Source organism: Mixophyes fleayi, chromosome 2, assembly GCF_038048845.1.
Source record: "Mixophyes fleayi isolate aMixFle1 chromosome 2, aMixFle1.hap1, whole genome shotgun sequence".
NCBI lineage: Eukaryota > Metazoa > Chordata > Amphibia > Anura > Limnodynastidae > Mixophyes > Mixophyes fleayi.
The window spans coordinates 227,052,364-227,124,452 of NC_134403.1; the positions used below are offsets into that span (position 1 = coordinate 227,052,364).

At 41.3% G+C, this 72,089-nt stretch overlaps 1 long non-coding RNA gene across 1 annotated transcript; it reads left to right on the forward strand.

The window, feature by feature from the left end:
* The first annotated feature begins 24,373 nt into the window (after nt 1-24,373).
* LOC142140308 (uncharacterized) lies at nt 24,374-46,527 on the forward strand. The gene is made up of 4 exons (XR_012688391.1): nt 24,374-24,534; nt 44,489-44,714; nt 45,021-45,170; nt 45,787-46,527. It is a non-coding gene; the product is annotated as an uncharacterized LOC142140308 (long non-coding RNA).
* The last annotated feature ends 25,562 nt before the right edge of the window (nt 46,528-72,089 follow it).

The window sequence follows — 72,089 nt, forward strand, 5'->3', positions numbered from 1 at the left end:
CATAGTTCAGTTTCTGCCTTAGCTCTGACTTTAGGGCTTTTTGTTTGACTTTCTTGCCTGAGGTGGCTACTGCTAAGGCGATCCCTGCATTAGTGCCAATCACATTGGGACTGTTCCTGACCTAAATATGGTGCTCTAAAGCGTGTGGTGGATGTGTGTTAGACTTTCCAGAGGTCTGGCCCTTGAGGCCTGAGAGCTGTTGTTTAATGACATTTGAAATTTTTAGGAGCACTGGCGTTCCCATTAGCCACCAGTTTGATAGCTCTTCACTTCTTGCATCTAAAGTGCCTTCAATTGTATCTTAATACTCTCATCTCATAGATCTGATATAAAATCATCTACCAAAAGCTTATATACTTCTTCATCTTGCATAGGTTCTACTTGTCAAACTATCATTAGTGCATCTTGACATGCTACCAAAAAATATCTGAGCTCCATTGGTCTCTTTTGGTGCGACTAAAATAGCATCTAGGCAGGCATGGAACACTGCCCCATAGTAAAGTTTGAATAGTTGCCCAGCAAGGTCACTGTATCCTTCTGGGCCCTGTACTCTGCTCTGCAAAAGGCAGAGCAGTAGACTTGGGGGTAATGTGGTGGCCTCAGGAATTACTAGAATTATCAACCCCACCCCTCACTTCTTGGCCCTGTAGCGGCCACACACCCTTCACCCAAAGTAGTTCTGCTACTGCATCTTCTCATCAGAAATAGGCTCAAATGTCTCTCTAAGTTCCTCAAATATGTGTTTGGCAACGAGTCCCTCCAATGAGTCACTTACCTAAAAGTGGAGCTTTCTAGTTGGTCTATTATCATTTTGACTCACTGGTGCTCTGGCGAATTGTACATACAAAAATATGCTTTCATCTTGGACACAAATTTACTCAGGCAGTAGGTACCACCTCCTACAGCATCTCCTGGAAAGCCATAAGGCTCCAAAATAATAGACATAGTGATAGGTGTGGTGCTGGCTTTGAATTCTCTGGTGCTGGTGCATCCTGTATTGATCTCATATTCTGTGGTTATCTGAGTTTGCTAAAGGGTTCACTTTGGACTCTCTATACTTGATTTATCCTAAACAAAACAAAATGATTGCAGGCAGGCGCCAATCAGGAGATACAATGAACAATCAAAAAAATTGCTAGTCAGGAAGTTCAGAAAGCCCTATATTCAAGAAAGGAACGAATGCAATCATTTTGTTTTGTTTTGTATATATTGTATAGGTTTTGGTGTTACCTATTGTTTTTGCTGCAAGCTGCCTCTCAGATTGTTATATATTTTGCGCCAGGGACTTAGTCATCCTCTGTTTTACTTGATTTATCCTGTTTGTGATGCCGATTTTCTTGTGGTGGACAGACCTGGCTTGAGCAAGGTGTCATATGGGTACAAAGGGGTGCATTCAACTATGAGGCAGAGAGAGGCAAGGCCCCAGCAGGGCAGATACCCCAAGGAAGTGAGACGTATTGCTGCATGGTCAGTATATGCTTTTATTAGGGAAGTATTTGGTGGTAGATCCAGCCCAAGTGTGATGCATTAAGGTCCACATCCTGTATGATCCAATAAGTGAATGCCCACATACAGTCTGGTCAAAGGTGCACCTTTAGATATCAAGTCATTTCCAATCTGGAGATGTTAAATATTTCAAAGTCCCCGCACAATAACTATTGGCACTGGGACTTTAAATGCTGGAAACCTGAAGGAGCATTGTGACACTGCAGGACCGACACTGGGCTTAGTTGTCGCCTACTATTGAGCCCTATCTTAACAAGGTCTGTTAACAATACAGGTAAGGGGTGTTAAAAGTAGTGGAGAAATACTTTGTTTTAAAATTTGTTAAAATGGGGGAATTATATTACTTATGAAGAAGTATTAAGTTACATAAATTATCATACAAATACAAAATAGATTCTTTCTTTGTAACAATATGTATAAAAATCACAGTGTAATAAATTAAGAATTCTTGTAATGTATGGTCAATCAAAATGGCTACAGCTTTTCGTACATTGATTTTAGAAGTTTGAACAAACTAACAGGTAACAGGTAAAATAAATTTTGGTTAATGTACTTTATTTTGACATAATGTTGTTTCTCATTAAATTTGAGATATCATAGAGCATTGCAAAGAGAGATTACTAAATGTGAAAGGTCGTTTTCTTATATGTCACAAAATAGTAAAGCAAACTAAACATTGTCTGCAAGCAGAAGGTTAAACATAAATAAAAAAAGGTTTATTATTTTAAGACACAGAGAAAAAAGAAAAGTGCGCTAGCAATAAGGAATGTCTATTCAACACCTTACAAATGTGGGTTTAGAAAGACTTAAAAAACCAAACCCTTTTTGTATTTTTAGTTGCCAATTTGAAACATAGCTTTCTTTTGGCCCTTTATACATTTTCAACCATTTCCTATGCACGGAAACATATAGATTATGGGGATCATGCAAAGTTGAATGCAAAGTTCGTTTTTAGAAAATGTGCATAAAATAAGCATATATTTGAGGCCCATGTAGAGTTGCATGCAAAAAAGGAAACGTTTAACTCGGCATATGCCAAAAAATACGCATATGCGTATAGTGTGGTTGGATGCATAGTGGAAACAATACGCTCTGCATAGCCCTTTTATGCATCATGCATATGCACAGTGTAAACACTGTCCAACCTCCTCTCAATAACTAATTACAGAACGGTAGGTGTTGGTCGTGCACAACGTTCTTATGCCCTACTTGTAAAAAAAAGTTACAGTCCATAATTTGTAGAGATGAGCGGGCTCGGATATCTGAAATCCGAGCCCACCCGAACGTTGCCGATCCGAGCCGGATCCGAGACAGATCCGGGTATTCCCGCCAATTGCAAAACTGAAACCGAGGCTCTGAGTCATAATCCCGCTGTCGGATCTCGCGATACTCGGATCCTATAATTTCCCCGCTAGCCGCCGCCATCTTCACTCAGGCATTGATCAGGGTAGAGGGAGGGTGTGTTAGGTGGTCCTCTGTCCTGCTATATCTTGTGCTGTGCTGTGCTGTGCTGGGGAAATAACAATGCCCTTAGAAGGACAGACCACTGGACACAGCACCACTGGACTGAGCACAGCACAGCATAGCACCGCTCGAAAATATTTTAAAAAAAGTTATAAAAAAAAAAAAATAATTATAAAAAAAAGAAATAAAAAAAAATATCCAAAAACAATCCTGCAGTATAAGTCCTGTTATGTGCGTATTGTCGCTAAACAATAACGATTGTCGAACCTCGATTTGTGTTTCCAACGCACAAAGATTTATTCGCAAATAGTAGAATAATATGCTCAAGCGAAGTGATAATAAATACAGCCGTTACTTAACGCAGGCGCACTGGATCCAGTGTGCAGTCATTCAATCCTGAAGTCTGGGGAGAAGATGTCTGAACACTAGATGTGAAGCTGCTGCTTATATACACACAAAAATACAGTAACACAATGAAGATGGTATAGCTTGCATCTATTGGTCCAGGTCTCAGGAAGGTCCAAGGGGTTGTCAATCATTGGCTAGTTCATCCTAAGGAATCCAAAGGAGGGGGTCACCTCTCCAGGGGGTATGCTCGGCTCTTCCCGCCAAGATTCCTTAGTCTTAAGTAGTTCATAATTGCCTATCATTCATAACTTGTGTATGCACTCTGCGATTCCCTCCCAGAGTGAACCAAACAGTAGGATATGTAAAGAGGTTTATTATGATACCACTCATGATATGATTCCTTCAACCTGTTCCGTGTATTTCACTAATATGCATGTAACTCTAATATAACATATAAATACTACTATATTTCGACATAACTGACTATGTGTTGCAACTACCATTAATGTGTACTATTTTATAAGTATGCGTGTTTGTGCGAATGTATGGTAAAAGACCAATTACTGTTGCTGCCACGTGTAGTAGATGCGTACACCCTTTTACGCCGTAGCGTGCCCTTTTACGCTCTAGCGTACCGTACGCATCTTTTCAGACAAAGACAACCAAGTTTGCTCTACTTTAATTGAAATGACTTTATCCAATTTGCTGACTTCGACAGCTTCACCCTTTGATAGTGTAATAAACTATCACCCAATCACCTTTTCAAGTTCAGGATTACACAATACTTCTTCACAGACCATGATCTCGGTATCTGGTACCACCCTTTCAGTCTCTTTCTCAGTGTTACTCCTATGAGACCATTTTCCACACTTCAACACAGTAGGAACACATTTGACAACTAAACCAATTGCTAAGATGACACCAAGTATAAGGAGAAGGAGCTTACCTACACTAGCAACCATTTCCTGTACCCACTCCCCCAGACCGGAGAACCATTTCACAGGGTTCAACCACGAGAACCAACCCGCCACCTTTTCCCCGACCTCATATAACAAAGAATTATGGCTCTTTCGAAATTCCCATTTCAGCTGCAAAATTTCATCCATCTTCCGGTCTATAACCTCTTTAGGGTCATCCGTATTATTAGTAATGTACGTGCAACATTTGACACCGAACTGGATGGCCAGTGTCACACAGTACCCACCAGTAATAGAGGTGAGATAATTTAGTATCAGTCTATGTTGCACCAACTCCTTCTTGTACGCTTGTAGCTCCCTTCCAGTATACCTGAAAGTGTCATCATACATCTCGGTGATATTATCTATTAATTTAGCTAGGTTTTGGATATATTTAAAGTTTAATGTTCCCCGAGCGGTCCTGGTGAGATCTAGAGCAACCATAACTTGGAAACCAGCAGTTTCACTAATTTTGTAGCTATGGGTTCCTCACCAGGAATCATATTTCTCTTGCCACGGTGTTCATACTGCGTGTGTATGTATGGTGGTGATGTAGTCTTGTGAATACCAACCATTTCTTCATGAGTAATAGTCATGATTTCAGGAACCAGTTTAGCTAAGAAACACAAGCCCTTGGAACTCGGAGTCACCCAGAAATAAGCTTTCCTTCCACAAACAAAATACACATCATCAGGGAGAACATAAGGAACAGTATGCCCATGAATTATATCACACAGAGTTTTGATAAAACTACCCATGCCTAGTGTCTCCATTTGCTCTAGACACGTGTCGGCATTAATGACATTTTTACATTTATCTGTAGAGACTTTTCCAATGGATACCTTCTTATGTTTGGTTATACGCCCTAATTTGTGACTTCCATCAAAATTCCTGCCTATTAGTGACCTTGTGAGTCTCCCTCTAAAATGAGTATGGCGAGCCATTGTCTGATCTGATGGGTCAGCCTCTCAATTCTCCAGGCGCTTTGCATGAGATATGTTTAGGCACAGCAAAGATCTGCCTATGGAGTATTGTCGAAGCGTCAGACTAGGGGACCTAGTGTTATTGTACCTCCCTTCTATGGGCCTCCCACCCCTCAATTCGAGTACTTCGGATATGTTTAGAGGGAATGGCACTAGTTCTATATTATGCTGCCCTTGCGGCATGTGAGAGCTCACCCAACACTCAGTCTGGTTTAGCACCTTACCCACCAGGTAGTGATAATCCTCCAAAGGATGCCCGCCTATATTCAGAGTACTGGGGGACTGGCATCGTTGGATGCATCTCTCTTCAACTAGGGAGTCGCAGAACTTGCAGATACAATACTCATCAGACAATAGCCCCTCACACTGCCTCCGAGTTCCTGAGCTAGCAGACCTTTTCATAACCCCCGGTCCAAGTTTGATAATGGGCTGCTCTGAGTATCCTAATAACTTTTCTTCTGCCTCCATTTCATCCGTATCACTCCCAGAACTCTCCTCCGTCCTCCATCCTCCTTCACAAAAATAGAATGTCCTAAAAAAAATAAAAACAAGGAAAATACTGGAACAAAAGAAAAACAAAAACCGCCACTCCATCGCTGGAAAGATAGTTCTGGGGCAACGTCTCTGGTTCAGGTGTCTCGACTGCAGGCTTTAGGTCTCCCATAACAGACTCACGAGTGACAGATCTATGTCGTTGGTCTTAGCTTTATCTTGTACTTTCTCCGGATTATGGACTCTCCTGCAGTGGGTGGAATGGACCCAAGTGTCTCTCTCTGCAACCTTCAGTGATGTAGTAGTGGTCAGCAGCACTTGGTACGGGCCTTCCCAACGGTCTGTTTAACAACCTGAACGTAAGAAATTGCGGATCATAACATAGTCTCCAGGTTCAACATCATGACAGTTTGTTTCTGGCATACCAGGTGACAGCATTTTTAGTTTTTGTTGTTGTTGTTTTAGCTGTCTACTCATTCTTATAAGATATTGTACAGACACTTCATTATTACACTTCAAGTCGTCTTGTGGACTCACGATCAAATGAGGTTGTCGTCCGAACAGTATCTCAAAGGGGGACAGATTAAGAGGAGGTCTAGGAGTGGTCCGAATGCTATGGAGGACCAAAGGCAAAGCCTCAGGCCATGCCAACCCAGTTCCAGCCATTATCTTACCAAGCTTGTTCTTTATAGTACCGTTTACTCTCTCCACCTTACCACTGGCTTGTGGTCGGTAAGGGGTGTGAAGTCTGCTACCGATTCCCATGTGTTTACACATGTTTTGGAAGATATCACCAGTAAAATGGGTACCCCTATCACTTTCAATGATTCTAGGGATACAGAACCTACACACAAAGTCTTGTACAATTTTCTTTGCAGTGAACACAGCAGTATTAGTGGCTGCCGGATATGCTTCTACCCAACCGGAAAACACATCAATACACACTAACACATACTTTAGATTCCTGCACGGTGGAAATTGGATATAGTCAATTTGTATTACCTGAAAAGGTCCGTCTGTAGGAGGGATGTGGGATGGCTCAGTTGGAATAGTTTGCCCAACATTTTTCCTCAAACAAGTAAGACATGACATTGCTTTCTTACCAGCCTGAGAGGAAAATCCGGGAGCACACCAGTATGCTCTCACCAGTTTGCACATACCTTCTTAACCCAGGTGAGTCAGACCGTGTGCTGCTTCAGCCAGGCTTGGATAGTATGTTCTGGGAGCTACAGGCTTACCTTGTCCATCCCTCCAGAGTCCTGAGGACTCTTGACCACATCCCTTCGCCTTCCAGACCGCCTTTTCCTGCAGGGAACACAAATCTTGCATTTCAATTAATTTCTGCATGTCTAATGTCTGAAAAACCATCATAGTCTCGGTCGATACAGTCATAGGTCGCCCTGCTGCCCATTTAGCAGCTTCGTCTGCCCTGTTGTTGCCCAATGACACTGGGTCTTCTTCAAAGGTATGGGCTTTGCACTTTATGACGGCTACTGTTCTGGGTAACTGTATCGCTGTCAGAAGTCCTTTTATGTGTTGTGAGTGTGCCACTGGTGTACCTGCTGCTGTCGTGAAGTTTCTAAGACGCCAAAGGGCCCCAAAATCGTGCACTACCCCAAAGGCGTACCTAGAGTCAGTATATATATTGGCTGAATTGCCCTTTGCCAATTCACACGCTCTCCTTAGTGGTACTAGTTCCGCCACCTGGGCTGAGTGAGGTGGGCCAAGGGGTTCAGCTTCTACCACATCCTGATCGTCTACAACAGCGTAACCAGTACATAGCTCTCCCGTCTCTGTCTGTCTATGACAACTTCCGTCTGTATAAAACGTAAAATCTACATTTTCTAAGGGGGTGTCACGTATGTCGGGCCTTGCAGTAAAGGTCTGATTCAGGTGTTCCATACAGTCATGCGTGTCAGTATTCTTGCCTAACTCATCATCAACCAGGGTCTCCTCACCTCCCACCCTTTGTGTCTCTAGAGACACATACGGAAGGTATGTAGCTGGATTTAAGGTGCTACATCGTTTGATGGGGATGTTTGAGGGTGCCATCAGGGCTAGTTCCCACTTTGTGAATCTAGCTGAAGAAACATATCTGGTTTGGGCTGAATTTAACAGAGCTGATACAGCATGGGGTGCATAGATAGTTGAATTATGTCCTAATACTACGTCCTCGCTCTTACTTACCAGAAGAGCCGTAGCTGCTACACTTCTGAGACATGTTGGGAGTGATCTTGCCACATTGTCTAATTGTGCACTGTAGTATGCTACCGGTCTGCTAGCGTCACCATGTTTCTGTGCGAGGACACCTGCTGCACAACCATCAGCTTCTGTACAGAATAGCTCAAAAGGCTTTTCATAATCAGGTATTCCCAATGCAGGTGCTCTAGTCAGACTGTCTTTAAGATTAAAGAACGCTTGCTCTGACTCTTCTGTGTGTACAACACGTTCTGGTTTTGAGGAAGAGACTAGCTCCTGCAATGGTAATGCCAGAATAGAAAAACCTGGGATCCAGGATCTGCAGTATCCACACATCCCCAAGAAAGTATGAATCTGCTTCTGGCTCTGCGGCAGAGTCATGTGTTGTATGGCCTCAATTCTGTCGGTTGTCAGGTGTCTTAGCCCCTTAGTGAGGCAGTGTCCTAAGTATTTGACCTTAGTCTGACATGGCTGTAATTTATCCTTTGCCACCTTGTGCCCTGTTTGTGAAAGATGAAGCAACAACAATTTAGTATCATGTAAACATGACATAAAAGAATCAGAGCACAACAACAAATCGTCCACATATTGAATTAGAACAGACCCATTGTGGGGTTGAAAGGATTGCAAACAGTCATGTAAGGCTTGGGAGAAAATACTGGGACTGTCAATGAACCCCTGGGGTAGTCTGGTCCATGTGTATTGCACTCCCCTGTAGGAGAATGCAAAAAGGTATTGGCAGTCAGGGTGAAGAGGGACTGAGAAGAAAGCAGAACATAGATCAATGACAGTAAAATGACTGGCAGACGGTGGAATCTGCATGAGGATGCTGGATTCGGCACTACGGGGAATTGGCTCTCAACAACTTTATTAATTCCCCTTAAGTCCTGGACTCATCTATAGCCCCTCCCCCAATTCTTCTTCACAGGGAAAATGGGACTATTTGCTGTACTGGCTGTACGAATTAAAATCCCTTGTTGTAACAGCCTCTCAATAACAGGATATACCCCTAGTTCCACCTCCGGTTTTAATGGATACTGTGGGATTTTTGGAGCTATCCTACCACTTTTTAGATTGACCATGACAGGGGCTACGTTTGCCATCAGTCCAGTGTCCTGTCCATCTCTGGTCCATAGGGAACCTGGTATTTCCAGCAACATCCCCTTTACTTGAGATGGACTTTGTTCTATAACAGGAGAGTGTAACATTAACCTTTGAGGGGTGTCCAATATATCCTGCACCTCATGTGCGACCTTCTCCGGTATATCTAAGAACACACCATCAGAAGTACAGTATATGACACATCCCATTTTACATAACAAGTCTCTCCCTAGCAAGTTAGTAGGACCCGCCGCAGCCAAGAGAAACGAATGCTTGGTATGCAGGGGCCCGATAGTAACCTTTTTGCCGTTACCCCGATGGCTGGAATTGTTTTACTGGTCACCTGTAGATTGAAAGGAGAGGTTATCACAGACCGGGCCGCCCCTGTATCTACAAGAAAAGTTTCTTTCCTCCCAGCTATGTCAACTATCATTGTTGGTTCTTCACTCTGACTCTCAGTTAACCTCACTGGTTGTAGACTACAGGTATGACCTGACCCCTAGCGCTGACTATCATTTTCCCGCGCAATATTTGTGGTTATAATATGTGCGGGTAGATGTGAGTCTTCGATTCTATGTGAATTTTTCCTTGGAGGATATCTATGTGTCCCACCTCTAGGGCTGTATCTGTCTTTTTTACAATCCCTCCTCATGTGTCCTTCTTCATTACAATTGAAACATCTGATCACTCTATGTTTCTTATTATGTGGGTTGTATGCTGGTGGTCGTGTATGCATCCCCTCTAGAGCCTGTATACTCACCGTCATTAACCTATCACCTTTCTCCTTCTTTTGTCTAAAAAGGTTTTTGTCCTGCTCCACAGCAGACTCCCTAAGAGAATCTACTGTGATGCCTCTCCAATTAGGTAATGTGGTTTGTACTCTGGATTTTAAATTTTCTCTAAGGCCATCCATTAATACTCCTACAGCTACTTCCCTATTATGTGGGTCCTCCCCTATGTTGGATATCCCAGTAAACCGTGTTATCGCTGCTATAGCTCTAATGAAGTAATCTGCTGCTGTTTCACTATCCTTTTGTTTAATGGTGAAAATCTTACTCCAATTTACTACTACTGGAAAATAGATGGCTAAGTGTTTGACAATTTGTTCTATATTCTTTTGGTTAATCTCATCAGTCAAGGTGTCATCTTCCTCCAACAAACAATTTTCAATAAATTTTTGTATGTTAGTATTGGGAGGAAGACATGCCCTCAACACTACTCGCCAATCCTTATTGGTTGGTTCGTGGGCATTTCCTAAGTCTTTAACAAATTTCTGACACTTTGCCAACTCCTTTCTAGGATCTGGGAATTCAGTCATAATGGAACGTAATTCTGATCTAGTCCAGGGACAATGCATTGTAACATTTCTTGAAGGAACTACACCATCCTTATCCGGTTTCCTATTGGGGACTGATATTGTGCGGACTGGGTACACACCCTCTGGTTCACTGCCTTCAGGGGACACTACAGGATTTGCTGGTTCAAGATTTAGAACGCTTTCACTCCTAGTGATCACGCTACTCTCACCTATCTCAGCCATTTTCTCATACTTGCGCTGAGCCTCTAGTACACTAACAGCATGGGCAATGGCCGAAATCACAGTGGGTTCATCTTCATCTTCTGATACACTTGTTTTAAACTGGCTTAAAACAGGATACAATTTAGCAATTTTCCTTTTTTCAGTTTTAATACCGGCTGTACTTACCGCTCCCGCCACATAAGGTGGCGGGGGCACGCTTGCGCTGAGTTCGCCACGCTTCTCACCGGCTACTTCCGCCGTGCGTGCGCTTTTCGCCACGCCTACTTCCGCTTTGCATTCGCTGCTCTGCCACGTGTTACCTTCCATTTGCCACAATTTTAAACAATCATTATGTTTATTCCTCACTTTCGTTGAGTTAATCAACCATACTTTATCTTTTACAGTATTTAGTACCTCTGCATTAAAACTTCCTATTGTTGGGAAAGGCCTATCACAATCTTTGGTCATCTTGACCCACGTGTCACAATACACAGTTGCGTATGCACCATATTTCTTACACATGAGAAACCTTGCTGAACCAATAGGACCTTCCTTAGGCAGTACACTTACCATCTCTAGCGTATGCTTAGCACCCATGTTGAACAACACCAATCTATGCAGAACGCTTTCAACAATTTGCTACAAACACTCTACCGCTAGAGATCTCTTACTGGCCGTGGACGTATTTGCTCAAGCCGCATCCACTCACTTCCTCTTGTATTAAACAAGGACCCCTAACACAGACAATATCACTGTGGGACCCAAGGGCTATCAGCTCCTCGATACCCTGGCTAAACCACAAAATCTGTTGAGTTTATTATAACTGGGAGAACAAAGTCGATACAATCAACCAGCCTTTCCAATATAATTCCTCCTAGCTGCTTCACCAATTCGCACTAACGGAGCGGTTAGATCGCACTGCCTACCAATACTAATTATTAGCAAACCTTGCGATCTTTTGGTAGCGCTTTGCGAAAACCCTGTTTTTGCATTCGGTATACCTGCCCTGTATACCGTCCTTCAGTTGGGCAATCCGCCTCGTCAGACAGCAACTGAGCACAATGAATAATAAACAGTGTATCTATGTTACAAAATCACACACTATACACCTTTTCTGCGCAGAAAATCAAAAGTTCCCAACAACAGTAATAATATCTCAAAGGCTTTCACAAGTAATTATATTATGCACATATAATAACTATCAAGACGATTGTTTAACCACATGGCAAATCTACCGGAAGTTCGCGTACGCACAGCAGGAAATACACATACGCTAAGCAATGCAATACAGTTAAAACGCACAATGACAGTAAAAAGAAACAGTTTTCTCTTTTGTCCCTAGGTTCTAGTTAGCGTGCCCTAGATAATGCAAAACGGACATTCGGTTTCACAACACAGAGTAAAATTCAGGTTTTGAACACATTGCGTTCTTACCCGTATATGACGCGTCTCCACCCTTTGTTGCGGAACTGAAATCTGTTGGTCTTGCGTATCGTCGGCAACGAAACCTCCAAAGCTAACGAGCCCCCAAATTGTTATGTGCGTATTGTCGCTAACCAATAACGATTGTCGAACCTCGATTTGTGTTTCCAACGCACAAAGATTTATTCGCAAATAGCAGAATAATATGCTCAAGCGAAGTGATAATAAATACTGCCGTTACTTATCGCAGGCGATCTGGATCCAGTGTGCAGTCATTCAATCCTGAAGTCTGGGGACAAGATGTCTGAACACTAGATGTGAAGCTGCTGCTTATATGCACACAAAAATACAGTAACACAATGAAGATGGTATAGCTTGCATCTATTGGTCCAGGTCTCAGGAAGGTCCAAGGGGTTGTCAGACATTGGCTAGTTCATCCTAAGGAATCCAAAGGAGGGGGTCACCTCTCCAGGGGGTATGCTCGGCTCTTCCCGCCAAGATTCCTTAGTCTTAAGTAGTTCATAATGTCCTATCATTCATAACTTGTGTATGCACTCTGTGATTCCCTCGCAGAGTGAACCAAACAGTAGGATATGTAAAGAGGTTTATTATGATACCACTCATGATATGATTCCTTCAACCTGTTCCGTGTATTTCACTAATATGCATGTAACTCTAATATAACAAATAAATACTACTATATTTCGGCATAACTGACTATGTGTTGCAGCTACCATTAATGTGTACTATTTTATAAGTATGCGTGTTTGTGCGAATGTATGGTAAAAGACCAATTACTGTTGCTGCCACGTGTAGTAGATGCGTACGCCCTTTTACGCCGTAGCGTGCCCTTTTACGCTGTAGCGTACCGTATGCATCTTTTCAGACAAAGACAACCAAGTTTGCTCGACTTTAATTGAAATAACTTTATCCAATTTGCTGACTTCGACAGTCCATTGGTACTGCAATATTACAAAGTTCACTGATTCTGCAGAATAGACTGGGAATTAGTGGAAATGATTGTTATTGAATGTTATTGAGGTTAATAATAGCGTAGGAGTGAAAATAAACCAAAAAACTTGATTTTAACACTTTTTATGTTTTTTTCAAAATAAATTTGAATCCAAAACCTTAAATCCGAACCAAAACCTTTCGTCAGGTGTTTTGTGAAACAAATCCGAACCCAAAACCTCAAGCAAATCCGAATCCAAAACACAAAACACGAGACACCAAAAGTGGCCGGTGCACATCCCTAATAATTTGTTGCTTATTTGGCCAATTAAGGCTGTCACAAATGTCCAGCCTGTCCCAGAAACAACAATCTGAACAGCTGGCCGTGACTGGCATCATGGATTTACAGCAGTACACAGAAGAGCAGGAGCACCAAGCAGCTGCTGCCACAAGTCATGATAATAGTAATGATGATAGTAATCCCTCTATGTCATCTGGTAAAGCCTATGCAAAAGTGCATAGTGTTTTTAAGTCAGGGAAACAAAAATGTAAAAAAAACACCTTTTACCTTGGTCAAGAAAAAAAGACTTGTAATCCAGGCAAAGTTATCTGCAGAAAAAAATAAAATTGCCAACATGCCATTCTACACACGAAGTGGCAAATAAAGAATGAGTCCTTCGCCTTTCTCTATGAGTGCGAGTTCTGCAAATGTCACTGAGGCATCTTTTTATAAGGTGAGTCGTGACCAAGCAAGACCTTGTCGGATTCCAAAAGTTGTGCCCAAATAATTTTATGTGTAAAAGCAGAGCTGGAAGAAAACAGTGAGGCATTAGAGGAAAATGTATGTTCAGATTCATAAATGACACAATTCCCTGAGGAGAGTCTATCCACGATTGCTATGTGTAATCCTGACCATTTTGATAGTGTACCCAAAAAGAAGGCTCCTTTCAGCATTTCTGCAGATGTGTGCCGGAACAGCCCAAGTGTAGCCGGTGGTACACCAATTGAGGATGCCACTTTGGAATTGCAACAGGATGAGGGGGATATTTGTGTAGCCGACGAGGGCGCTAATGAGGATGTTGATGAGGATGATGTTGTGTGTGTAAGTCCTGCACTGGTGGATGCAGTTCTGGCACGTGATAAGAAGAAGGCCATTGTCATGCCTGGACGTAAGACCAAAAAATCCACTTCTTATGTGTGGAATTATTTTTACCCAAATCCTGACAGTTGTCTAGCCATTTGTAGCGTATATAAAGCCACAGTCAGTTGAGGTAGGGACCTTAATCATCTAGGATCCTCATCCATGTTATGCCATATGTAGCAAGTTCATGGCAAGCTGTTGGGAAAAATCAGAAACTTATGCTAAAAAAATAACAACAAGCAGTTCATCATCAGCTAGGACCCTTCTCTCACCTACATCCCGACGGCTGCAATCTACACCCACAACACCATCTTCACCAATATCCTCAGTAGCAAGCGGAGTTAGTCCTGCATCCAAGTTGCTAAGGCAAGATGACTCCTCCACTATCCTGGATTCCTCAGAAGAATTCTTGAGCGTTAGTCCCACTGCTGCTGCTGCTGCTGGGGGTGAATCTTCATCCCAAAAGCAGACCAAGAAGAAGACTACTAGTAGTTTACAACAATTGACTGTTAAACAAGCCTTTGCAAGAGGAAGCAAGTATGAAAGCTGTCACCTAGTCTCAAAGTGGATTACAGAAGCCATGGCGACTATGCTAGTATTAGATCTGCGTCCAATATCTGTAACAATATGTAGCAATGTAAGTAATCAATATGGAGTACTTGCCTTACTCTAGATTAGCGCTGGCCGGCCGGTGGTGTGGAGTCTAACGAACCCCCTGGTGTTCACCAAGAATGGGGATGGGCTTTGCTGCGGAGGATAGCAGGTCGCGGTCCACTGGTCTGCCTCTAGAGGTAAGGATTAGGAGGTAGCTCACGATAACACTGGAACTGGAAGGTAGGATCAGGATAGCCGAGGTCTGGTACACTTGGAATGGAGAGGAATACGTTGTCAGCAAGCCTGGGGGCCAGATTTACTAAGCTGCGGGCTTGAAAAAGTGGGGATGTTGCCTATAGCAACCAATCAGATTCTAGCTTTCATTTATTTAGTACCTTCTACAAAATGACAGCTAGAATCTGATTGGTTGCTATAGGCAACATCCCCACTTTTTCAAACCCGCCGTTTAGTAAATCTAGCCCTGGGTCTGGTACACTTGGCGTGGAGATAATTCGTAGTCAGCAGGCCGAGGTCTGGTACACTTGGAGTGAAGATAATACATAGTCAGCAAGCCGGGGTCTGGTACACTTGGAGTGGAGATAATACGTAGTCAGCAAGCCTGGGTCTGGTACACTTGGAGTGAAGATAATACGTAGTCAGCACTCCGGGGTCTGGTACACTTGGAGTGGAGATAATACGTAGTCAGCAAGCCTGGGACTGGTACATGAGGAGTTAATGTCTGAAAAGCCTGTAAGGAGCTGGTACACGGGAGACACACGAGAAGCACCTAGTCAGGGTACATAGGAAGTTGCTCTGACGCTGTCCAGGCATCAGAGCAGGACTTTAGTAGTTTACAGATTTGAATTCCCCGCCCCGACTGTCATGTGACAGCGCCGCCGCGACCCGGAAAGAAGAGAGGATCACGGCGCTGGAGCAAGGACAGGTGAGTTGTAACAATATCTACTATTAATGCAGCTGGTTTTAGACAGTTACTTGAGGTCTTGTGTGCATGTTACCAAATTCAATCACAACACCATTTCAGTAGAAAAGCTATTCCTCACCTCTATCAGAAGGTTTGTAAAAATGTAATTATTGGGCTGCAAAATGCCATTCTACCCACTGTATACTTAACCACAGATATGTGGACAAGCGGAACTGGGCAAACTAAAGATTATATGACTGTGACAGCCCACTGGGTTGGTGATTCGCCTTCACCAGCAGGAACAGCAGCAGAATGTACCCAAGTATGTCACATTTGTCAGAGGCAGGCTACTTTGTGTATCATCGGTTTCACTAAGAGGCATACAGCTGACAATCTGTTACAAAAACTAAGGGATGTCATTGCAACATGGCTTATCCTGCTTGGACTCTCCTCAGGATATGTCATTTCTGATAAAGCCACCAATATTGTGAGAGCATTACAGCTGGGTGAATTCCATCACATTCCCTGTTTTGCTCACACAATAAACTTGGTGGTGCAGAGCTTTTAAAAAAAATGACAGGGACGTGCAGGAGATGCTGTCTGTGGCCCGTAAAATATCTGGACATTTCCGGCATTCGACAACAGTGTGTAGGAGATTGCAGCAGCTGCAAGAGCAATTTAATTTGCCCTGCCACCAGCTGAAGCAAGAGGTGGTGACAAGGTGGAATTCCACCCTGTATATGCTTCTGCGAAAGGAGGAACAGCGAAAAGCCATCCACGATTACTCCACAAGCCATGACATTGGCAAAGGAGGGGGGGATGTATTTTAGTCAAGCGCAGTGGAGAAAACTTTTCGTGTTGTGCAAGGTGTTGAAACCATTCGAAGTAGTCACCTGTGAAGTGAGTTTAGACACTGCTAGCTTGAGACATGTTATTCCCTTAATTAGACTTTTGGAAAAGCAGCTTGAGAAACTGAAGGAGGAGATGAAACAAAGCAATTACGCAAAGTATGTCAGACTTGTAGATCAAATACTAATCATTACAATGGCCTACAATCATGTCTAATCATAATATAATTAAGGCCCCATAGGCAAGTCTCTACTTGGTATGGTACAGATTAGATAAAGCAAACATTTTGAGATGTGTACCTTATATCTTCTACGTGTACCTTCCCCCTTCTCTTATCTATTTACTGTGTCTACTAACCTGATGTGCTCCTTTATTCATCCCATGTAACCTCTCTCTCTTTCCCCACCTGCTCTGCTCTATGCCTCACCCCTTGCTTCTGCTTATCCCTGCCCCTGTTCTTATTCTTCCCTCTCACCAGTAATGTGAGGTAAGGAAATGTCTGTATAGATATCATCCGCAATAGACAGCAATATATTTATTTATGTTTTAGGCAAGTACTTCCAGGAGCTTGAGGAAAAGGGTGTGCAGGAGATATTTATGTCAAACACAAAAACAAGGGACTGCTATAAGTTAATATAAAAAACTGATCACTATTCAGATAAAATGCTGCTCACAAATATGTATAAATGGAAAAGCACACTAAGAAAAATACTTTAAAGGAAGGAACTCCGCTAACATTTGACAAACATCTAATAATCACATATACTTGTGTTAGACTGTAAAAGACCCATTCAACAAGGATCAATACTGCCCTCGGAAATTGCAATTGATAGAAGAAACTAATTATACATTTTAATACACAGAGTAATTAGGTAATGCTGCTATCTCTAAAAATAAAATAACATAAAATAGTTTATATTCTAAATAAAAGTATAGCTGTAAAATATTACACATACCATGTACATATTCTACTGGCAAGTAAATGGTGAAAGCATAGAACAAATTCTATTATTATTATTAAATTTTATTATTATTATTATCCTTTATTTATTAGGTGCTACAAGATTTTCTTAGCGCCATACACAATACAAACAGTAGACTACACAGGGTGAAACAGTACAGAACAATAAACAAATAATACCAAGACTTTGGAAACTCCAGACATTTCTATTGTAGTGAAACTGGATCAGAAGAATAGGTATAGAGACAATAGGGAAGATGGCCCTGCTCAAAAGGACTTACATCTTAAAGGAGGGTAAACACACATCAGGCACAGAAGGGAGTCAGTTAAGGGGATATAGCATGGGAGGAGTTAAAAAAGGGGTCGGAAGGAGAGAGGAGATGGGAACGAGCAGAGGAAATCGAGAAAGGGTTAGGTCGATGGCTGTTAGGCTTTGAGGAACAGGTGAGTATTAAGTGCCTGTTTGAAGGAGCATAAGTTAGGGGACAGACAGATGGAGCGAATGAGGTCACTAGATTTAGCTGATAGAAGATCATTAGTAACTTTGGCCAGGGTGGTTTCAGTGGAGTGGAGGGGGTGGAAACTGGATTGGAGAGGGTCGAGGAGTATCTATAGTATCAAATAACTCTCTCATAGACTGTATCTATAGTAACTATTTGTCTCATAGTGTATCTAATTTTAGACCACATAGCTATCTAGGATGAATCCATGTAGTATAAATCCAGTTTAGAGGTTGTGTCTAGTTTTAAAGTATGTCATACTAGCAAAGAACATCAAAATGTTGTGTTATTTTTAATGTGCAGTTTCTTGTTCAAATGCTAAGTTATTTTCATTTCATTCATTACAACTACATGTCTATAATTGTTCAAAAGAAATGAACAGACCAGCACCAGCAAAATTATAAAGAAACAAAAATTTAATAGAAAAATACAAAAAAAAGAAGAAAAAATGTAATACATTACAAAACATTTCCTACTTAACGATTGTTTCAGTTCCACTTAATTTCACTGCTGGCGCTGGACTGATCATTTTGTTTGAACAATTATAGATATGCTAATTGTTATATGGACTATGTACAGCTTCTTGATGTTTTTGCTTGCGGTTAATAACTGTACATCCACTTCTATCTATTTTTGCAACTACATGTGAAATTCTGTAAGCAGTATGTGAACAAGATGGCATATTTTTAGCACAGAAAGATACATTTATACATACATAGAAATGGGTCCCTAGGCCCTGATGCTAAATCTAATCCAACCCCACCACCACCTGATCACACCAGAGCCGGATTTAGACCTCATGGTGCTCTAGGCAAGATATTGGTTTGGGTTCCCCCCCCCCCCCAGCCCCCACATGCCCCCCCCAGCCCCCCCATGACCCCCCCAGCCCCCCCCCCCCCACCTCCCTGAAACAATCCATAATATTATATTTTTTTTAGCATAGCATATACTCCTATAGTTAAGTAGAAGGGTAAACTATGTGCCGCCGCACATCACGCTGCTCCTCCTGCATCACCATGCGGCCCCTCATTATTGTCCCTCTCATCACACTGTGCCCTCCTTTATCATTACACTGCATCACACTGTGGTCCCAGCAGTTAAAGAATAATGTCCATGGACCCCATATTTTGTCAAAGGATCTACCAGAATTTTGAATTATGCTGGTCATATACTCCATACAATGAATATTAAGCTCAGTGGTTGAAGTGGAAGTTTAGAAGTGGCGGTAGGAAAAATGTAATGAGAATGTAAACAAGTGAATGGAATTTTTATATTTTACAATGAAGGCAGTATGAGAAGTAGCGGTATGGCATACTACCATATACACCCCACTTCCACCACTGCTTACCTTTCAATTCACACAAATTTTACTTTATCTTTAACTAAACTTAGATATTAATCATAATTAACATGTCAAGAAACTGCAGTTCATGGTTAGCAAGCCCAGTAATAAAAAAACAGCAGTCTCCTATCACTACCACGTCACAGACCGTCCGCCACTACAGTTACTGACTGCAGCCCTCTACCTACAGAAACACGAAAAAGCGCTGGAATGCAATAATTATGTTAATATGTCAGTCTTCTGCATGAATCCCATAGTGCAACATTTAAACAAGTCAGACCTCCTCATAATATATATCCCACCAGATTCAGGATAGTTGGCAGACTGCCCTGCTCTCTCCTACCTGTTCTCGTCACTTTCACGGCTTGTGGCTGCTGGTGTCTTTAGATCAGCTGCTGCTTGTCTGGATCCTGGAATGTTGGAGGCCATACTTGGAAAAAAAGTGGGTACACGAAATTTAGTAAACTACAACCAGCCCCAGTGTTAAATCAATGTAGCACCCACATTTTATAAGTAGACCTCCCTCCAACCAAAACATTAAATTAATAGCATACACTTTTAATAAATAGACCTATTTCCCTCCAACCAGCTCCAACATTAAATTAATAGTGTTACCATTAAAAAAATAAACCTATTTTCCTCCCACAAACAGCCCCTCATACACACACATAATATACATACACTGGCCCCTCACACACACATAATATATTAATGTAAAGGGTGCCTCTTTTCATTTTGAGGTAAGAGGTGTCAGGATTGAGGCAGCGGGTCATGTGAGGGAATAGATAATGAGCACGTGTCATGGGGAATATCAAAGAAAAGATAGTGAGTGTTGTAAGGGTATTGTTGGCTGAGGAGGGGCTGTGTCGGGAACAGACTTCAAACTCACATGCCCCCCCTCTGCCCAGCACCTTCACACATGCCCCCTTTGTCCAGAAACCTTTAGACACACATGCCTCCCCTATGCCCTGCAGCTTCCATCACACATGCCCCCCCTGCAGCTTCCAGCACACATTCCCCCCTGTGCCAGCGCAGCTTCCATCACACATGTCCCCTGTGCCAGCGCAGCTTCCATCACACATGTCCCCTGTGCCAGAGCAACTTCCATCACACATGCCCCCTGTGCCAGAGCAGCTTCCATCACACATGGCCCCTGTGCCAGCGCAGCTTCCATCACACATGCCCCCCGTGCCCTGCAGCTTCCAGCACACATACCCCCCCTGTACCTTCCATTACACATGCCAACCTTTGCCCTGCAGCTTCCAGCACACATGCCCCCCCTGTGCCCTGCAGCTTCCAGCACACATGCCCCCCCGTGCCCTGCAGCTTCCAGCACACATGCCAACCTTTGTCCTGCAGCTTCCAGCACACATGCCCTCCCTGTGCCCTGCAGCTTCCAGCACACAGCCCCCCCCCCCCCCGTGCCCTGCAGCTTCCAGCACACATGCCCCCCTGTGCCCTGCAGCTTCCAGCACACATGCCCCCCCTGTGCCCTGCAGCTTCCAGCACACATGCCCCCCCATGCCCTGCAGCTTCCATCACATATGCCCCCTGCAGCTTCCATCACATATGCCCCCCTGCAGCTTCCATCACATATGCCCCCCCCTGCAGCTTCCATCACATATGCCCCCCCTGCAGCTTTCATCACATATGCCCCCCTGCAGGTTCCATCACATATGCCCCCCCTGCAGCTTTCATCACATATGCCCCCCTGCAGTTTCTATCACATACAACCCCCCTGCATCACATATGCCCCCCCTGCAGGTTTCATCACATATGCCCCCCATGCAGGTTTCATCACATATGCCCCCCCTGCAGCTTCTATCACACATGCCCACCCCCTGCAGCTTCCAAGTACCCTTCTTCTTACCTTTTTCCACATGAATGATGACAGGAACAGAAGAAATGAGGGAGCTCCTGCACTGACCACTTTAGAATTCCAGCAGCCCGCCTTCACTGTGTACCATGCGATCACATGCCCCTGATGCCATACACTACAGGTATATTGCCACTACTGCCTCTACCCCTAGTTCTAACACCAGCCCAACAAAAAAAACAATTCCGGCCCCTCCCCCGACTCACGACACCCTCCCCCGATTCACGGGGGGTGTTGCCGTAAACCGGGGGAGGGGGTCATGAGTCGGGGGAGGGGCCGAAATTGTTTTGTTTGTTTTTTTTTTCTTCTCCCTTGTCCCCCCCATCTGGGCCCCCTGAGAGCCGCTAGGCCCTAGGCAGGTGCCTAGGTAGCCTAGCGGTAAATCCGGCCCTGGATTACACCCACATAGATCCAGTTTATACAAGTAAAAATTAATGTTATCTATAAAAGCATCTAAACGGTCTATCAACAGACAACAGTAGAGCGATAAGCACATAAATGTAATATAAAAATGTTACAGTGGTTCCCAAACTTTCTCAGTTCCAGGAACCCTTAATTTTTTCAATTCACCCATAATCCAAAATAATTATCAAGCAGTCCCATTTTATAAGTAGTTGCATCAAAAAAACTTAATAAGTATTTAGGGCAGGACAGAAATACTTATAAAGTTGTTTGCAAAAAGAGCACACATAAATCCAAGGAAAAAGTATATTTTTATTAAAAAAAAATAATTATATTTCTGTCAAAGAACAATTTACAGTACTCATTAACAGGAATAACATCAAATAAAATAAAACAACAACTGTGCCATGGTGCCACCTTTATCACACTGTTCCCCTTTCAGCATCACACTGTTTCCCTTCACCATAACACTGTGCCCCTTCACAATCACATGTGCCCCTTCACAATCACATGTGCCCCTTCATAATAACAATGTGCCCCTTCATAATAACACTGTGCCCCTTCACAATCACATGTGCCCCTTCACAATCACATGTGTCCCTTCATAATAACACTGCGTCCCTTCATAATAACACACTGCTCCTTTATAGTCACATATGCCCCTTTATAATAACACTGTGTCCCTTCATCAATTTCCCTTTGTTTACACTGCCCCTTTCATCTATTAAAGTAATTTTATCGTTTTCAAATAGGCATTGTCTAAGCGATTGTGTTGTGTTTCCAAAGCACAAAGTAATTTATTTTAGCAGATGCAAAATTTAGCAGTTCATTACATAATTACAATACAATACAGCCAATACCAAAAGATATATACATATTCGCCCACATGCGCTCGCTAAGCTGCGCTCCACTGGTACCAGCATACAGTACTACAGAATACTGTGGTCAGAGAATGACTGACTTGGTACCAGTTAGAGCTGTATTATATACACTCAGAGTTACAGAGAAAACAATGCAGATGATGTGGCTTGCTTCTATTGGTCCAGGTTTCAGGAAGGTCCAGTGTACTGCAGGTCATAGGCCAGTTCAAACCAAAATATCCAAAGGTGGGGGTCATCTCTCCAGGGGTTGTGCTCTGACTTTCCCGCCAAGACTCCAGTTTCAACTATTCTATTAGCATTTATTCCCTAACATCAATAACTAGAGTATGCAATGTGCGATCTCTTCGGCGAATGAACCGGACAACTGCTGATGAATAGGGGATTAAAATGATACTAAACATGACACAGTTCCTGCAACCTGAACCTCAAATAACACTAAAGTGTAAATATAATCATAATATATAAACTAATAACAAACTAAATACAACTGCTCATAAATCACTGTAGAACGGAACCAATATGAATATGAAATATATAAATAACTAAATGTTAGACTGCGAGTGTGTGCGTGCGTATTTTACAGCACTATGCCATGTGTTACATGGCATACTGATCGCAATCACACGGCAAAACAATATTAACCAATATACTTTCGTTCATCCAATTATACGACTTCGACACATCCTAAGTTCCTTTTCTTACATTTTACTTTGACTACTTTTTTCTATTTTCTTCTTTTTCTCTTCTGTCCTCTTTTCTTCTGGCTCCTCTCTGCACTGCTCCTCACTGAAAATATTGGACGTGATGAAGTCATGCCTGACAGTCAGTGGGAAGGGAGCAGAGAGGAGGGTGCTGTGCGCTGTACTGGTAAGCATTTTTTTTGGATGTTGAGGGATTTCAGGATTTCCCCCCAACCCCCCCCCCCCCCCCCTCCATGCCTTGCTTACCCTTTTTACTGGCGGCCCTGGCTGCAGCACCCCTGTGAGATCACCACGGCACCCCAGGGAGCTACGGTGCACAGCTTGTGAATCTCTGCCATAAGAGAAGAAAAACAGGGATGATTGGCAATGCACAGAGATTAAATGCTGTATAACATTCTTCAAAAGGTCAGCACTTCATAAATTACTTAAATCCCAAAAAATGTACAAAACAATACAATAGTACATATCTTTAAAACACATATTAGTAACAGTGTATCTTCTTGACTCTGTACAAGCCACAAACTCCACCTTAGTAGTTAATTAGCTGAAAGGATTTCTTCTGCATTGTACAGCATCCTGCTACAAGTTGCAGATCATAGGTTATATGTCTACTAACTGCTTTACTCTCTGGCATGTAACCTGATCACTTTTCTGAGGATCATTAATGTTATTATATACAGCTTGTAAGTAAATCATTCTTGTTTGGTACAGCACTGAACAGATGACTGCCAGGGCCATCTTTTCCATTGGGCATGATGGGCAGATGCCCGGGGGCCCCACGGGCAAGGGGGCCCCATAGGCACGGCTCTTAATGCGAATAAATAATCCTGCAAAAAAAACCTACAAGGGTCACTGAGCAAGTACATCTATCTATCTCTATCTCTATATATCTATATCTATATCTGTATCTGTATACATCTATATATCTATATCTATATCTATATCTATATCTAGGGGCCCCGGTGCACTGACTTGCCCGGGGGCCCATAATGTTGTTAAGATGGCCCTGATGACTGCAACTCATTTTAAGCAGAGGACTAGTGAGTGCTTTATAGCTTCGGCTCATATGCATCTGTTCTGTTAACCTGCTCTCCTTTCTTTCCAACCTGGGAAATATCCTGCAGATTACTATAATCTTGAGCTGAAGAAGTTTGTGAGATGAGCAGTGGGGATTGTAATTAATGTACAGAGGCAAGTTAGTTCATGTCCATATACAGCTAGGAAGAGTCAGAAGTGCTGATATGTCATACCGCCCCACTTCTACCACTATGTAAGTGACACCGGCGGCAGCCCATCTACAAATGTTGAACTTTCACCTCTAGAGCAGACCGAGGTGGCCTGCATTCATGCAGAGCAGATAAGGAGAGCTGGAGGAGTGGACAGCGAAGCAGGTCCCTCTGCTGTGACACCACATGATGAGTTAGGTAATTATCCTTATTATATAAAAGATACAACTGAATAAAACAAACACTGTGTCGATTGTAACAATTGTGTCCAGTAAAGCAGAACTATTATATATTGGAGTAATACAATTGACTTTTTTAACAGTAAGTTAATGCTTGCCAGTAATAGTGAGTATCCTCTTCATCTAAGTCTATAACCACAGAAAATGATAGATCTTTTCTTGCTAGGATTGATTCCAATCAAGTTTTAACTTAGTAAAATCTTCCAGTTAACTTTAGTAATTTATAGCCTCACTAACATTTGCAATCAATATAAAGGGATCTATTTATTTAAACTGTGACATCATTATGCATTACTGCAAATTGCAGCAATGCATAATAAAGCACCACTGCAATTTATCATGCCAGGGCTGCTCTGGGAGCCCCAGCAAAGTCCCCCCTCCAGCAGGAAGATTTTTTTGCTATTCACCAGCAGCCTGAAGCTTCCGGAGAATGGAGGAAGTGGCATGCACTTGTCAACTGAGCATGGAAATGATTGATGTGCTCTTTGTGCTTGTCTCATTCTTTTCCCCTGGGGATAAGGTGGTGGAGATTGTTATAGGCTATTAAATAAACCAACCATGCAGTGTGATTACTCAGAATTCTATAACTGAAAAGAGCAGTATAATCACCATTATGACATGTATACAAGCCTAACTGATATAGTGAAACATTTACATAAACCTTTTTTTTCATTACAAAATTATTTCCGAATTATAATCCTATTTCAGTTATATGTGTTAAATTAATTAACTTATGTAAATGTGTTTTTAAATATCAGTTAGTTAATTATGTCCAGATACCTGCAGTAAGAAATTAGGTGGAACATTTGTGACCAGATGATCTTATACTGGTGGAAGGACTCATCTTGAATGGGTATAAATGTTTAATACATCTTTCACATTAAACTAGATTGTTCTCACAGTTTAAAATCCCATTGACAAATTTCCTATCACAGAGGAATTTCCAACTTAATAGAAGTACAAGTTTTTCTTTTTGTAACATGAATCACAGTGGCAGTGATTTATATTTCTGCAGACATTCCATAGTGCAATGAGACATGGCAACCACAGTCACATGGCACATTATGTATTGAGCACCCCTCTGAGCTTTTTTATCACTGTAAAATCCTCCCCCTACTTATCTCCCTTCTACTATCACATAACATGCTGAGGTCTGAGAGTCTGTTGCTGTGTAGCAGACTGATTGTGTCTGTGTCTGGCAGTCATACTTGTTTTCACTCCAGAATGATTTTGAAAAGCAGATAATGATTTGATGGAGGAAAGCAGATGCAAGCTTAAAGGGTACTTAAGTTGATATTTAAAAAAATAAAAAATAAAAAACGTTCTACGTGGGATTGCTGATTTAACTTCCACAACAATATATATATATATATATATATATATATATATATATATATATATATATATATATATATATTTATGTAAAGTGATACATGTCAAACACAACAATCCATTTACACATATCTAAACACCCATACAACACTCTCATCATCTCAACACAAACCACTCCCTGTGCTTGATAATTCTGTCCTGCTACTTTCCACTGCTGTCCTCTCACCCCCTAACCCATCTCTAGTCCTTTATTACACTTTTTTGGTCTCTCTGGCACGCTCTGGTCTCTCCATTCCTCACTCAGGTCTCTCTTTCCTTACTTGTCTGATCTTAAGGCAATATTTTTTAATAATTTTCCCACTTTTTTAATATGTTCTCGTCTCACCTCTACACTAGGATTCCTCTTCACAGTATAATGTTAATAACTTGCATATAGAATAACGATTAATGTTACAAAAATACATTACAAAAATAACTTTTAAAAAACTCCTGTATAAGATTTTGACTGAAGATTTGGGAACATTGGTGAACTGGATTCACTGTTTGAGTATAGACTGCAGAATCTGTGCATTCTTCCCGATTGCCAACAAATTCTATTGCCATTAGCAGCTCTTAAAGTGTTTATGACAGGGACTCCATTGGTCTCTGTTTTAACATAACAAATAAAACCGCATATTGGATATCTTGGAAGTACTTTTTTTCAAAAGTGGGTCTGAATTGTAAATCTGGACCACCATGTGTCTTAGGTGCATCCTGTTTGAATATCACTTTGTGTGCCCACCAATTCAATAGCCTTTTGCTATTCAATAATGCATCTTGCATCTCTCGATTGTATTGGTAAACTTATATACCAAATGTAAAGTAATCTACCAAAAGCTTATCTGATTCTTGACCTCACATAGGTTCTCCTTGTCTAACTGCCATTAGCAACTCTTGAAATTTTAATGAAAGGGATTCCATTGGTCTCTGTTGGAGCAAGTAAAATCGCATCTTGATATTGGAAGTATTCTTTTTTCGAATGTGGCTCTGAATTATTCAAATATGAGTTGCACTCAAGTTGTTTGTACCATATCCTACAACATCTCCTGTAAGTATGGGCAACCAGGGAACTCTGATGCATCCCGTCTGGATCTCACTTTGTGTGGTCATCTTGAGTTGTCTAAAGGTCTCACTTTCGATTCTCTGTACTTTATTATTCTGTTGTTGACGCCAATTTCTGTAGTTTGCAGATGGTGGTGGTGTATGGATCTGAGGGACGAGGATTTCACCTACTCTGAGACAAATAGAGGCGAGGCCCCAGCCGCGTGGAGACCCTGAGGGAGTGAGGTGGGCCACTATGTCAGGAAAGGCTTTTATTTTGGAATGAATTGGTGTAGGATGTAATACATATATTAAATTTATAATTAAATATGTGACAATGAATGTTGTGTTCTACGGTATTTACTAACCTTTCTTAAAGAGACAAGTGTGTGGTCAACCCTCCATAGCTCCTTGGGCCTGATTCATTAGCGGACGGATCTGTTGCGGAAGTTGTGATGCATATTTTAAGCACAAACAGGGAGATAAGAAAGTCACAATTCATCAAGGAACAGATGTTCAAAGGCATGCACATCTTAAGACATTTACACAACGGAAAATAGGATGCAACAAGTCTCAAGCAGTCAATTCATCTTAAGAAGATCCGCTTCTTAAGATCTGCTTAATGATAAGCAGATCTTATCATTATCTTATCACACCATCTTATTTAAAGATAAGACGGTGTTAACGTAACTGCAAAGGGGTTGCTTACACATTTAAAAACACAATTGTAGTGTATTGTGCAGAACTGTTATTACCTTATTATTCTTTTTAACACTTACATGCTTATATAACCTGGGACACATGACTTTAAAGTGTTAATGAGCTAAATCAACACACATTCTTATTCACCTACATAAAAGATTGTGTAATGTGTTTGATTTGAACTGAAATGTGGATACAATTGCATCTCATAATAATTCGCTATCATAAATAATTATGCATATTAAAATAGACATTAGTGTATTATAAAAATTTATATCATTAACGTTACAAAATGTGTAGCATACTCTTCCATAATCAATGCATAGGAGAATACATACAACCTCCCCATAGATAAAGGTTGTGAGTCAGGAATCGAACTCATGACTCCAATGTTGGAAGGTAGATTGGCTAACCACTAAGGCAACATTCAGTTAGAAAAATAAATACATTCTATAGACTAGAGTGCACAGCACGACAATACAGCACGTGTGCAACATATGTAAAAGCTAGATAATAATGCTTTAAACCCAAAAAAAAATTAACACTGGCACTCTTACTTATTATGAAAAAATATATGCCAGTTTACATCTGCATGGTTACCTTAGTGGTTTGTACTTCTGTTTCACAGAATTGTCGCCATGAGTTTGAATACCAAACATGGCCTTAGCATCTGTGTGCAGCTTGTGGGCCTGAATCATTAAGGAAAGGAAAACAAGAGGAGCTTTGTCCAAATCAGTAGATGTCTTTACTTAGCAAGGGTTCGTATTATACTAGTATTTAGCACATAAGGAAAGTAATGTGTTTTTTTATCATGTAACACACAAACACAAACACTTGATTTTTACTCTGACATTCAAAATTATGCTACAATATGCTCTATTTCAATTATAAATCTGTCCTCATATTTTACATTTACTTCCCCCTCAAATGCAACTTTGTAAGGCAAAGGTGCATTTTACATTTTTTATGTTTTTTGTTCAAAAATTATTCTGGCCCACAGGGCACATTCATTCACATTATCTGCATGCTGCCATCTATTATACGAGGGAGGGAAGGGGTTGATTTTGAGAGAACATACTCCTTTGAGGTAAATGCAAGTATTGTCTGCAAACCTTTCATTTTTTATTCATCTACTGCTTGTATGTTATGTACTCAGCTTCCCTACTAATCAATGCAGACAACACTTGAGCAGCACAGTGGGTTAGTGGCTAGCACTTCTGCCTTACAACATTGAGGTCATGAGTTCGTTTCCCAACCATGGCCTTATCTGCGTGGACTTTGTGAGACATTAAGCAAAGTAAAGTCAAAAATAGAGGAATTGTGAACCTTGTAGAAGTGGAGATAAATAGTTGGGTTTTTTTGCTCCAAAGTAAACTAGTGGGTGTTTTTTCATGTACCACACAGATACATTGAAAGTTGATCTTGTACATGCCTTACCCCAATTATAAATATATACAAACTTTTTCAATATATCTCCAAACAAACATGTTTTGACCAAATAAGCCCTTTATTGCCTATCTTTTCTTAACAAATCTTGCCCTGTATGTTCTCCCCATGTTTGCTTTTTTTTTCCTCCGTGAACTCCATTTGACTTCATCAATCAAAATGCATACAAGTAGTTGCATTTGCTGATATCAAATGGACGTGTGTGTGTTAAGGGATTGTTTACACTGTAAGCTCTATTGGGCCAGGGACTGTGTTCTCTGTACAGCGCCGCTGAATTGCTGGTGCCATCATAAATAAATGATGAAAGAAATGATGTAGTACGAAGGGAACAATGTTAATTAAATATTAATGTATGTTCTAAATGTCCATCCATTATTAACCTCATCACATTTCTTGCAACTTAATTAAAAAAGACACAGTATTTTTTTTTTGGTTTTTTTTATAACAAATTATTTAACATTAATAGTTCATAAAACAACAGTAGAAATACATTTTTTAACTGTTAATTTGTTTGCAACTTAATTATATTTTTTCAACAGTCTTGAATATTTGTAAATTTTTTGGTAATATTTAAAAATATCGTGCAAAATCTCCTCTTTTGCTGGTGAGATTTCCCCCACAGGCTGAGTGTCTTCTTGAGCTGTTTAAAACAAGGAAAAAATAGCATGTCTAGGTAATTGTACAAACATATATTACTTCAAAAGGGTATACTTTGTTTACCACATTTGACGGGATCAGCAGAGGCATGAAGTGTGACATAACTTTACAATGCTGACAAAGGTTAAAGGTATGCTATACACTGTACTAGCCAGAGGCTTAATACTGTTGGGTGGCAGATGTATTTATATATAAACATTTGTGTGGTGGTGGGGGGTTACTTGGTTCAATAAAAATATTATTATGGCCATCATGGTTGAAACCTTTCGAATGCATAACTAGGTATAGGATAAATTGCATGTAAATCATAGTTTTTGGACAACTACAATGCTACTCAAAAGGAATACAATTAGGAAAAGGTTTTTAATGTTAAAACTTACATTTAACCCTCGCCTCCTCCTCCTCCGTCTGTGTGGCATCCGCAGGAGCCTGAGCCACCTCCTCCACCTCCTCAATCTCCGCCACCTCCAGTTCTGCCACCTCCACCTCTGCCACCTCCTTTGCAGCCTCATCAACCGCCTCCACCTCCGCCACCTCCTCCACCCCCTCATCAACCTCCTCCACCACCTCCTCTGCTGCCTCACCAACCTCCTCCACCACCTCAAACGCCTCCTCCATCTAACCAGATAATAATGTGAGCTGACATTGTGAAACAGGCATTTTTCTATAGATATTAAGATAATCTTTAATAAAAGGAAATAGATTTGACAGACACACACCACTTTCAGATGGCCTGTAACAATGTTTGGTTTGGGATTATGGATGTAGAAATGTCATTATTACTGTTTAAATTAGTACTAAAGTAATACATGTGGCATTGGAGGGGGAGTAACATTTCTAATCTGGAACCACATATATATCTTCGGTCGGCCATGTCTTGTGTAAACTTTGAAATGATTTTTAAAAGTAAAGCAAGTATGTGTATATTTATAATAGGAATAATAGAGATCTCACATCTAACAATCTCTTCTCTCAGTTCGGCCAAAAGCTGGGGCTGACGGCCCTGTAAGTCACTCCAGCGACGCTGGAGCTGCACAGTTGTTCTACGTTGTTGAAAATGTGCCTGCGCACACTCTGGTACTCCTGCTGTTTCATCTCGTTGGAGAAGTATCTCCCTACGAACATACTCTCCATGGCCTCGGCCGACACCCGCTGCTCACGACTTGCAAATGTGCTGGCTCTCATTTAGGAAATTATGTATTTTCCACTAATCTGCTCTATGATTGGTTCTCAAAGCACTTGTGGGTGAGCTCATGTCACTTGCGGATCTTTTCTACACCCGTGTGCAAAATGTCTGCCTGTCATTCATTTATAGTATCCTAGCAAAGGAGGGGGGTGTGGAGACAGAGCGATGAGACGTGTACTCCGGACTTAGCAATTAGGATGAGACATGTACACCTCTAGTTGTAATTAAATGTGTATTCTAAGGCAGCTGTGATGTTCCTTCAGTTCTGCTAATTTATGATGTTTTTGGCAGGTACATCATTTGGTTGATTTGGATTACAAAGATATTCTTGGAGTGAGTACTCCCTATATATTACAAAGCTGGTTAATAATGGGAAAATAACTTGTTTTACTGAAAGCAATGTTAGTGCTTTTTTAACTTAACATGAGTATAGCTTTGCTCTATATGCAGGTAAAAAGTGTGATATTCATAGCAACACTCTGCTGATGGATTTCCACCACAAAACCCAGGAGTAGGCAGACGATAGCATTGTTGGGCTGAATCATTGAAATGTATATAGAGATTTCATTTTTTACAAGAGAGTCCCTATAGACGAACGCAATTAAATAGTGACAGTGTTGCACTCGAACTTACACTTACCTGAAAGAGTTAACCTGTTGGCAGGCCCGACCAATGATTGTAGATGGGAGGGTGTTTGGTTCTTTTATAGGGTGTCTCATTTCCTGGTTGCCTCATTCTGCTTTGCAAAATCTTGAAGAGCTGTTCAATAAATAAAGCTCAGTAGCATTCACTCTACAATTTTACTTCTTATTTGTTTTATTTATATCCTTACCTTTCTCTCTCCTTTTCTTCCCTTCAGTGTCCATTTTTCCCTACCTCTTTCCTTCTCCCCCCTTCTTTCTTCTCCCTGTACCCTGTCACACCCCATAGGCATCTGTTTAGCAGATTTAATCATTTAGTTTTTCCTTTCATATCCTGCTGTCTGTCCCATCTCTCTTTTTCTTTTCTTCCCCCAATTTATTTTTATTTAATCCCCTCTTCCCCCTTCCCTAGCCTAGCCTCCTGCTCTTTCCCGATTAGTTACCCCCCCTCTTTTCTCCCTTAACCCCCCCGTGCTTCCCTGTCTTCGTTATACCCATTCCCCCCCACACTTCGCCACCATATCCCCTCTCTTCCTGTTTTCATGTCACCCCCCTTTCGACAGTCTGTCACCGCCCCCTCCTTTTCCATTGGTCACATCCGTGCCATTTCATAGATAACTCCTCCCCCACTCCACCATTTTCTTATGGCAGTTTCTCTTTCCCTGCTTACTGACCGCAGCCGTGCGACGAGCTCCTAACCGCCACCTCTCGCACAGCCGCTCTCTCCAACCACAGTTCCCCGGAGCGAACAGATTTGCTGTTCAGCTCTGGGGTGTGTGGGCGGTGGAGGGGGGATCCCCATCCCCGCTCACCCTGCAGTCCATGCTTCCCCCCCTCACCATCCTTGACATAATCCCCAGGAGCATGTTTGTGAGGATACCGGGTTTAGTGTAACCTTCTTGGCCGCACAGCTGGCCTGCCCGATACCTATCCAAGGTTCAAAATCACCCAGGCAAATATCTGAAATAAAACAAACAAGTTTTGTATATAGGTATGTACCCAGTCGTATGAATATTTGTGTATTGTGTTAGGAACCCCTCCAGCCGGCACAACACAACCCGGAATCTACTCTGCCAATAAGGTGTTCACTGGAGCCCCTGATGGTGGGGACAGACTGGGCCGCAGACTGACAGAGGGTCGTGAAGTATGTACCGGCTGGGGAGAACCCAGGCAAGCGGAGTGAGGTCCAGGCAGAGGTCAAGGGCCGGAAGCAGACAACAGTATCAGTAAACAAGCTGAGGTCAGGGGTCACAGGTGGATAGCAGAAACGGTAAACAGGCCAGAGATCAGGGTCCCAGGAAACACAAGCGAAGTCCAATTCCAAGCCAAGGGTCATACACGGGAAATCAGTAGCGGTATCAAAATACAGGAACAGGAACAAGCAGGTCAGCAGACTGGAGCACATTGCCTTAAATACAAATACAGACCAATCAGGAGTAGGATACACTGCTGCAGACTAATTGCTCATACAGAGCAGGGCCAATTAGGGCTTGTCCCTGAAATACACAGATGCAGGCTAATGCCTGTAAATCAGACCTCAGATTAATCAGCCCACAGGCTGCCTGTCATGCGCATGCGCCCGCCTACCGCCGGGACGCAGCGCTATAGTAGAGGCGTCCGGCCGTTCCCATGGTGACGGCCGGGCAGGAATAGGAAATGACGTCCTGGTCATCAAGGTGACGGCACATGAGAAGCGAGCCGCGGCGGCTGTGAGTACCGCCGCAGCTCGTGACATATTGTATATATATGCACATGGGTATATGTCGGTGTGTGCGTTTGATGTATATGGGTATGTATGTATTCATGTGTTTAGGTATGTTATATGTATATATATGTGTGTATGTGTATGTATATATGGTGTGTAAGATGTATGTGTCTGCGTGTTCATGGTGTATAAATGTGCATTCGGTGTATCTATATGCGGGTGTGTATAGGTGTACCTGTATGTGTGTGTATGTGTATATAGATATGTATGTATGCATATATATATATATATATATATATATATATATAAATATATATATATGTGCGTGTATCTATATGTGTGAATGTATACGATTATATGTATGTGTGAATGTGGGTGTATGTGTATATATGGTATGTGTATATGTGTGTGTGTGTGTGTGTGTGTGTGTATTAGAGATGGTCACTGACCCCCGTGTTTTGGTTTTGTATTCGGTTTTGGATCTGGATCACCGTCGTGTTTTGGTTTTGGTTTTGCAAAACCGCCATTGCGTGTTTTGGTTTTGCTTGTTTTTTTTTTGCTATTTTGTTGGAAAATCAATGTTTTTGGGCCTAAAATACCCAAATTTAGTGCTCCACATGTTACTTGGATAAGTAATCTAATTGTAAAGCTAATAAATTATCAAAAAAACAGTTTAATTCCTGGTAGGTAGGCCTTCATTAATTCTACACACAAAACAGATTGTCTTCCTCTCCATCTATGCATATTGGCAATGCAGCCATCGTCTATGGGTGTATATTACACCCTACACTTATAGTTAAATATGTAAAGAAATGGAAAAAGGCAGTTTGCTTTGTGTCTCTATGGGCCCCCCTCCACTTGTCGAAAATACAAAAAAATTCAGCCATTATAGACTGTACAATATTAATTGAAATGGAGAAAGCCAGTTTGGTTTCTGTCTCTATAGGGCCCCCTCCACTTGTGGAAAATACAAAAAAATTCAGCCGTTATAGACTGTACAATATTAATTAAAATGGAGAAAGCCATTTTGGGGTCACTGTGTGTATGACACCCTACCATTAAGGATAAATTGGCCAAACAGCAGCCTTTCAAGACGGTACGTGATATGGAAATGCCTCAAGTCCCTTTCCTCTTTGGGGGTAGATTGCACCCTACACTTAAATAGAAAGTTTTAAAAAGATGTTATCGTCATCATCTGGATCTTCCTCCTCACCCTCATCAGTGTGTACGTCATCATCACAGTCAGTGCTTGGATGTCTTTGATGGTGAAGGCCTTCCTCGTGGAAGATGTAGTTAATTTTTATAAACATCATTTTCTCCACATTTTTTGGAAGTAACCTTCGACGGTGATCACTAACTAAGTTCCCGGCTGTGCTGAATACTCGTTCAGAGTACACACTGGAGGGTGGGCAGCTTAGGTATTGCAAAGCAAGTTTGTACATGGGTTTCCAAATGGCCTGCTTTTCCTCTCAGTAAGGAAAGAGACTGTCTGACATTTACATATCAATTAGCTCTTGAAAATAATCCTCCACCATCCTTTGCATGTTTATACTCATATTGGATGGAGTTATGGGCAATGTGACAAATTTTTTTGAAAAATCCTTCAAACCAGCCCAGATGTTAAATTGTTCTGGTCTGCCCCCTGCGTCTTTTTGAGAAATTTAATTTTTTACGAGCAGCAGCAGCTTGAGAAAGGGAAGGAGGACCCGTCGTCAAACCAAGGCCCAGTTCAGCGGCCAACTTGCTGAGCAATAGCTCCTTGCAAAAGTTCACATCTTGCTCATTTACAAATAAAGACTCAATGTAGGTCTTAAACCTTGGCTCAAGCACAGTGGCCAAAACATACTGATCCGAGTGCAAGATCTTAATAACTCGAGGATCATTGTGATGCAAATTAAGTACTTGATCTACAAGGCCAACATACTTTGCTGAATTGCTTGCTTTCAGCTCCTCCTTCAGTTTCTCAAGCTGATTTTCCAATAGTCTAATTAAAGGAATGACTTGGCTCAAACTAGCAGAGTCTGCACTCACCTCATACGTCACAATTTCAAATGGTTTCAGCACCTTGCACAGCACTGAAAGGATTCCCCATTGTGCAAGCTAGAAATACATCCCCCCTCCTTTCCCAATGTCATGGCTTGTGCAATATGCTTGGATGGCTTTGCGCTGTTCCTCCATCCTCTGAAGCATGTACAGGGTGGAATTCCACCTAGTTACCACCTCTTGCTTAAGTTGGTGGCAGGGCAAGTTAAACTGCTCTTAGAGCTGCTGCAATCTCCTACATGCTGTGGCTGAATGCCTGAAATGGCCTGAATTTTTACGTGCCACTGAAAGCATCTCCTGCACCTCACGGTTATTTCAAAGGAAGCTCTGCACCACCAACTTGATGGTGTGAGCAAAACAGGGAATATGTTGGAAATCACCCAGCTGTAATGCTCGCACTATATTGTTGGCGTTATCAGAAATGAAATATCCTGGGGAGAGTCCAAGTGGTATAAGCCATGTATCAATCACATTTCTTAGTTTGCGTAACAAATTGTCAGCTGCATGCCTGTTAGTGAAGCCGGTAATACAAAGAGTGGCCTGCCTGTGACAAATGTTATGCAGTGGTGTAAATGCTGCTGCTGCTGTTCCTGCTAGTGAAGGTGAATGACCAACCCAGTGGGCTGTCACAGTCATATAGTCTTTGGTTTGGCCACTTCCACTTGTCCACATATCTGTGGTTAAGTGGACAGTGGGCAGAATGGCATTTTTCAGCGCAATCTCTACATCTTTACACACTTTTTGGTATAGTTGTGGAATTGCTTTACGGGAGAAATGGTGTCGCGATGGAATTCTGTAACGCGGACACAAAACCTCAATTAACTATGAAAAACCAGCTGCGTTTATTGTGGCGATTGGACGCAGATCTAACACTAACATGCAGCCATGGCGTCTGTGATTCGCTTGGCGACTAGGTGACTACTGTCATATTTGCTTCCCCTAGCAAATGATTGTTTCACAGTTAATTGTTTAAATGTAGGACTGCTCATTTTCTTGACCTGCCTCTGGGCTGACGATTCACCCCCAGCAGCAGCAGCAACAGCAGCAGCAGCAGTGGGACTAACGCTTTCTTCAGAGGAATCAATAAAAATGCAGGAGCCATCCAGCCTTAATAAGTGGGATGCCGGGCTAACTCCGAGCGCTACTGAGGATATTGGAGAGGATTGTGTGGTGGGTGTATTTTGTAGCCGTCGGGATGTCGGTGACCGGAGGATCTTAGATGATGATGGAGTGCTTGTATTTTTTTTGGAAGAACTTTCAGCTTTTCCCAACACTTTGCCATGAACTCGCGTTAAATGGCTTAACGTAGACGAGGTTCCAAGATGGTTAAGGTCCCTCCCTCGACTGACTGTGGCTTGACATACACTACAAATGGCTATACAATTGTTGTCTGGATTTGGGTAGAAATAATTCCACACATAAGAAGTGGATTTTTTTGTTTTATGCCCAGGCATGACAATGGCCTTTTTCTTGTCACGTGCCAGAACTGCTGCCACTGGTGCAGGACTTACATAAACAACCTCATCCTCATCAACATCCTCATTAGCGCCCTTGTCGCCTACACAAATCTCCCCCACATCCTTATTCTAATTCCAAAGTGGCATCCTCAATTTGGGTATCACCGGCTACACTCGGGCTATTAAGGCACACATCAGCAGAATGCTCACGATTAGACATCCCACTGTTGGATGGACTCTCCACAGGGATTGGTGTCATTTGTGAATAAGAGCAAACATTATCCTCTAATGCCTTACTGTTATCTTGCAGCTCGGCTTTGACGCGTAACAGTAGTTGTGCACCAATTGTAGGCTCGGTAACTTTTTGGGATCTGCCACTAATAGCCAAAGGTGAAGGCCTCATTCTCTCTTTGCCACTGTGTGTGTAGAATGGCATGTTGGCAATTTTTTTTTTATCGGCACTTAACCTTTGCTCAGTAACACTTCTTTTTCGCTTCAACACAGTAAATTTTTTGGGGGGTTTTGTTTTTTGGACTGATTTCGAAACACTGTGTAGTTTGACATCGCCTTGCCCAGATGACATACTAGAAACACTAACATCAGGACTGGTGACAGAACCTGGTTGTTCAATCTGATCATATGTGGACTAGGGGTGTGCACCGGGCACTTTTAGGGTTTTGGGTTTTGGGTTTTGGGTTCTGATTAGCTTGAGGTTTTGGGTTCTGATTTGTTTTGCCAAAACACCTGACGAAAGGTTTTGGTTCTGATTTAGGGTTTTGGGTTCTGATTTATTTTTAAAACAGCATAAAAAGCGCTAAAATACATTATTTTGGTTTTTTTACACTCCTACGCTATTATTAACCTCAATAACATTCAATAACAATCATTTCTACTAATTTCCAGTCTATTCTGAACACCTCACAACTCACAATATTCTTTTTAGTCCAAAACGTTGCACCGCGGTAGCTTTCTGGACTGCGTAGTGGAGTGGCCCCGGTACCCAATTTGGTACCGGGGCCACAATATATCACCCTCAACAGGTCTGAATTCCACTGCACAGATGGTGGACACCGGATGGACGTCTAAAACCAATATAGATGTTAAGACCGCAGTTCCTCTTTTTTGGGACTGCACAAACAATTAACGTAGTAATATAAATGGAAGTTACTATTTTTTTAAACTACAGAAAGAACGTAGTAACAAAAATGGCAGTTACTCTTTTTTGGAACTACAGAAAGAAAGAACGTAGTAATAAAAATGGCAGTTCCTCTTTTTTGTAACTACAAAAACAAAGAACGTAGTAATATAAATGGAAGTTACTTTTTTTGGAACTACTGAAATAAAGAAAGTATTAATAAAATCGGCAGTTACTCCTTTTTTGAACTACAGAAAGAAAGAACGTAGTAATAAAAATGGCAGTTACTCTTTTTTGGAACTACAGAAAGAAAGAACGTAGTAATAAAAATGGCAGTTCCTCTTTTTTGTAACTACAAAAACAAAGAACGTAGTAATATAAATGGAAGTTACTATTTTTTGGAACTACTGAAAGAAAGAAAGTATTAATAGAATCGGCAGTTAGTCCTTTTTGGAACTACAAAAACAAAGAACGTAGTAATAGAAATGGCAGTTCCTCTTTTTTGGAACTTAACAAGAATTATATAATTTTGTTTATTCAGAAATGATGAGTCTCTCTATTAGAGTGTAATGCCCCTTAAAACTCCTTTAAATAAAATAGTACGTATTCTAGGAGACCCTGTTTATATATTTAACTTGGTTCTGCAAAAATATGCATGATGATCACTGGACAGAGATCTGTAATAGAGCAGCGATTAAAGTGGCCTGATTAAAGGTCATGTAAGATCTTAAAGCACTCACAATTATATAGAGACTGTATTCGCATTAAAAACGCTGCCTAACGTGTCTTAAAGTTGGCACTTATATAGCGCTTGCTTCACTGGGTGATGTGAGCAAGTGGAGTGTGTTAATATGGAGAGACCCTATCTAAACATTAATATGATAGAACAAATTGCAGCGCTGTATACGCTGTGTGTAGGTAAGGTAGGGATCTCAAATACCATGACACTCTGTTTAGACTAATCCCTGACAATGTAATATCACGGAAAGCCTATTTGCTTATCAAGGGCAATGCCTAGCTTCTGCTAAATCAGACAGAGTATGCAGCGCACGTCTAACACCAACATAGCTGTGCCGGTGACATGGCCTGCAGGAATATCTCTGATGGAGATAGAACTAGGCCCCAAAGAGCACATAATGCCAAAAAAAGAGTTGCAAGATGGAATTGTCCTTGGGCCCTCCCACCCACCCTGATGTTGCTGAAATAGGACATGCACACTTTAACAAACCAATCATTTCAGCGACAGGGCCTACCAAACTACTGTGGCTGAAATGATTGGTTTCTTTGGGCCCCCCCCTCTGATTCCTGGACCCCTTCAGTGTGTACTTCCTCATCCTCACACATTATCAATTCGTCCTCGCTGGACTCAACAACCACAGGTCCCTCTGTATTATCTAGAGGGCAGTGCTGTACTTGATTGAGGAATTGATAATTCATTTTTATGAACATCATTTTTTCAACGTTCTGAGGAAGCAACCTCCTTCGCCGCTCACTGACCAGGTTCCCCGCTGCACTAAAAACTCTTTCCGAGTACACACTGGAGGGGGGACAACTCAGGTAAAATAGAGCCAGTTTGTACAGGGACTTCCAAACTGCCTTTTTTTTCCTGCCAGTAACAATATGGACTGTCTGACATGTCTATTTGGATGGTGTCAGAAAAATAATCCTCCACCATTTTTTCTATTGTGACAGCATCCAATGCAGCGACAGTAGACATGTCTGCAATGGTTGGCAGGTCCTTCAGTCTGGACCAGATGTTATCTGCATCCCCGCTAGTGGGTCTTTTAGGAAAACTGAGCTTTTTCCTCGCTGCCTTAGGTGTGGAAGAAAATGAAGGTGGAGCTGTTGGCATGTCACGGTCCTCTTCAGAGGACAATTTCCTGACCAGCAGGTCTTTGCACCTCTGTAGACTTGTGTCCGCCGGAAACAGAGACACAACATACGCTTTAAACCGAGGATCGAGCACGGTGGCCAGAATGTATTCCTCTGACTTTAAAAGAGTGACCACCCTCGGATCCTGGCAAAGCGTACGAAGGGCTACATCCACAAGAGCTACATGCTTGGTGTAATCGCAATGGTTTACCAGCTCCTCCCTTACCTTCTCCAGCTGCTTCTGCAACAGCCTGATCAGGGGAATGACCTGACTCAAGCTGGCAGTGTCGGAACTGACGTCTCGTGTGGCAAGTTCAAACGGCTGGAGAACCTTGCACAACACGGAAATCAGTCTCCACTGCGCTTGACTCAGGCGCATCCCCACTCCTTTGCCTATGTCGTAGGTGGCTGTGTAGGCCTGAATGGCCTTTTGCTGCTCCTCCATCCTCTGCCAGGATCGAGCACGGTGGCCAGAATGTATTCCTCTGACTTTAAAAGAGTGACCACCCTCGGATCCTGGCAAAGCGTACGAAGGGCTTCATCCACAAGAGCTACATGCTTGGTGGAATCGCAATGGTTTACCAGCTCCTCCATCACTTTCTCTTGTAATATAGATTGCAGTACCTATTCTCTGGAACTGCTTAAAGAATGAACGTAGTAAATGTAATATAGATTGCAGTACCTATTCTCTTGCACTGCTTAAAAATTGAACGTATTAAATGTAATATAGATTGCAGTACCTATTCTCTGGAACTGCTTAAAGAATGAACGTTGTTTTTTCTTAAATTTGTGTCTACCAATCTAAGGACTCTCGGTTTCAATGGCCGGGTAATTTCGAGCATTATGTCAACTCTTCGTTCAGTTAATACGGAGGTCTCAGTTATAAATCCTCGATACACTAATTCTAGCTTCGGAGCGTATTAGGTTATATTATTTTGGACAAAGCTGTAAAATCATGAGCGTGTCCATGTACAGGGTTCAGTCATTACACTTGTCACTGGTAAATACTTTATTGGTAACACAGGCTTCATGGGGATGCAGTGCGTCCATGTCTTACTAAGGGGAGAACCTAACGTTGCCAATGGTTTAGTTAACATTATATACCGCGCTCGCTTCCTACACTGATTTTAAACCATGGCACATCCTGACCTTATTTAGGAAGGTAGCAGCAGCGAGATCATTGCAGGTTATTTGTTACACCCTACACTTTACACTGTTATTAGCGTGTCACAGGGCGACACATATCTTAACTTTTGCATTGCGTAATAGGTGTAAGCACCCCCTTGTTGGTCTAGAGAGTGTTGGAGATGTTGGTCTAGAGAGTGCCAACAGACATTGTCCCCTTGCATGGCTCTATGGCATAGACAATAGCAATGGCCACAAGTCAGAGGTCTGAGAAGTACCATTTGGGTAACAGGCTTCGGTTGCCATATTTTACCTGCAGACTTGACTGTATGTCCAGTGGATCTTGCAAGGAAAGTATAGCCTTCAGATAATAAGGGTGACACACACTTCATTTCCCCCCTTGACTATCTCCAAGTGGAGCAACCTTTTCACCATCTAGGAATGGTTTCACTGGTTAAAAAAAAAAAGCTCAGTACCCATTCAAATATGAATAGGGCAGCTTCCGATGCAGCTTCGGCCCCTGTACAGTACAATAAAATAAAAAAAAAATGCAATAAATGCAAGGCCCCTCAGACGACACACATTAGTTAGTGCACTTTGCTCACTGGACACATACTACTCAGCAGCGCTCAGATTATACGGAACACTGGAAGGTTCCTGGCATAGCAGGTGATTAAGATAGGGATACATCCCTAGTTCTGACTGATCTGTCCATGAGTCGGGCAACCTTTCTTACAGCGGTTGACTGGCAGTCCTCTAGGGGCTGTCATATGTCCATTTCATGAGGATGCAACAGTGATACAGTGGGCACGTAGAATTATCAAGTCTAAACAGACCACGTAGAGATTGATATTGTCCCTCTATCATTAACAAAACAGAGCATTGGGACGAGATCTCCTCATTCCCCTTTGGGTTAATAAATTTAGTCAGTTCACCAATCACAAAAATTTAAATTTCTAGGTTTAGATCCATCGTTATATGGCACCCATTCCTTTAGGATTGGGGTGCTTACGTTCGAAGTTTTAGCAGGATCATTCATGGAGACCATAAAGGCTTTTGGTAGATGGAAGTCAGCAGCCTGCAAGACTTACATTCGGCCTAATGTTTAAGTGCTGTGTGGTTTGATGTGCTAATTTGCCTTCGTTAGTCAAGCTTGTCAACCCATTTTTCTTAGTCCACAAGAAGAGCTCGCAGTTAGCTAGTTATCAATTCAATGCCATTTTAAAGCAGTCGGTTAAAAGGTTAGGTTTGGATCCGTTACTATAGTACCCATTCCTTTGGGATTGGGGCGGCTACGTCTGCAGCAGGTAGATGGAAATCGTTGGCCTACAAAACTTACATTAGATCTAATGTTTAAGGATTTGGTATACTGTATACCTCCTGGGTTGTTTTTTTTCATCTCGCTGTTTTTTCATTTGTTATGTTGCACCCAAACTCTTACCCTCCCAGTACCCCTTCTTTGTGGAATCCCTCTAGCCCTTCCCTGGTAACCCAAGGCTCCTCCGCTCGTTGCGTTAAGCGAGGGCATGAAGGGATTTCTCCCAGTTTTTTTTCCCCGGAAGGCCTGAGTAGTGGTGTGCCTCCAGGGTTTAATCAGGTTTTACCTTCGTTTGGGTGACTTATCCTTTCCCAGAAACCCTTTCACCCCTTTCTCTCCATTCCAGAAATTCTCCATGCTTGACATACTAGTCGCCTGTGTCATCCTATACTGTATGTGCACCATGGTGCTTTATGTATGATGTTTACCATAATTGTGCGGTGCTTAAAACTCTATCTCTTCCTGCAGGTGGTACGACAGCTGCCAAGACCATTTGGACCAACGGGCATTCATAAATATTTTGGACAGCTAAGCAGGAGAAGGTTAAGTTGAAGTTTGAGAGTGTGGTTAATATTAGGGTTAATTGGCTAGGTAGACGGTGTCTATATTGGCCCGATTTCCTGCCATGGTTGAGACGAGGGATAGAGCAATGGGGAGACCCTAACATTCTAGTAATTCATTTGGGTGAGAATGATTTTGGTAAAGGAAAACCCCTTGACCTGATTATTCTGATTAGGGAGGATCTGCATTATATTAAAGCTACATGGCCTGCCAACAAGATAGGCTGGTCCGTGATGGTCCCACGACTGTACTGGAGATCTGTGATTCCATTAAAAAAGATCTTTATAATGGCAAGGAAGTTAAATAGTGCAATCCATAAAGTTACTAGGTCCCTCTGAGGTTTTGTTATAGATCACCCAGCGATAACAGCGGATAGGGTGAGTCTCTACAGGAGAGAGAGTGTGCACCTCTCGGATGAGGGGTTGGATTTGTTTATGAAGAGGATTTGGTTGGAGTTAAGAAGTTTGGTTGGTTTGCATGGTGGCGGGCTGCTTTGCCTGTAAGGCAGCAGCATGGGAGGAAGGCACTGCGATCAGTGGCTGATACATACGGCACCATCGTGATTGGCCGCATATATCTGTCCCCTTCGATGCAACGGTAACTCTTGGTCCTTAAGTGTGGAGGGTCCTTGTCTGGCTCAGTGAGGGACGGCAAGTGAGTTTAGAGGGGGTGAAGTTTACTCTGACGCCAGGTTAGGGCCAGCCAAGCAGTTGAGGGTTAGGTGAAGTGTGGGTGGACTTAAGGCTGTACGCCATGTCCACGATTGGTTTTGGGTATCAGCTGGTAGCTGTCCCGCAGTGCTATTTCTCCGCCACCAAAGTTAGTTAATAAAAATTTGACCCTTTTGCCACCTTACTCATGTCTCTGTGTCTTGATTTTATATAAGTTAGTTAATGTATTTAAAGGTCTTGTGAAGGTGATGAAGGGCATACACAGTGAACTATTTATGCTAAAACTTAAATGTTAAATATCATTTTCTTTAACATTTATCCTTATGCCTCTCTTTAACCCTCTCCTTAGATTTTGGGCACAAATACATTTTGCATTTTTTGACCTTTTTGGTATTGGATATTGGTGAGTACTCTCTGTCCCTTAAAGAATGCAGATGACCTAGGCTTAGGAATGCAAAATGGCTGATTGACATTCATTTCTTAGGTCCTAGGAAGGGGGGTGAGGGGCGTTACGGATGTATGAGAAGTATATACCGCTATTCACAATTTCAGACACCTGTATTTTTATTGAGCAAAAACTGTCTTGCATGAAGTATTTAACAGCTGCTGTATAGGTTAATCACTCCTTTCCTGTTTTGTGTTGTTTGATTTGCCATTCAATATGTTTTGATTTCTAAAACATTATTGGAGTGAGTACAATTTAATATAGGTCAAAATGTGTTTTTCTGGTGCTTGCAAAAATGAGAATTTCTCTTACTTTAGAAAAGCCACATTGACATGTTGAAAACTTTATAGGTGTATTATTTGACTGCACAAGCATTTATATACTAATGTGAATGTACCTGCAAACTCTGTAGGAGCCAGATGAGTGCATTGTTTTGCTTAAGCATGCAATCATTTATGTTTTGGGGCTGGGGGGATTAAACTTTTTTTTTTTCTTTTTTTGTTATTCCTCATATTTTGGTCTCTCTTTTTATTCTAGATAAATATGTCTGATGAACGGGCAAAAAAATTCTGGCAGCACTCGCCTAAGCTTTTAATTTCACTGATAGAGAAATAAAAATTCTCGTTGACCTAGTCATAGAGAACTTTCATAACATCAACATGCGGCTGTCCGCAGTTGAAACTAAAAATAACTGGGCTGAAATAGCGCTTCAAGTCAATGCGGTGGTTCCCTGTCGGAGGATGCCCAAAGAAATCAAAAAACGGTAATATGTTTTTACTTTGTAAAAACGAATAATCTACTGGTTTACTGTAAACATTTCAGGTGACTGTTAACTTGACACATTTTATGCCTGTGTGTGTCATTTATATTTGAAGGCCATATTTGAACCTAGGAAATGTCAATTGTGGTGTCAAAGTGTTGGTTTTAACATTTACTTGTTACTTTCTTACAATTATCCACCCAGGGCAAGGCGCACACATGTATGTCTGTAGATTGAAAGTTAACAATATTATGTTCCATGTTAAATTAGTAACGTTTTAAAATTAATATATTTATATCATTTGGACAGCTGATCTGACTATAAACTAAAGTTGAAGCAAAAATTACTTGCCAGAAGGAGGCACGCTCAAAGAATCGAAGGTGGCCCACCAGCAGATCTGGACTTTCCCCACTGGAGGAGCGAGCAGCTGTGTGTTTTACAGAGGAGCCTATGGTTGGGGTGGGCCAAATTTATACCGGCTGCAACCCACCCCTAACACGACCATTATCTCCCCTAGATACATTTTTCTGATATAATAATTGTGTCTGTTAATGTTTCTGTTGTGTTTAGGAACATGTGCCACCTCTACCTGTATGTGGCTTAATGCTACCTTGCCAATAATACTCAGTTTGTGCAATTTTTGACGTGTTTGAAAAATCGAAACATAAACATAATTATCCCTGTTTGATAATTACAAACTAATATATATAGATTTTTCAAGTGTGTCAAGTTGGAATTGCAATGCATGTTTGTTGCTACATTTTCTAAAGTAATAATCATCTACATTGATGCCTCACAATTGCCATTAATTTAATAGACAACCTGTAGGTATTATTTTTTGAAACTAAGGGGGGTATTCAATTGACGGCGTGATCGCCGAAAGCCCCGCGCTCTAAAAATATTACCGTTAATACGGTAATTACTCGCTGAATTCAGCGAGTAAATTACCGTATTAACGGTTTTCTCGTGCAATATTACCGTATTAACGGTAATATTTTTAGAGCGCGGGACTTTCGGCGATCACGCCGTCAATTGAATACCCCCCTAAGCATCTGGTTTATTTTTATTTTTACAGAGCGGGAGGAGGAAGAGGCGAATGATTATGAGGCGAAGACCAGACCGCCAGTGGGCACGGCTGCCCGTGATTTTGAGGACCCTCAGAGGGAGGAGGCAGGTCTCACTAGGCAGCAGACACTTTCTCACTTAACCCAACAATTCCAAACCTGCACTCAGTCCCTTCAAACCGTCGTCTGTGATATCTCCACTACCCTCACCCGTATGGAGCACAAATTTGACAGCCACCTGGAAACTATGAATTCCAACCTTCACAATATAAATTTTAAAATGAGAAATCTGTGCAATCTCTTTTCACAATTCTTACAGCAGCAGAACACTTCACAACGCCCTCCACTAAATGACACTTCTTCACCCAATTCCACACTGAACAGACACGCTATCTTTTTGACCCCAGACCCTCAGGTCCCTCATCTTAATCTTTCACCCCTTTCTATTCCTCTGACTCCTTCCCTTTCTCTAGCTCCTTCCCTTTCTCTGGCTCCTGCATCTCCGGCTCCTGCCCCTTCTTTGGCTCCTGTCACTTCTCTGACTAATGCCCCTTCTCTGGCTGTGGCACACCCCTTGGCACATCCTGCCTACACCCCTGCCTATCCCTACCCCTATGCCTACACCCCTGTCCCTTCGTCACGACGTCGGTCTCACTCTGCTGACCAAGAGAGCTCTTATTCTTCCTCCGGGCCCTAACATCACAGATGAACAAAGCCAGGCCTGTCTTGCGCAAAAATATCCTGTGAAAAAAAAAAAAGTGGTTTTTATGTTGATATTTTTTAGATCGTTTGGAGTTTGTCTAATGTTAATAAAATTAGACCTTCACATTCAAATGCTTATTCTTTGTTTATTGTCTAAATATTATGTTGTAATGAAAATTGCTAGCATCTTGTTGTTTGTGAGTACACTGTTAATTTGAACACTGAGTCAACATAACTTAAAACCAAAATGTCCAAGCAGCCAAATTTCTGTCTCCGATACAAAAGGACCAGCAATGTGGTTGCAAAGAATAATTTTCTTTTTGATTGACATTTTTTGGTGAGTATAAGCAAACACTTACACATGCATCTGTCACGGGCACTAGGAGTTTTGACCCAGAATTCACCAGATGTAGCTTTACCCACCAGAGGTGCGGAGTCTAACACAGTGGCTAGTCTTCTCCAGGAACTCCCGCAAGGAAGTATGGGCTTTAGCGGCTTCCACTGTGAAGGTCGCGGCCCTCTGGGGAGTATGGTGAATATGCGGATACAGCTATACACAATGAGTACACGGATCTGCTGAAGTTGAGTAGAAGAGAGAATGGCAGAAGATATATATATATAGAGTCTGAGTAGTAGAAACAATGATGACCCGGCAAGTATGATGACCAGTAATAATGGGAAGAGAGAGTTCCGAAGAACCTAGCACGCCGGTAACTTAAAACAGGCAAATGCTTGACAACTGAAGAAAAGTATATAAGAACAGCCAATAATACAGTGTAGTAGAAGAGTCAGCGACTCGCAGCTATCACTACAGGTGCACAGTAGAACTTAGTCCCGATAATAGATAACATACAATGTAGCTTAGAGTAGGCTGTGGCTGACAGGTATTACCACTGGTGTGTAGTAGAGACTTGTCCAAGTGCAGGTAAAATACGAGGTAGCATGGAACGGACTGCGGCTGGCAGGTATTACCAGTGGCAGGGAATGAAGACTTGTCCAGGTGCAGGTAAGGTACAAAGTAACATGGAACGGTCTGCGGCTGCCAGGTATTACCACTGACGTGGAGTGAAGACTTGTCCAGGTGCCAGTAAGATACGAAGTAGCGTGAAGCGGTCTGCGGCTGGCAGGTATTACCACTGACGTGGAGTGAAGACTTGTCCAGGAGCAGGTAGAATACAAGGTAGCGTGGAGCGGTCTGCGGCTGGCGGGTATTACCACTGACGTGGAGTGAAGACTTGTCCAGGAGCAGGTAAAATACAAGGTAGCATGGAGCGGTCTGCGGCTGGCGGGTATTACCACTGATGTGGAATGGAGACTTGTCCAGGAGCAGGTAGAATACAAGGTAGCGTGGAGCAGTCTGCGGCTGGCGAGTATTACCACTGATGTGGAATGGAGAATTGTCCAGGTGCAGATAAGATACGAGGTAGCATGGAGCGGTCTGCGGCTGGCAGGTATTACCACTGATGTGGAATGGAGACTTGTCCTGGTGCAGGTAGCGTCCACAGCAAACAGGTACCATAAACAGGAACAGGGAACTCCTTCGTATCTCAGCAGAATGAGGACCAAGAACAGGCAAAGATAGAAGGACCGCAGGTGTCTTAAATAGTGAGAAGTATTTAATCATTAAAATGAGGAGAGGAACAAGGTTTTAACAGTCTGTAGGTCTGCACATGCGCAGACCCTGGTCAAGATTGCGGGCAGCCGCAGCGCAAGGCAGGCACCAACAAGACAGAGAGAGACCTAGGTCTTGAGCCAGAGGAACTAACAGTCCGGTGAGTGACAGCATCTCACTTCCCCCCTCCCCTCCCCAAAACACTAACACCAAACCACAAGGTACATTGTAAATGCTAATACCAAATTTAGGGTCCAAAATTGTTTTAGGCACAGGGACAAGTCTGTAATGTACACTAGAACTTTGGATAGTGTAAAGCATGGATGCTTCAATGTGGCAATTACTTAAAATAAAGAGACAGTTATAGATGAGTGTTCATTAATGCTGTGATAAAGTAATAATTGAATTTCTTCAGCAAAATAAAATTTAAGGATAAAAATAATATAATTGTTTATTTGCAAAATAAAAAGCTTGTGTGTGATAATATTATCAGTCCAAATTTCAATCTCTGATATTTTGCCTGTCCACAGACCACACAGTTCTTTTATTAGCAACAAAAGTAGGTTGTATTACAATTCACAAATGTCATTTGGCAATTGGGTGAGAGGGCATATAGGCATTTCATGGTCTTTTAGGCTCTCTTGTATACAATGGAGATTTTGAAGAAATTCTTGCAAAAGTCTTTTTCCATCAACTCTGATTAGAAACATCTGTTCTTCCAATTAACTCTTTCCAGTGCTGCTCACATCTATTTCCTCAGCTCATACGAACAGATCAAAAAATAGCACATTAAATAAAACAAGACAAAGCAAATCTATTTATATATATTTCTTATTAATATATTGGCTTCATCCAAAAATAACTTTGACAGTTTCCCCATTTCATGGTTATATCAACGATCACACTATATTATTATTATGAGGTTTTATTTGTTCATACAGTTCTATAAATTCTTCTCCTATATTATTCACTCTTTCGATTTCGCTACTCAAATTTTTTTTTTACAAACAACAGTACTGTATACATTTTAATACAAAATAGATAATCATTAGTATTCCTAATATAAAGACAAGAAATATTCCTAACAAATGCAACAGTGATTGAAACCGTGTACCAAAACCTGAAATATTTTTTTTTATTTTTTTTTTAATCTAACCACGAAAACTATGTATCTATCTATCAATCTATGTTGTATACATTTTTGTTTTTAAAACTTGAAGCTCTTTTACAACATAGCAGAATGTTTCATCATACACGTTAGTTATGTTATCAATCAATGTAGCTAAACTTTGGATATAAAATGAATTCATATTTCTACGTGTAATACCTGAAAATTCTAATGTAATCCATACTTGTACAGCAGTTGATTCACTAGTAAGTTATGATACTGGTTGCTGTTCACTGTTTCCATCACTTCTTTTCTTTCTTTTTACTCAGTTATCTATTAAATACTTTTGCTATGCAATTTCCTTTAAATCATTATGTGCAAATATATTAACAGCTGGAATTATCTAACCTAGATAATGTTCTATCTTAATTCAGTAGAAAACACTTATATGCCTTACTTCCACATTTGTAATATATTATCTGATAAAATACATAGCATTGCTACATGTAATATATTTGTGCAGAAAATATCTATAAAATTTCCATAGTTGTTATTCTCTAACTGCTTTTTACAATCACCATTTTTTAACATTATAATATTTTATTTTGATGCTACTGTTCCCAAAGATCTATTTGTTCCAACATATCTAAATTTAAGATTTTTAATGCAGGACTATTCCCAATTTTACCTAGATGTTCATTTCTCTCCTCTATAGGTCTATTAAAAGTAAGAAAAACACTTTTTATGCTTTTTTAAAAATAAATCAGAACCCAAAACCCTAAATCAGAACCAAAACCTTTCGTCAGGTGTTTTGGCAAAACAAATCAGAACCCAAAACCTCAAGCTAATCAGAACCCAAAACCCAAAACACTAAAAGTGGCCGGTGCACACCCCCAATTAAAAGCAGCTTACAATCAATCTAAACCACTTCAGTTCTCAGGTTTCAACCTCTTACATACTTGTAAAATTTATACATAAAACACTTTCAGCCAATAGATGTGACAACAATTTTAAGTAAAGAGGACGTGTTCATTATATTTCCCAGCAACTGGTCTTCCATCTAGCAAATTAAGCAATTCTGTAAAATTTTAAGGTTCTGCCAACAATTCAACGTTTTTGTGCCCATGTAGTGCATGTGTAAATATCCAACACTTTGTTTAATTGCTCATCCTATCATACCATTTTACACATTTTCAGGAGGATTATTACAGTATTGACATATACACATTTCAATTGACAGTCTCTCATTACAATCTTCAGGTTCATCTCCAATTACTTATCTTTTAATTCTACCATTATATGTGTCATCATTGTATGTGTTATTAGGTGTGAGTAGAATGAATGATGAAGACAGTTCTAATCCTCTATTTTTACAACCATATGCCCCCATTTCCTCAAAACCACTACCAGATTTTACCATCAGGTCCTCATTAAGGTATAACAATCGCCTATAGCGATGACAACAATAATAAGGATATTTTCCTTTGACTTCTTGGTCAGATTCTTCTTCCTGAACCACATCTTTGTCCAAGAACTGAAACAAAATTGTTATATCTGGTTCCAAAACTTTATTAGTCTCTGCGTTTTTTCAGATCACTTTCAGATCAACTACCTTCTTGCAGTGGGATATGTGAATCCAAGTATATCTTTCAGCAACTTTCAATAATGTGGTCATCCCCTCCGATCTGTCAAATAACTAGGGGTCTTATTCATTAAGGATCTTAACTTGAGAAACTTCTTATTGAAGACTCCTGGACAAAACCATGTTGCAATACAAGGGGTGCAAATTAGTATTCTGTTTTGCACATAAGTTAAATACTGACTGTTTTTTCATGTAGCACACAAATATCAATTTTAAATTTCAGTGTACAAATAAGCTATCAAGTATTTGTGTGCTACATGACAAAACAGGCAGTATTTAACTTATGTGCAAAACAGAATACTAATTTGCACCCCTTGCTTTGTGAAATGGTTTTGTCCAGGAGACTGAAATAAGAAGTTTCTCAAGTTAAGATCCTTATTAATCAGGACCTAGAACATTAAAAATGTTAGACCATAACATTTTCCTGGCTGTATAGTCTGACAATTCTCAATAGGCATGTGTAGAACAATCAGTTTTAAAGTCTCTTGTTGCTTTTGAAACTGCTTACTCATCTCATTAAGGTACTTAACAGTTACACCTTGAATGCATTTTAAAAGTCTTTTGTGGGCTGAGAATATTTGGTTGTTTGCCGAACAAATCTAATCTGGTGAAGGATTGAATGGAAGTCTGGGAGTGGTTCTGATACTATACAATATTAGAGATAAAGGGCTAGATTTAGTAAGCTGCGGGTTTGAAAAAGTGGGGATGTTGCCTATAGCAACCAATCAGATTCTAGCTGTCATTTTGTAGAAAGTACTAAATAAATGAAAGCTAGAATCTGATTGGTTGCTATCGGCAACATCTCCACTTTTTCAAACCCGCAGCTTAGTAAATCTAGCCCAAAACCTCTAAACAAATCAATCCTGTATTCTTCATCACTTTACTTAACTTAATTAAAAACAACTTACACAGTGAAATGTGTACCTCTGTAATTCTCAATCATTTATGACATAGACCATATCTATCTATACACAAATTCATGTACTTATTTCTCTGCTGTAAATACTGCAGTACAACTTGCAGTTGAAATACACTAGAAAACAAGTCTACAAACATTAGTGCATACTGTAGATTACAAAATTTTGGCATTTGGATGAAGTAAAATTTATATTACCTGGAACAGGTCTCTGCAGGAGGGATATGTGATGGTTCTACAGATATGGCTTTACCTGGATTTTTCTTCAGGCGAATAAAGCATGAACCAGCCTTTTTACCTGCTTGAGAAGAGAAGCCAGGTGCACACCAGTAGGCCATACTTGTCTAAATGAGTCAGACCATAGGCTGCTTCTGCCAGTGGTGGTAGGTAATCCTTTGGGGCCACTGATCTATCTTTACTATCTTTTCACATACCACTGGTATCTTGTACACATCCCTTCAACTTCCAGAGAGCCAATTCCTGTGGATAACAAAATGTTTACATTCTGATTAATTTCTGATCAGTAATTAACTGAAATAACAACAAATTAATGTCCTGTGAGGAAATGTTAATTAGTAATGGACTTAATACTACACCTATTGCAACTTCATCTGCCCTTTTTACTTGTGTGATCTGAATACCTAATCACTGCTACTTGCAATGACATCTGAATAGCATATAACATCTTCTTTACATGTTGAAAATGTGCTATCGAAGTACCTACTACAGTTAGACAATCTCTAAACCACCACAATACACCAAATACTATCTATTATCTGTGTAGATGTTTAACTCTTTTACCTTGTGCCAACTCACACACTGTTGAGAGTGCTACTTGCATATCATATACATAAATTTCCAGTCTCATTTTATCTTTGATAACTACCATATGTATAAAAAATTATATCTACTCCTAGTAAGTGTGTATCTTCAATGTCAGATCTAGCAGTAAAGGTTCTAGTCAAAAAAATCCATATAGTCATAAATAGGCATTAAGTCATCAAAAATGTCATATACTTATCAGTACTCTCATCCACCCTTTGTGCATGTCCACTAAATAACAATATCACAGTATTAAAGATTGTACACCAACAAATGGTAAGATGAAGAAGAGATATACGAGCCCATTTCCATATTACAAAGCTGGCACCAAAGACATTTCATGTTTGTGCAAAATTTATCAAGAGCAAAACAGCATAAGGTATAAAAATGGATAATTCATGACTAAGTACTAGATATTCTGCTTTATCCATAAATAATGCTACAGTTGCAACAATTTTTAAACAGATTGACAATGAATGGGCATCCATGTCTAAATTTAGCATTATAATAACAATAGGATCTTTAATAGTCCGGTAGTAATCGATTTTATGATTACCACAAATCTGACACCGAGGAGGCCTACAAATAAAATCCAAATTGGCCAAAAAAACAAATTCAATATAAACAGACTTACCTCAAAACCGACACTACAGATCTCCGAACGCACCAGCATGCTGACCGCAACTTATTCCGAATGAACTGCTCTCCGGCAGTACACTTTCACGTCATTGTGGCCTCTATGGGCTAGATTTACTAAGCTGCGGGTTTGAAAAAGTGGGGATGTTGCCTATAGCAACCAATCAGATTCTAGCTTTCATTTATTTAGTACCTTCTACAAAATGACAGCTAGAATCTGATTGGTTGCTATAGGCAACATCCCCACTTTTTCAAACCCGCAGCTTAGTAAATCTAGCCCTATGAGTGTTAATTTAAAGCGGCAAAGTCAAGACCTTGCAGGTTAAGTGTCTAAACACTTAACCCGACATTTAACTATTTCTGATATACTAAAGCAGCCCATGCGCCACCTACTGGTTACTGGTATTACAGCCACTCCCTATTCAATTATTTGTATTGGAATAATTCTCCAGATATTTTATTTTTATCATGTGTCTTTTAGACATACCTGTTTCAGAATCACCTAGATCAGATTTAGGTGTCTGTAAAACACTTTTTTTTAAAGCTCCTAATAGTATCCAGTCCTTAGCCCTTTCACATTGACAAACAAAACTTCAGTATACCAATAACTTTGTTTTCTGATTTTTCAATTTCTCAATTTCTGTTTGCACATTATCTAAAATATTTTTATCAAAGGACCCTGCACTTGGAAACTGCTTATCACAATGATAAGTCATATTCATACAGCCTTACACAGATCACTCAAAATACATATTTGTAGCCCCGCAGTTCTACAAACATATAACTCCTTTTTCTATGGACAATCTCTTTCTCATACTTCAATGAGCATTTATCCCCCACAGTACATAAATCGCTCATTATATATATATATATATATATATATATATATATATTTATTTATTATTATTTTTTAAGGACTTGACCTCGCAGCAGGCAAGTCCAATTTTCTCAAGTTGAATGCGTCCCGCAGTGCGCAATCAATCGATAGTGGCCCCGCAGTTCCACTATTCAGAAAGTCCATTAGGCCCCACGTCTGGGAAGATAGCTTCAATCTCAACACTGTGACTACGTACATTTATTAACTCTTTATTTATCTCTTAACTTCTCAACACTCATTAACACACACTCATACTCAGATAAGCAGTTCACAAAAGCAGCTTCCCCTGAACTCAGGCAAATATTATATATTTATATTGCCTACACGCCAATAACAGAAGTATATATGATGTACTGTTTAGCAAAGTGACAGACAGAAATATATCATCATCATTTATTTATATAGCACCACTAATTCCGCAGCGCTGTACAGAGAACTCATTCACATGAGTCCCTGCCCCAATGGAGCTTGCAGTCTAAATTCCTTAACATACAGACAGACACACAGGCTAGGGTCAATTTTGATAGCAGCCAATTAACCTACTAGTATGTTTTTGGAGTGTGGGAGGAAACCGGAGTACCTGGAGGAAACCCACACAAGCACGGGGAAAACATACAAACTCCACACTAATAACATCATAAATAGGGATGAATTCCAATATTTACCCCATCAACCCGATATTTTATTTTCTTCCTAAGCTTCATAAATCCCTGGTGAAACCACCAGGGCGCCCTATAATAGCAGGGATTGACTCTTTGACCTGTTCCGCCTCTCAATATGTAGATATTTTCCTGAAGAAATATGTTACTGCATTACCAGCTTTTCTGAAGGATACAACTTCTTTATTACAATTACTAGAACCCTTTGAATGGAAAGATGGATATAGATGGGCTACTATTGATGTCCAAGCCCTATACACATCAATTGGGCATCAAAAAGGAGTAGAGGCTATAAAGTACTTTCTAGAATTAGATACTAGTATAACTGAGGTTCATGGACAATTCATTTGTAATCTTGCTAAATTCATTTTGCCACACAATTATTTTAAATTCCTGGAGGTATTTTATATTCAAATCTGTGGCACAGCTATGGGCACAATTTTTGCCCCTAGCTTGCTCAAATCTTTTTATGGGAAAATGGGAGTCTATTCAAATCTATTCTAATAATCCATACAGGGATAATATTGTCTTTTATAAACGTTATATTGACGATATTATCATTATCTGGGATGGCACGAAGAACTTTTTCTGGAATTCTTCCAATTTATTGGGTTGAATGACTATAATCTAACTTTTACTTTTAAATTTGATGAAATCTGTATAGAATTTTTAAACTTGATATTGGAGAATAAAGATGGGTGTATTACAACTAGTACCTTTATTAAGGAGGTTGACAGCAACAGTTATCTGCATTTTGGCAGTTGTCATCTGGATAGATGGAAGAAGAATATTCCATTCTCTCAATTTACTTGAATTAAAAAGAACTGTTCAAATCCAGATATATGTGACACCCAACTACAATATTATGAGGAAAGATTTAGAGAACGCGGCTACCCCGAGATCTTGCTGAAGAGTGCTTTGAATAAAACTAGACAAAAGAAAAGGGAGGATATGTTAGTTTATAAGAAAAAAGAAAATAAGAAAGAAATAATCCCTTTTATAACTGAGTATAATATTGAAAATAAAAGAATTAGACATACTATTAATAAGTATTGGTGCATTATTAAGATGGATCCTGTCCTAAACGCAGTATTACCAGAAAAAACGGACATTGTTTTCAGGAAAACTAAGGATCTAAAAAAGTTGCTGGCACCCAGTATGTTACAAAGCAAAAAGAAAAATGAAACTTTTCTATCGAAATTAAAGGAGGGTTTTCTAAAATGTCTAAAGTGTAATGTCTGTAAATGGGTGGATTCTAACAACAAAACCTTTCATGATTCTGATAATCTAAATGAATTTAAAATCAAAGGAATGATTAACTGCCAAACTACATCAGTAATATATGTACTTGAATGCTCCTGTCATTTAAAATATATAGGGAAGACCAAAAGGATGTTGAAGCTGCGTATCCAGGAACATCTAAGAGCAATTAAAAATAAATCTGATACACATTCAGTTTCTAGACATTTTTCTAAAATCCTTAATGGAGATCCAAGCACTTTGAAGTTTAAAGCTAAAGACCATGTAGCTCTTGGTCCTAGAGGGGGGATCTTGCCAAGAAATTGGCATGTAGGGAAATGTACTGGATATACAAATTAAGAACCCTAGCACCTTTAGGTCTTAATGAGGCATTTGAGATAGCACCTTTTATATGATATGTTCTAATGATATTTTATTTTGTTTCTTCCATTTTCTTCCATTCTATATTTTAATATTTTTTATGTACCTTCATTCTGTATAATCTATTTTTTATACTTTTGTATAATATTATGTATTCTCTGTATGTTATTCTGTGTAATTGTCATCCCGTTTGTGGGAATGATATGTATATGTTTTTGATGGTCTGAGAGAGATGTTTGCTCTCTACAATTTGCTCCTTATAGTCTTATTGTATTTATGTATGCAATTTATATTTCTATGCTCGCACTCTAAGGGCGGATGCCCATTTGAGAAATTTACCCACTTGAGCCTCATGAGGGCGAATGTGACGTGCCGCGAGTCAGGCCTAAGTGACGCAAGTGGAACTATAGGCGGAAGTCAGACGGAGATACTCATTCATTCTCGCAAGGGCGGATATGACATATCGCAAAGCCGGCAGAAGTGATGCAGGCGGAGCTATGGACGGAAACTAAGTTTTGGCGCCTACAAACTTAATTCTATAATGTTATTTAGACTATAAAAGGAGGCAATGTGCTATGACCGATTATTACCTTTTTATAAAGTCTTCTAGACGAAATGCGTTAAGGTGAAGGAGGTGTTTTGCCAGTTCTCTGGTTGCTGTTTGGATTATCCCCCCTATTCAAGGAATATCTTTGGGGATGCTAATACCGGAGACACTGTTCAGATAAGCTAATTTATATTCTGTTTGATGTACGGGCATTTGCTTACTTTTGCATTTGGATATGTAATAAAACCCTTTTAAATCTTCTGTTTTTGGGCATACTTCACTATGTTACCATTTTTCTTCGAGTTTTAGTGTGGATCTGGTCTCTATTAAGAAGGAGCTGGAATCATAACAGATAAGCCTGATTTATTTACTATTTGGTACTCGGCTACTTCAGCACATGAAAATATATGTTACTTATAATATGGTATCCCACTATGTTTGGCGCTTCTCTTCTTATATTTATCTAGGTTATCTGCATCTGCAATTTGGTGTATTTGGAAGTGAAGCAACCTACTGTATGTGATCCTCTTTGTTTTTTGCTACTAAGCACTTTAAGCACTTTATTGGTGATATTCACCAAGCGCCGTTTGGTCTAATCACTATTTCTCTATATATATTAATGAAACTGATGATGTGGCTTATTAACAAGTGTATTAAAGCTAAGTGTTTCTCTTCCAGAAAAATTAAAGTTAGCACATCTGTCTTAACCGCTGTACTGTACACCCTCTAATGAGTGTGAACCTTGTGGAACTCTCAGTACTACTGCCAGTGGTTATCAGTGCAGAAACCAAGAACCTTTTCCTTGGAATCCACATGCTCGTTACTGAAGCCTATCCTTATGAAGATATACAGCACAATGGACAATCCCTTCTATTGTGAAATAAGTGACATATAACACTTGTCGAGCACACTGTGTATTTTCTCCTTCCCTTTCCTTTTTTCCTTCCCTAAGAAATCCATAGTTAGGAGAAAAAAAGAAAGCACAAGAGGCCCCAGAGCCTCTCATGTTCACTGATATATGTGAAGATCTGACATCAGGACATGCAGCGGGTGCAAGACGGTTGTCAACTCATTTACCATCTTTTAATATCAGCTAGAAGAGGTATCATGGGCTTGCTACTGGTGGGGGATGGGTTCAGAGCCGGATTTAGACCTCATGGTGCCCTAGGCAAGATATTGCTTTGCCCCCCCCAGCCCTCCCTACGCCCCTCTCAGCCCCCCATGCCGCCCCCCCCAGCCCCCAATTATAATGTTTACTTAGGCTACTTTATTTCATACTGAGCACTGATCATTAGTTTAAGTATTTATTCCTAGTATGTGGCATTGAGCCATTATATGTATGTTTGTCTTGCTACTTTCTATCAGTAGATAAAATATGCAGAATATTGACATTGTGGGGAAAAGTCTACCCAGAATTTGTAAAGAATTAGTAAAGAATGTAAACCATTATGTATCAGCAGTGCTCGAAGTGAGGGTGTATGTGTGGCATTTCTTCACCCCACTTCCTTACAAGCAGCATATATGCTCTACAAGCAGATACATGTGAGTATAAGACAGTTGTTGCATCCACCTGATGAGACTGCTGTTGTTGCTGAGCACCCCCTTCCTGTACTCTTCTCATCAGCACCTGGACATCACCAGCCCACCTGCAGCTCACAGGGAGATCTCTCAAAGTTGTAACATCATTGCCCAATGACCGTTGAAGTCTGCCTGCACCCCAGAGAATCATCAGCCTCTCCAAATTCCTCTATTTGCTTGTGCCTGAGGTCTATCACCACTTCAGCTCCCAGCTTACCTCACATCAATGGGCTCAAGGTCCCTTCCGAATCTGGAACTGCCCCCTGGTGCAGTGCGAGTTTTTTTTCCTCCCTTGTCCCCCCCATCTGGGCCCCCAGAGAGCCACTAGGCCCTCGGCAGGTGCCTAGGTTGCCTAGCGGTAAATCCGGCCCTGGATGGGTTGTTCTATTTATCCAGTTTTAGGCATCCCTATGCATATGTTCTGTTAGAAGGCTGTATGTGTATAAGTACCTATTAAAAGCGACAGCAAGAATGTGATCTTTGATAGGTAGTGTTAGGGCAAATAATGAATAAAAAGATGGGAAATGAGAAATGTGATTTTGCTAAGCTGATGCCATCTTGTTGCCTTATAGCCATTTTATTCTCGTATAGCTGAAAGACAGCTTAGATACAGCTAGTTTGTAGGAGTAATTCATTGTTTGCAAGAAACTATTACCATGACCTTGGATATGGCAGACAGGAGATAAACCAACCCCCCTGGGGAGAATTCCTGTGTGAAAATGTGAGAATGTAGCAAGATTTGTGTAAAAAAAACATGAGTGGTTAAAAACTTTTGGGGCGTAGTTTTCTGAAATCCGGGATTTTGTGCTATATAAATATGAACTGGTAATTAATAAATCAGAGATAATAGCACACGCAGAACTTGCAGTGTCCTTTATTCTCTTCGGCTGATGAGCTCACAAACTGATAAACTAACACTTACAGGTGAACAGACTGTTTAGATCCAACATCATCATCATCATCATCTATTTATATAGCTCCACTAATTCCGCAGTGCTGTACAGAGAACTCATTCACATCAGTCCCTGCCCCATTGGAGCTTACAGTCTAAATCCCCTAACACACACACACACACACTGAGCGAGACTAAGGGAAATTTAATAGCAGCCAATTAACCTACCAGTATGTTTTTGGAGTGTGAGAGGAAACCGGAGCACCCGGAAGAAACCCACGCAAACATGGGGAGAACATACAAACTCCACACAGTTAAGGCCATGGTCGGGAATCGAGCTCATGACCCCAGTCCTGTGAGGCAGAAGTGCTAACCACTAAGCCACTGGTCTGCCCAAAAGGCCCCAATCATATTGAGTAGGTGACCGGAGTCTCCCATAGCAATTTAGAGGAGGAGACTCTCTGCCCACAAATAACCTGCACGGACGTGCAGTATATATTAGAGACCTGCAAACATATCTTTATAACTGCAGTGTATACCACCATTATATACATATACAATTGTATCTGTGTACAAGACTGCATCATACCATTATTGCCTTCTGTACTACAAATTACCAACTATTGTGAGTACCTGCATTCATCTGTGCTATCATCTTTAATAAACAGAAACCAGTTTAAGTTACAAAAGCGTTGTGGCTTAACATCCACATTAACACTGCTGAACACCTTTATCAACCTCAAAAGGTATAACCAACAAAACTTACCTGATCACATCTGTAGACTTTAATATATGTTACAAGCTTCCAATAGGATCCACCCCATCACACATTAGGGCGCCAAGAGTATAGTGTATTATTTCATTACTTACATTTTAAATAAAAAACATAAAGCAACTATAATTTTTTTTTATAGAAAACTAAAGTGCCTCGAGGCAAATATATTTATAAGGTAAGAAAAAGAATATCAGCAGGATATAAGTTGGGCTGCTTAACCTATAAAATATGTAAATACATTGCAGTTGAAGAGATCATGTCAGTCATTTTACATCTCTCGATTTATATAGTACATACTTGCCAACTTTCCCGGAATGTCCGGGAGACTCCCGCAAAATGCGGGAGTCTCCCGGACTCCCGAGCGAGTGTGGCAATCTCCTGAATTCTGCCCACTTCACTAGAAAGTGCCCCACTTCCTAGTAAAGTGGGCAGAATTAGATCCCAAACGCCGCGATTCCCGGGCGTCATGACGTCACCGGGGGCGGGGCTAAAATGACGCGATTTTGGCCGTCCCGCCCCCCTCACGCCCCCCTCCACTGGCTGGCTCCCGGAAGGGAGCTGAAGAAAGTCGGCAAGTATGATATAGTATGGTCTGTACAATAATATTTTGCAATCCTTAACTTCTGCCAGCTCTGCAGTGCTTATCATACAGTCCAAGATTTTGATATGCCCAGCAAATCATAGTGCTGTGAGTTGTGACACTGTCCACTGAAGGATCCTGAGTCTGTCTAGCTGCTGCATGCGGCTATCTTCAGCGGTAGTACAGTGACTTAATCGGGGCCACAATAGAGTGATTGGCAGACATGCAGCCCCTGCAGTACTGTGCTCATCAGCTATTACCTGACACTACCCCCAATGCTATGAAGCTCTTTTTAGCATTATTTAACAGCATCTTTCCACAGAGGCTTAAACAAGGAAGCCAAAATGTATATGCAAATTACATGAACATTTCTTAAATAGATATGAAATGACACGTCCATATATCACTAAGTATTATATTAAACATAATTTAATTTAGCTTTTTCCGCCTAAGGAAAAATGTGACTTAAGTGTAAGTGTCATTCCAACACCTGTATATAACAAAAGAAGCACACCTTGCGGAAGAAACACAGTATATCAGTTAAAGAAATAGACCTGAGAAATTAAATTACACCCAAGTAACATTTTTAATGTAAAATTGTTCCTAGGAGCAGTTTAAACAGCAAATACACCATTATTTAATATTAATATACATCAAAGGCTGTGCTAAATAATATACATGAAATGACTCAGTGCTTTATATTAAATACAGTATGTCCGTCATGCTTCTCATTAACCCCTCAGCAGCAGGTTGCCATGTTAGGAGTATGATGTTTATGTAACTAAGCAAATAGAGAGTGACTGAAAGCTTTGCAGATTTTCTCTTCAAAAATGCATTGTGTGGGTTGGTGTGTTCATACAAAGGGGCAAGTCCAGAGACTCAGCAAAGCAAATGTCTGCAGACTTTTGACTTGGTTCAGATCCCATTAGGACACTGTAAACAAAAGATGTTGGAGGAGCTTCAACTGTGAAAGTGGAGTGGGGAGGTGGGAAGTATAGTGTGTGAAAGAAAATATCTCCATTTAATCTGGACACATATTGCTGATCTGACTGCCAATCAATAGCCACAAGCAAAAGGATCAATGTCCATTTTTTTTCTTACCAATGTAGGAGGTTATTGAACTTTTCTCCAACTCATTCAAATGTTCAAACCCACTTCGCGAACAATCACACGCTTGACTTTTGTTAAATTAAAATAATAGCTATTACCTCATCCTGCAGGCTGACTGCAAGACTGCCGTCCAGATGTACTGATGTCCAGATGTACTGATGTCTGATGCAGATTGCTCTCCAGGCTCCATTGCTGCACAGGGGCAAAGACAGGATTCCTAGAAGGGGTTTCAAATGTTATTTTTCGAAAAAGAAAGCAAAAAACCTTGTCGCAATAAGTCAGTAATAGACACTATTTACTAACCCTATAATAATCCCTATACACAGGTCACACACCAATATCACACATCTGATACACTGGCATGCCCACTGGCCATCATCTTCTCTCTCATATGCCTGAACTGCCCACCTGAGTTGCTCAGCAGCTTTACTCACATGTCCCCTGCTAACCAACTTTTCTCATACATGCACTCATGCACCTGCCCACCAGCTTTTAATTTTTATATTTGTTTTTTACTCTTTTTACTGAAGTAACTGTAAAAGGATGCTTATCGCATTGCTAATTCCTTGAGAATCTGTATTTGTACTAGAGATGAGCGGGCTCGGATATCTGAAATCCGAGCCCACCCGAACATTGCCGATCCGAGTCGGATCCGAGACAGATCCGGGTATTGGCGCCAAATTCAAATCTGAAACTGAGGCTCTGACTCATAATCCCGTTGTCGGATCTCGCGATACTCGGATCCTATAAATTCCCCGCTAGTCGCCGCCATCTTCACTCGGGCATTGATCAGGGTAGAGGGAGGGTGTGTTAGGTGGTCCTCTGTCCTGGTAGATCTCGTGCTGTGCTGTTTAGTTCTGTGCTGTGCTGTTTAGTTCTGTGCTGTGCTGTGCTGTGCTGTGCTGTGTTCTGCAGTATCAGTCCAGTGGTGCTGTGTGCTGTGCTCTGTCCTTCTGAGGTCAGTGGTGCTGCTGGGTCCAGTGCTGTGTCCTGTTCAGTCCAGTGGTGCTGTGTCCTGTGCTCTGTGCTTCTAAGGGCATAGTTATTTCCCCAATATTCCCCTGTGTTTAAAAAATTAAAAAAAAGTTATTTAAAAAAATACCAAAAACTAATTTAATTTATTTTAATTACCACAAAATTTGCACAACCAATCCTGCAGTATAAGCCCATTGGTACTGCAATATTACCAAGTTCACACATTCAGCAGTAAAAGTCCAGTGGTACTGCAATATTACAAAGTTTACACATTCTGCAGTATCAGTCCAGTGGTGCTGTGTGCTGTGCTCTGTCCTTCTGAGGTCAGTGGTGCTGCTGGGTCCTGTGCCGTGTCCTGTTCAGTCCAGTGGTGCTGTGTCCTGTGCTCTGTGCTTCTAAGGGCATAGTTATTTCCCCATTATTCCCAAGTTTTTAAAAAATTAAAAAAAAAGTAAAAAAAAAATTACAATTAAAAATTAAAAAAAAAAAATATATAATTATAACCAAATTTGCAAAACCAATCCAGCAGTATAAGTCCATTGGTACTGCAATATTACAAAGTTCACACATTCTGCAGTATCAGTCCAGTGGTGCTGTGTCCTGTGCTCTGTCCTGCTGAGTTCCGTAGTGCTGCTGGGTCCTGTGCCGTGTCCTGTTCAGTCCAGTGGTGCTGTGTCCTGTGCTCTGTGCTTCTAAGGGCATAGTTATTTCCCCATTATTCCCAAGTTTTTAAAAAATAAAAAAAAAGTAAAAAAAAAATTACAATTAAAAATTAAAAAAAATATATATATAATTATAACCAAATTTGCAAAACCAATCCAGCAGTATAAGTCCATTGGTACTGCAATATTACAAAGTTCACACATTCTGCAGTATCAGTCCAGTGGTGCTGTGTCTTGTGCTCTGTCCTGCTGAGTTCCGTAGTGCTGCTGGGTCCTGTGCCGTGTCCTGTTCAGTCCAGTGGTGCTGTGTCCTGTGCTCTGTGCTTCTAAGGGCATAGTTATTTCCCCATTATTCCCAAGTTTTTAAAAAATAAAAAAAAAGTAAAAAAAAATAAAAAATGTAAAAAAAAAAATATATATAATAATTATTATAACCAAATTTGCAAAACCAATACAGCAGTATAAGTCCATTGGTACTGCAATATTACCAAGTTCACACATTCTGCAGTATCTTGTGCTACATATAATGGAGACCAAAAATTTGGAGGATAAAGTAGGGAAAGATCAAGACCCACTTCCTCCTAATGCTGAAGCTGCTGCCACTAGTCATGACATAGACGATGAAATGCCATCAACGTCGTCTTCCAAGCCCGATGCCCAATCTCGTAGTACCGGGCATGTAAAATCCAAAAAGCCCAAGTTAAGAAAAAGTAGCAAAAAGAGAAACTTAAAATCATCTGAGGAGAAACGTAAAGTTGCCAATATGCCATTTACGACACGGAGTGGCAAGGAACGGCTTAGGCCCTGGCCCGTGTTCATGACTAGTGGTTCAGCTTCACCCACGGATCTTAGCCCTCCTCCTCCTCCCCCCCCCTACAAAAAATTGAAGAGAGTTATGCTGTCAGCAACAAAACAGCAAACAACTCTGCCTTCTAAAGAGAAATTATCACAAATCCACAAGGCGAGTCCAAGGGTGTTGGTGGTTGTCAAGCCTGACCTTCCCATCACTGTACGGGAAGAGGTGGCTCGGGAGGAGGCTATTGATGATGTAGCTGGCGCTGTGGAGGAACTTGATGATGAGGATGGTGATGTGGTTATTGTAAATGAGGCACCAGGGGGGGAAACAGCTGATGTCCATGGGATGAAAAAGCCCATCGTCATGCCTGGTCAGAAGACCAAAAAATGCACCTCTTCGGTCTGGAGTTATTTTTATCCAAATCCAGACAACCAATGTATGGCCATATGTAGCTTATGTAAAGCTCAAATAAGCAGGGGTAAGGATCTTGCTCACCTAGGAACATCCTCCCTTATACGTCACCTGAATAACCTTCATAGTTCAGTGGTTAGTTCAGGAACTGGGGCTAGGACCCTCATCGGTACAGGGACACCTAAATCCCGTGGTCCAGTTGGATACACACCAGCAACACCCTCCTCGTCAACTTCCTCCACAATCTCCATCAGATTCAGTCCTGCAGCCCAAGTCAGCAGCCAGACTGAGTCCTCCTCAATACGGGATTCATCCGAGGAATCCTGCAGCGGTACGCCTACTACTGCCACTGCTGCTGTTGCTGCTGTTAGTCGGTCATCTTCCCAGAGGGGAAGTCGTAAGACCGCTAAGTCTTTCACAAAACAATTGACCGTCCAACAGTCGTTTGCCATGACCACAAAATACGATAGTAGTCACCCTATTGCAAAGCGTATAACTGCGGCTGTAACTGCAATGTTGGTGTTAGACGTGCGCCCGGTGTTCGCCATCAGTGGAGTGGGATTTAGAGGGTTGATGGAGGTATTGTGTCCCCGGTACCAAATCCCGTCGAGATTCCACTTCACTAGGCAGGCGATACCAAAAATGTACAGAGAAGTACGATCAAGTGTCCTCAGTGCTCTAAAAAATGCGGTTGTACCCACTGTCCACTTAACCACGGACATGTGGACAAGTGGTTCTGGGCAAACGAAGGACTATATGACTGTGACAGCCCACTGGGTAGATGCATCCCCTTCCGCAGCAACAGCAACAGCTGCATCAGTAGCAGCAACTACAAAATGGCGGCTCGTGCAAAGGCAGGCAACATTGTGCATTACAGGCTTTAATAAGAGGCACAATGCTGACAACATATTAGAGAAAATGAGGGAAATTATCTCCCAGTGGCTTACCCCACTTAGACTCTCATGGGGATTTGTGGTGTCAGACAATGCCAGTAACATTGTGTGGGCATTAAATATGGGCAATTTCCAGCACGTCCCATGTTTTGCCCACACCATTAATTTGGTGGTGCAGCATTACCTCAAGAGTGACAGGGGTGTGCAGGAGATGCTTGCGGTGGCGCGCAAAATTGCTGGACACTTTCGGCATTCAGCCAGTGCCTACCGCAGACTAGAGGCACATCAAAAAAGCATGAACCTGCCCTGCCATCACCTCAAACAAGAGGTTGTGACGCGCTGGAACTCCACCCTCTATATGCTGCAGAGGATGGAGGAGCAGCAAAAGGCCATTCAGGCCTACACAGCCACCTACGACATAGGCAAAGGAGTGGGGATGCGCCTCAGTCAAGCGCAGTGGAGACTGATTTCCGTGTTGTGCAAGGTTCTGCAGCCATTTGAACTTGCCACACGAGAAGTCAGTTCCGACACTGCCAGCTTGAGTCAGGTCATTCCCCTGATCAGGCTGTTGCAGAAGCAGCTGGAGAAAGTGAGGGAGGAGCTGGTAAGCCATTGCGATTACACCAAGCATGTAGCTCTTGTGGATGTAGCCCTTCGTACGCTTTGCCAGGATCCGAGGGTGGTCACTCTTTTAAAGTCAGAGGAATACATTCTGGCCACCGTGCTCGATCCTCGGTTTAAAGCGTATGTTGTGTCTCTGTTTCCGGCGGACACAAGTCTACAGCGGTGCAAAGACCTGCTGGTCAGGAGATTGTCCTCTGAAGAGGACCGTGACATGCCAACAGCTCCACCCTCATTTTCTTCCACATCTATGGCTGCGAGGAAAAAGCTCAGTTTTCCCAAAAGAGGCGCTGGCGGAGATGCTGATAACATCTGGTCCGGACTGAAGGACCTGCCAACCATTGCAGACATGTCTACTGTCGCTGCATTGGATGCTGTCACAATAGAAAAAATTGTGGATGATTACTTTGCTGACACCATCCAAGTAGACATGTCAGACAGTCCATATTGTTACTGGCAGGAAAAAAAGGCAGTTTGGAAGCCCCTGTACAAACTGGCTCTATTTTACCTGAGTTGTCCCCCCTCCAGTGTGTACTCGGAAAGAGTTTTTAGTGCAGCGGGGAACCTGGTCAGTGAGCGGCGAAGGAGGTTGCTTCCTCAGAACGTTGAAAAAATGATGTTTATAAAAATGAATAATCAATTCCTCAATGAAGTACAGCACTGCCCTCCAGACAGTACAGAGGGACCTGTGGTTGTGGAGTCCAGCGGCGACGAATTGATAATGTGTGATGAGGAGGAAGTACACACTGTAGGGGGAGAGGAATCAGAGGTTGAGGATGAGGACGACATCTTGCCTCAGTAGAGCCTGTTTAGTCTGTACAGGGAGAGATGAATAGCTTTTTTGGTGTGGGGGCCCAAACAAACCAATCATTTCAGCCAAAGTTGTTTGGTAGGCCCTGTCGCTGAAATGATTGGTTTGTTAAAGTGTGCATGTCCTATTTCAACAACATAAGGGTGGGTGTGAGGGCCCAAGGACAATTCCATCTTGGACCTTTTTTTTTTGCATTATATGACCAATCAACAGTCGTTTGCCATGTTCAAAAAGTAAAACCAAATTTAAAAAAATACAAGAAATTAAACCAAAAGTAAAATGCCGTGTCATAATTTAAAACAAGAGGTATTGACGTGCTCTAAAACTACTGTATTGTTGTTTATATTTTATAAACACTACACTTGAAAGCTTGAGTCTTTCAATAAAAAAGTAACTGTCCATTGCACGACTATGTGCAACAGGGACAGTTTTTTGGGTTTACAAAGTCAAACAATAACACTTCGACCCTGTCTGTCTGGGATCTCAATGACGAATTGTCTGTACCATGTTTGGAGGAGGTATTGTGGCCCCGGTATCAAATTGGGTACCGGGGCCACCCCACTATGCAGTCCAGATACTTGTTTGGTGGAATTCTGACACGTGGAGGGTTTTTTAATTATATTGTGGCCTCGGTACCAAATTGTGTACCGGGGCCACCACACTACGCAGTCAAGATAGATAGATGCGTATCATAGATAAAGTACATTCAGTGGTGTGGGGCAAATTGAAAAATATTCAAAATGCACTGACATTATCAAAAACAAGAGGTTGTCACACGCTAAAACTCCAACATGTATATGATGGAGGAGCAGCCGTATGTGTAGTGTAATGCAGACCTGTTGAAGGTTTTTTATATATTTTATTGTGGTGCCCAGTGCCCACTCCTCTACGCAGTCCAGGTACATTTATTGGTGCGATTCATAAAAGTTCAGGGTTTTTAAGATATTGTGGTGACCCACTCCTCTACGCAGTCCAGGTACATTTATTGGTGCGATTCATAAAAGTTCAGGGTTTTTAATATATTGTGGTGACCCACTCCTCTACGCAGTCCAGGTACATTTATTGGTGCGATTCATAAAAGTTCAGGGTTTTTAATATATATTGTGGTGACCCACTCCTCTACGCAGTCCAGGTACATTTATTGGTGCGATTCATAAAAGTTCAGGGTTTTTAAGATATTGTGGTGACCCACTCCTCTACGCAGTCCAGGTACATTTATTGGTGCGATTCATAAAAGTTCAGGGTTTTTAAGATATTGTGGTGACCCACTCCTCTACGCAGTCCAGGTACATTTATTGGTGCGATTCATAAAAGTTCAGGGTTTTTAAGATATTGTGGTGACCCACTCCTCTACGCAGTCCAGGTACATTTATTGGTGCGATTCATAAAAGTTCAGGGTTTTTAATATATTGTGGTGACCCACTCCTCTACGCAGTCCAGGTACATTTATTGGTGCGATTCATAAAAGTTCAGGGTTTTTAATATATATTGTGGTGACCCACTCCTCTACGCAGTCCAGGTACATTTAATGGTGCGATTCATAAAAGTTCAGGGTTTTTAAGATATTGTGGTGACCCACTCCTCTACGCAGTCCAGGTACATTTATTGGTGCGATTCATAAAAGTTCAGGGTTTTTAATATATATTGTGGTGACCCACTCCTCTACGCAGTCCAGGTACATTTATTGGTGCGATTCATAAAAGTTCAGGGTTTTTAATATATATTGTGGTGACCCACTCCTCTACGCAGTCCAGGTACATTTATTGGTGCGATTCATAAAAGTTCAGGGTTTTTAAGATATTGTGGTGACCCACTCCTCTACGCAGTCCAGGTACATTTATTGGTGCGATTCATAAAAGTTCAGGGTTTTTAATATATATTGTGGTGACCCACTCCTCTACGCAGTCCAGGTACATTTATTGGTGCGATTCATAAAAGTTCAGGGTTTTTAATATATATTGTGGTGACCCACTCCTCTACGCAGTCCAGGTACATTTATTGGTGCGAATCATAAAAGTTCAGGGTTTTTAATATATATTGTGGTGACCCACTCCTCTACGCAGTCCAGGTACATTTATTGGTGCGATTCATAAAAGTTCAGGCTTTTTAATATATATTGTGGTGAGCCACTCCTCTACGCAGTCCAGGTACATTTATTGGTGCGATTCATAAAAGTTCAGGGTTTTTAATATATATTGTGGTGACCCACTCCTCTACGCAGTCCAGGTACATTTATTGGTGCGATTCATAAAAGTTCAGCATTTTTAATATATATTGTGGTGACCCACTCCTCTACGCAGTCCAGAAAGATACCTTGTTGCAACGTTTTGGACTAATAACTATATTGTGAGGTGTTCAGAATACACTGTAAATTAGTGGAAATGCTTGTTATTGAATGTTATTGAGGTTAATAATAGCCTAGGAGTGAAAATAAGTGCAAAAAAATCCGAATCCAAAACCTTAAATCCGAACCGAGACCTTTCGTCAAGTGTTTTGCGAGACAAATCCGAACCTCAAAAATAACGAAAATCCGGATCCAAAACACAAAACACGAGACCTCAAAAGTCGCCGGTGCACATCCCTAATTTGTACCTTAAAGCACGAGAGTCTAATATGAGGTAAACCTGCTATTTAATAATAAGGGGGAATATAGTTAGCCGCAAAGTGTCTCCGGAACGTCTGTGAGACACTTTGCGGCAGAGGTTTGGACAGAAATCTCCGCTCTTTTTTCCTTGCACCCCATGTGTACATCTGAGCCATTACTGGCTATCAGTTGGAACCAATCCTCTGGAACAGGTCACAAAAGATTACTTGTCAAATAATTTAAAAAGTAGACTTCATGTAAGGTGGTTACTTGGTATCTATTAATGCACACAAGGTGATCTTTATAATAGTGACAGTCATAGCAGGGCTGTTGCACAAGAACCTCTGTTGATCTAAAGTGTGTGGTGGACTGTCCAGGGGTCCAGCCCTCAATGCATGGGAGCTGGTGTTTAATGGCAGTTGATTTTTCAGAACTATGGATGCACCAGATGTCTTGCTGGAGTACAGTGGCAGCAAATAGGTCTTCCGTTTTCATTGTATTGATCAGAAGACCTGACTCTAGTCGGGTGTGGAGTGATTCCTGACTGGTTTTCCATAAGATGGCCTCTCAGGTTTAGATTCTGCTCTAATCAGATTGTGTTCACTTATCTCTGTCACTGTTTTTTCACATTCCTGTATAAGAATTTTAACTGCATAAGGATTTTGTTTGGAGCTTTGAGTACATTGGTGAACTGGATTCACTGTTTGAGCATAGACTGCAGAATCTGTATATTCTTCCAGATTGCCCACCAATTCAATAGCCTTTTGCTATTCAATAAACATATATTCTGCATCTTGCATCTTTAGTAGTGTCACTCACCGGACTGTGAGTGCCATTTCCCGTGTGTTCAGGAACCGTGGCCGTCCGCCATCCTGAGGGTCTGCGCATGTGCAGCCCTTATCAAACCTTCAGTACCTGTTGCTTTTAATTGATTGGATGATCAGGCAACCCTCCCTATTTAAACCACCTGTGATCATTACCTGGTTGCCTGATCTTGGAGTCTCGTTCCCCATGAGCCTCTGAAGGTGTTCCTGTGTTTCCTTGTGTATTCAGCTCCTGCTGATTCCTGTTTACTGCTATTGTGGTTTCCAGACCACTTCAACTCTCCTGTGTTCATCGTGCCTGCACTCAGCTGATTCCTATCTGCTACTACTACCGGACTCCAGTTCGTCTCAACTCTCCTGTGTTTATCGTGTCAGCTCTCCGCTGCCTCCGTTACTACTACAGGGTTCCAGACCGCCTCTACTCTCCTGTGTTCAGCGTGCCTTCTCTCCGCTGCTTCCACCACTACTACTGGATACCAGACAGCCTCAACTCTCCCGTGTTCATCATGTTTCCAGTTTCACTTACTACTGCTTCCTGAGTATTGCTTCGTTGATTCTGGATTACCTGTCGTGCGCTGCACCAACCTGATTACCGCTTCCACCCTCCAGTGGTCTCTCCTCCTGCCAGCCTTCAGCCGTTCAGGTATCCCTGCACGTCTCTCTGACAGCCTGCTCTCCTGAACCGCGGTATGCATACTTTCTGCTTTCATATGCTCAATTCATGCCCTAAAAAATCGGGAAATGCCAGGCCCTAACCAGTTCTGGAGAGGTGAAGTTAGGGTCCCTGGAGTCCTCTCCATGTTCTACGAAATTAAAAGTTTGTGCTTTTTATGTTACAGTTTCCTTTGCTACCAAATCGTTTAAGTCCCAAGCACTTATTGACTCTGGAGCTGCAGGAAATTTTATTTCTAAATCCCTCATGAATCAATGGGCCCTACCAGTGATTACTTTGAAAATACCTATTACTGTGTCTGCTATCGATGGATCACGCATTATTAATGGTCTCATCACCCAGAGTACGTCTCCAGTAACCCTTCAAATTGGTGTATTACACCAGGAAGAAATTTCATTTTTAATTCTTCCTGTTACTACCAGTCCGATTGTATTAGGCCTTCCATGGCTTCAACGTCACTCTCCCCAGATTGACTGGCACACTCCTCAAGTTACGTCTTGGGGGCCTGAATGTCATCATCATCGTTGCCTCTCTCAAGTCGTTCTTCTCAAAATACAGCAATCCTCCCTTTCACCTTGTTCACCGGGACTTCCTCCTCAGTATGCTTCTTTTGCCGATGTATTTGATAAAACTCAGTCTGAACGTCTTCCTCCTCATCGTTCGTGGGACTGTCCGATCTGTGGTTTACGGTCACCATCCGTCTTTTCCGTAATTTCCTGCCCTCCCTCCCACCCAAGTTCCTGCTGTAGAGACTGTTTGTCAGACCTTCAAAAATATTTGGTCTCAGGTCAAAACCTGTTTAAAGAAGACATCTGCCAGATATAAGTCTTTTGCAGATAAAAAGAGACGGGCTATTCCACCACTGAAAATCGGAGATCGTGTTTGGTTATCAACCAAAAATATTCGTTTGAAGGTCCCATCTATAAAGTTTGCTCCTCGTTTAATTGGTCCATATAGGATCATTCAAGTGAAAAATCCAGTTTGTTTC